At 43.4% G+C, this 72089-nt stretch overlaps 2 protein-coding genes across 4 annotated transcripts in view; both read right to left on the bottom strand.

Moving 5' to 3' along the window:
- The window catches only part of ghdc (GH3 domain containing), a 16802-nt gene extending 662 nt beyond the window's left edge, over positions 1-16140 (bottom strand). The window contains exons 1-11 of one of the 2 annotated variants that reach the window (XM_041872033.2): positions 15804-16140; positions 15240-15539; positions 3874-4070; positions 3454-3648; positions 2922-3041; positions 2433-2730; positions 1757-1955; positions 1230-1301; positions 918-1051; positions 486-574; positions 1-171 (exon numbers count right to left, since the gene is read on the bottom strand). The exon at positions 1-171 is cut by the window's left edge and continues 662 nt beyond it. In XM_041872033.2, coding sequence (XP_041727967.1) covers positions 1-171; positions 486-574; positions 918-1051; positions 1230-1301; positions 1757-1955; positions 2433-2730; positions 2922-3041; positions 3454-3648; positions 3874-4070; positions 15240-15539; positions 15804-15927 — 1899 coding nt within the window. In that variant the 5' untranslated portion in view covers positions 15928-16140. The remainder of the gene's footprint in view (positions 172-485; positions 575-917; positions 1052-1229; positions 1302-1756; positions 1956-2432; positions 2731-2921; positions 3042-3453; positions 3649-3873; positions 4071-15239; positions 15540-15803) is intronic. The other variant, XM_041872089.2, reaches the window with a different exon arrangement.
- Positions 16141-28314: 12174 nt separating this feature from the next.
- Positions 28315-70557, bottom strand: LOC121558458 (signal transducer and activator of transcription 5B). Of its 2 annotated transcripts, none has more exons than XM_041871864.2 (19): positions 70084-70557; positions 68199-68340; positions 67030-67186; positions 65780-65869; positions 65390-65570; positions 64733-64863; positions 63488-63639; positions 63055-63210; positions 55564-55743; positions 49718-49805; positions 44726-44848; positions 44216-44308; positions 43711-43917; positions 43008-43102; positions 40851-40993; positions 40045-40200; positions 39902-39953; positions 39495-39602; positions 28315-29225 (listed from the first exon to the last, which is right to left on the bottom strand). In XM_041871864.2, the coding sequence occupies exons 2-19, from the start codon at positions 68324-68326 to the stop codon at positions 29099-29101; spliced, it is 2367 nt and encodes a 788-aa protein (XP_041727798.1). In that variant the 5' UTR covers positions 68327-68340; positions 70084-70557; the 3' UTR covers positions 28315-29098. The 2 variants fall into 2 exon arrangements, with proteins under 2 accessions (XP_041727798.1, XP_041727858.1); XM_041871924.2 differs by having other exon boundaries at positions 28315-29222; positions 70084-70555.
- Positions 70558-72089: the final 1532 nt, after the last annotated feature.

Here is a 72089-nt window from a genome sequence, read left to right as displayed (position 1 = left end):
TACGCGGTGCATTTTGAACGTGTTGGCCGAGGTGTTGGAGAAGGCCATCATTTGTTTACGCAGTTCCTTGAATGCGCCCTCTGCCACCATCTGCACTCTCATTGGTCCGATGCTGCCTTTGAACCGGAACGACTTGTAGACGGCCGAGTCCTCCTGGACACACTGGTCCAACTGGTGAACAGGTGCAGGGTGTGTGTGTGTGTGTGTATTTTTGTTTTGTTTGTATGTGTGTGCAAGCAAGCAAGATAGTATTATAGAGTGTGTGTGTTTGTGTGAAAGAGAGGGAGTTAGAGAGTGAGAAAGAGAAGAGGCAAAATAGGAGGGATTTCAGGAGCAATATATTATTTTCCATCATAATCACACAATCATACATCCACAACCAAAACAAGTTATGGAACAAGTTCTCTAGGCATTGGTATAAAACAGAAAGAAGAAAACAGGTATTGAAATGAAACAAGTGAAACTGAACAGAAACGATTCCCTACCTTGTAGCGTTGCTCCTCTGTCAGGTTCCTCACCCCCTTTAGCTCCACAAACACTTGATAGTGAGGATCAGAACCTCCACATGACTCTCCTGCAACAGATACATGGTGATCAACCATTGAACAAATTAATCTGGAGCCCACATACAATATGCCATATTTTCATTAGTCTAATCCCTCTGAGGGAACTTCCAATCATACGCTTCCATAAAACCAGTTTAGTTGTATTTTGTATACATGGCAGCCAAAAGCCGAATTGCATCACTCGGGGGTGAAGATTCCCCTAGGTACAGATCTAGGATCAGCTTCCCCTCCCCCAATACTAACTAACCATTAGTGGGGGAAAAGCAATACTTACCCAAGATCAGCGTCTAGGAACAACTTCACCCTACACCAATTGGCACTACAACAAAAGCAAGTAGAGAGCCATCTTACCCATTATGGCACTCTCTGCGCAGCAGTAGTCAACTAGCTGAGCTCCGGGCCACTGGCTGATGGCTCGCTTCAGAGCCCCCAGAAACATCACCTCAGACACCTTCTCCCCCCGCACACTCAGCATCTGACCCCGCCTACACACACAGGTCATGCATATAAACGCACACACACGAGCACACACACAGAGTACTTTAGAACTGTCTCACACACACACAAATACCTTCCCCTTAGCATCTATACCCATCAGCACACAGGTATTCTCACACACCCACGTACGTACAGAAAAGGTACACACCGGATGCAGTACCGTACCTGTATTGAAATTCTACAACTGGACACTGATTGTGGAAGCCAACCACTTTTACAACATCTCCCATACAATATCTATGAGACAAAAAAAGAGAGATCCCTGTCAAATCACATATCAGCCAACACAAATGCAGTACTTGGTTAACAAAAGCAGGAGCTTCAGTTATAGGGATAGTTCACTCAAATTACAAAATGTAACATTTGTTTCCCTACCTTGTAATCAGTCTATGGACAAGGACAGAGTGCAATCCACACGTTGGTTTTTTTACACTTAGCCACTGCCATTTTTTGCTAACTTTTTAGCATTTTCCAACCAAAAACCAATGGAAGTCAATGTACACAATAATAGCAAGTTTGAAATCTCATGCCCAAATCATCCTAAAGTCTCTGAAAGGGATTGTGACTTTGCTCAGTAACTTGGTTTGAAGTTACTTTGATTCTGCATAAAACGTAACGATTTTTGCAACCAAAAACCAATGGAAGTCAAAATACCTGATATTAGCATGTTTTAAAGTACGATTATGTTTTACCTGAAGAGTCCGGATGCGTTGGTGACGACCAGCTCGTAGCTGTGTCCCTGCTGCACTTCCCCCATGAGCAGTGTGTGTTTCTCTGGCATCTCCTGGTCCAAACTGGCCTCTGGGAGGAACTCACAGAACATGGAGCGAGGACACAGCAAGTACCTCCTCCGCTGCTCCTCCTCAGGCCACAGGTTCACCCCGATCAGACCTGCAGGGGCACAGGGATGTTAACACAGAGATATAACGCAAGAGTGCAGGAACACAGAGAGACAAATAAAAGAGACACAGATACACACGTGTAGTACCGTCTAAATTATGTTCAGTGCTTGACTTGGGTTGGTGCTCACCGGAGCTGAGTACTGGCACCTCAGATTTACTACTGCTTGAGCCCCTGCACCTCTTTAGCCGATTAGCTCAAAGGTATTGTGGAGTTCCTGCACCTAAATATAAACAGTATAAGGCACTCAAAATGAGTACCGGCACCTATTTTAGTCTAAATCAAGCACTGATTATGTTATGGTCTTTGCTATACATTTTGGCTTCTACCAACTACTGCACACGCATGCACACACACGCACTGTAAGAGACAGACACACAGACAGGGCCACCGTTACATTGTCATTCTCAATAGATGAAGCCTGTATACTCTTGATGTCACAAGGTGATGAGTTTCCTGTGCACTGACCCTCGGTGGCGGCGTAGAAGGGGGAGTAGAAGGGAACCCCCTGGCAGTAGCGCTCCCGCAGCATCTCCCCATAGATCTGATTAGACCCAGAGTCCACGGCCAGCACCAGGTTGAGCTGGGGCCAGAGGCGCCGCGCGATGCCCATGAAGCCCTGCTGGAAGTGGGCCCGGAGCTGGGCGGCTCGCTCCGGGTCTGGCTTCATCTGGCCCTCCAGGCTGGCCCTCACCCCTGGCTCCAGGGCCAGAGCGGGGCTGACCCGACCCAGCTCGATGTCCTCCACCAGTTCCTGCCAACGCTCCTGGGGGAGGGGAGAGGTTAGAAGATAGCATCGTCAAATATAAATCATTACACAGTAATAAGAGCGCTGCAATGGAGGGTTATCCTATGTACTCTTTACATAAGAGTATAACTATACAGTCTATACACAATATAGTAAACCATATTTCCCAATCCTGGTGTGTGTGTGTGTGTGTGTTTATCTCTAGCTACCTGGAGGGCACTGAAGGCATAAAAGACAGTGGAGGCGAAGTTGGACTCCAGGGTGCCCACACTTGGGTCTTTGAGGGCAAAGAGGAGGTGCAGGTAGAGGGTGTCTCTCTCACTGGGCACCTGGATGGGAGGTTGGCACCACAATTATAGTAGTAGTTTATCGTAGTAGTATATTTACACTTTCCAATTTGAAAAATATGTTTTCTGTGACAACAGCATTCTGTTTCTTCCGCCGTTATGTCCTTGAGAAAGGCACTGACTCCAGTGCGGTGGCTGACCCTGTGCCACTCCAGGCATGCGTACGTTGGGGATGTCCAGAAAGCCAAGGCAAACACAGAAGGCACATTTTCATGTCTCACAAAATTGACAAAAACGCACTATTCTATACTGGGTCTTGTTTATTGGAAATCAAACCGAAGAAAACGGAAAAGACATACTATATGAACTCCAATAAGAAAAGCGATTTCATTTCCGTTGCAAAACATTTTGCTACAGTGTGCCCTTATGAACACAACCCTGGTGCCAACCTTACCTGGAAGGCGGGTGCGGGTGTGGTGTATAGGTTGAGCATGTGGCGCGACGAAGCCGGGGTGGAGGAGTTAGGCCCAATGGGGATGCCTGCCTCTGACTGGCGAAAGGTGGGCGAGTAGAAGAGCTTGGTGGTGCGCTGGAGGCTGTCGCTAGCCGGGAAGGCACGCCGCATGGCATCCAGACACACAGCCACGCCCTGGGGTGGAGGGACACACACAGAGAGAGTGTCAAGAACACACACAAACACGCAAACACACACATAGCCATGACCAAAAGAAATGGTCATCCTCCCTTCGTGTAAGCACAGTATTTAGAATTGGATAGATGAAAGCTTTGACTTCACCGCTACATATGGCAACAAGTAATGGTAGCTAAGGAAAATAGTAATTGGGGATAATAGGGAGAATTTCCACTGACTGACCTGTAGGAAGAACTCTGTGTTGGTGTCCTTGGTGCTCAGTAGCATGGCGCTGGCCCCAGATGTACCTGATGTCATGGCTAAGATAAGGGGTTTCTCAGCTATGAGGACCTTCTCTTCTCCAGCCGCCACTCGCCCCACCAGTTCACGGTAGTGCTCGTACGTCGTCACCGGGTGACGTGCACGAAAAGTCTCACAGTCTGAGGACACAGAACATTGTCTGAATTATACACTGAACAAAAATATAAAACACAATAATTTCAAAGATTTTAATGAGTTACAGTTCATAAGGAAATCAGTCAATTTAAATAAATTCATTAGGCCCTAATCTATGGATTTCACAACTGGGAATACAGATATGCATATGTTGGTCACAGATACCTTTAAAAAAAGTAGGGGCGTGGATCAGAAAACCAGTCAGTATCTGGTGTGACCACCATTTGCCTCATGCAGCGCGACACAGTCCTTTGCATAGAGTTGATCAGGCTGTTGATTGTGGCCTGTGGAATGTTGTCCCACTCCTCTTCAAAGGGTGTGTGAAGTTGCTGGAGCTGGAACACGCTGTCGTACATGTCGATCCAGAGCATCCCAAACATGCTCAATGGGTGACATTGTCTGGCGAGTATGCAGGCCATGGAAGAACTGGGACATTTTCAACTTCCAGGAATTGTCTACAGATCCATGCGACATGGGGCCGTGCATTATCATGCTGAAACATGAGGTGATGGTGGCGGATGAATGGCACCACAATGGGCCTCAGGATTTCGTCAAAATATCTCTGTGCATTCAAATTGCCATCGAAAAAATGCAATTGTGTTCATTGTCCGTAGCTTATGCCTGCCCATACCATAACCCAGTGTTGTGTTCCACCTAAAGCGAGACCGAGTCATGACCGAGACCGGGAGGGGGACAAGGGGTCCGAGACTGAGACCAGAAAAATGTGAGTCCAATTCAAGACCATGATTGTAATTTGGTCAACTCACCATCATAATAAGAGTTCAAAATGTCCATTATGTACTTTTTACCCCTTTTTCTCCCCATTTTTGTGATATCCAAATTGGTAGTTACAGTCTTGTCCCATTGCTGCAACTGCCGTACAGACTCGGGAGAGCCATGCGTCCTCCGAAACACAACCCTGCCAAGCCACACTGCTTCTTCACACACTGCTCGCTTAACCTGGAAGCCAGCCGCACCAATGTGTTTGAGGAAACACTGTACAACTGGCGACCAAAGTCACCGCCACAAGGAGTCGCTAGAGCGCGATGGAACAAGGACATCCCGGCCGGCCAAACCCTCCCCTAGCCCGGACGACGCTGGGCCAATTGTGCGCCGCCTCATGGGTCTCCCGGACACGGCCGGCTGCGACACCGCCTGGGATCGAACCCGGGTCTGTAGTGATGTCTCTAGCACTGCGATGCAGTGCCTTAGACCGCTGCACCACTCGGGAGGCAATGTCCAGAATTTCTGTGTTGATATTTCAGAACAACATATGGATTCTTTAGATAGTCAGAATAGTGCTTAGGGAAGATCGAGCCACTCTACAAATGTTTACTAACCCAAACACAGTGAGGAACAATGGATCTTCTACACCTTTCAGAGAGGGGCTAAGGATTTATAAACTAATGATTATAATATTATTATTTTCAATGATGTTCTGATTTAATCTTTTCAGGGTTTTTTTGGAAAGGAAAGCGTCAACACTGAAGAGAAAAAAAAGATCCAATCAGGATTTTCATTTGCTGTTCTCTGGGGAGATAACTTTAGCTAGCTAAGTCAGCCATTGCCTAGGCCATCAGGAGCTAGATAAAGGCATCTGCCATGACAGTGGAATCAAACAATCACATTTTGACTTAATGAGCTGGACCGTTTTTACAAAAACGTATGGAAACTCCTGCCTTCTTGAAGGCCAACAGGTCACTGCGCAATAGAGAGAAGTAGTTTTCCCATGGTCTAGCAAGCTAGCTTTTGTTGTCGGCTAGTTTGCAACGGCTGTCGCAGGTGTTATCAAAGAGGATGTTGTTGCTAATTTGTTAACTTCTCCCTTTTCAAGAATAACTTTCAACAAGAAGTTAAGTTTCAATATGATCATCATCTGGTGAGTGGAACTGTGTTTTTATTGCAGCGTGCTTGCTGTTGTTATCTATCTCTTTGAAAATAACTTGTGTGTGAAACATTGTTGCATTTAAAGTGGAACTGACAGCATTTTAGCAACATGAAATCGTATTAAAATCTGTTCATATACACCCCCAGGAAGAATATGACACTTTAAAAAAAGAGGTCTGACAAGCGACCACTTTTCACGTTTTCAAAAATTCTTAGAATGTTTGGGAATTAGGCATTTGTGAAAATTCTATAGCAGTATAGAGTGGGAAAGCGGCAGTGCGTTTAGACAATTAATAGACATTGCAGTGAATAAAACCAAATAAAAACGTCTGTCTTGTCCAGGACCGGAGTCTACACAGACCGGTGCGCTATAGCCAATCAGAGCTACAGTAGACCTTTATACAAACAAGCCATTTGCTACACGGGCCTGCCATCATTCACTTTGATCTGGACTGTGTGTTTACAGGCAGTTGCAACAGCGTGACTTTAGATCATTAGAACGCATTCGCCAAAAGCCACAAAATACACCTGAATGGATTTCTGCAAATATGTAAAAACCACGGGAGTCATCTTATAATTTGGGAAGTTTACAGTCCTATTGATCAAACAACCATGATAAGGTAGGCTCTCTCTCACTCTCAGTTATGCACATCAACAAGATCTACAACTAATGGTAGCCAGAGCAAGATGAGCTAAAATCTAACGAAAGAACATTAGATAAACCCTCTCAAACTTTTTCAGCTAGTTGGTCGTCAAAATTGTACTGATAAACGATGGGGAATTGTAGCTTCTTCGTCCTTCTGCAGCTTGCCTACCAATGCACGCTTGTCCCAACCAAGCACCCAAGCTAACTGGCTAAAGTTGGCTAGCTTGCTACTTCCAGACACAAATGAGACAACACCTCACTGACCATTTTACTTGCCGTAGCTGACCTGGTTATGCTGTTTACATGTTATCTAGAGCGTTCTTGACTAACTATTACTTTTTTTTCTCTAAGTTTACTGACACCGGTCATATTCAGCAGGTGTTGCGCGTTTGTAAATTCATCAGTTGTTCTGCGCTCGGAGTAGATAGCCAGACTGAATTTGCGAACGCAAGAGATATGCTAACTGTATAACAGTCGTTCAAGTTCTTGCTAGCTAACCAAATGACACCTGCATCTCTAGCTGTGTACAGCCAATGAAAAATGATGAGGGGAAAAAGTCAGTCACTCACCCACTCCTCCAATGGCATGACATCCTCCTATCAGCTAGCTAGCTAACGTTAGGCTCCGTGTTCTTAGCTTGCTATATAAATAGATACACTAGCCTATTAGCCACGTTATGACTGACTTGTGATCATTGCCTTTGCTAGTTTGATTGTATTGACATTCCCAGCCTTAGTTACATTCGTATGTTTTTGTCCAGAATATTGAGTCATTGAAACTGAAACAGTGCATCCCAAATGGAGGCAGCAACCTGATAGCAATATTTTTTGGACTACCAAGAAATGTATTGGTGAATTATATTAATCATGTATTGAACTGCCTCCATCTATTCTGCCAACATTACCTTAGTGTACGTCATGGAACGTTGAGTCAAATAGAACCTATTTTTTAAAACCTCTTATAAAGTTGGCTTTGTGGCATAAACTGGGAATTGTATATTTTTGACTGAAATCATGATTGTTTGTTTCATATCTGCAAAGTACTTAAAACACTGTCAGTTTCACTTTAAACTTTAGGTCACCGGTTAATTTGTGTGCTAAACGTGAAATGTTTTTAGCAATGGGAAGTAATAGTTGTAAATTGAGATTGGGAAATGCTTAATGGTTGTGTTTTTGTATTCTTATGATTGGGACCTACTGGCTTATTATGTCAGAGTTTATGGACTGCTTATCCTTTAACATCATGCTGTGTGTGACTGCTATCTTTCCATCGGCCCAATGCAGTGGTGTAGTGGTGCCTGGAGAAGGGGGTATACTAAAATTTTGCCCAAAAGTTCCCAAACGGCTCGCAAAGGAAAGGCACCCTGTGTGAAAAATCCTATGTTTTCCTATACATTTTTTTCAGATTTTCATGCATTGAACGGATGTGGGTGGAGCAGTGTCTACATAGGGGTGCAGGTTGTGAACACTCACAAATGCTCTGACGAAGGCCTTGAGGCCGATACGTAAAGCTTAATAAAGAGCAGTGATACTAGCAAGAGCAACGTGCGGGTTTCTTGTTTTTTCTCAGATTTTCACTCTCAAAATTACACTTTTTGTAATAGAAAAACTACACAAATTTGATGGTCTAAGTCCACAACAATGCTTCAATCTGATTGGGTGGGCCTGTCAGAGCCTGGCTTCCCAGTGGGTGGGCCTCTGTCCACCCAGGCCCATCCATGTCCATCCCCTGATGCAAACTGTTAGGCCTACTGCTGCTAGGTAGCTCTCTCTCTGCTCTCCCCCTCCCCTCTGTCTGTCCTTGATTGCAGGAGTGAAGTCTGGTGTGCGGGAGTCAGGGTTCCAGCTGCAGCTCATTCACCATAATCACCTCAGCCTTTAAGACCCGGTCAAACTTGCCACTCATCGTCAGATCATAGTCAAGACGACCATGTTAGTTTCGCTGTTGACTCAACCTGCTTGTTTTCGCCCTTTGTGTTTTTGGCCTGTTCTAGTTACTTTTCTCCTGTGCCACAGATTATTGGAACCTGACTCCTGCCTCCGCTTCACTCCTGCCACCACCATCCTGCTTTCCACTACCGGACCTCCCTTTTGGACTCACCACGGACACTAGGACATTACGGTACCACACCTGCTCTGAACCTGGATCTGTTACCCTCCCTGTAAACCTGGACTTGCTCTTCCCCTATTATTGGAAACCTGGACAAATTGAACTTTGTAAATAAACCTGTTAAACCTTCTCTGGCTCGGTGTAGTTGTCTGCATTTAGGTTCAAATCCAGATAAATCATGACACAAACAGCGCATGATGACAATTGCGCATCACAAATAGCATACTAACCAACACTTCGGACTAAACTTTTTCAATACCTGGTTTGTATACCCATTGTTGCCTTAGTTAGCATTTACTGGTAGATCTCATAAGTTGAAACGTCTTTCCTACCCTACCGGCTACCGATGTAATTCTTCTGTTAGCTGCTCCATGCCAAAACCAGTTGAGAGCTGCACACTTTTGCTGCCTGCAGATTATATTCTGCTGAAACTAGGCTACAGTGCATTCGGAAAGTATTCAGACCCCTTGACTTTCTCCACATTTTGTTACGTTACAGCCTTAATCTAAAATGGATGAAATAGTTTTCTCCCTCATCAATCTACACACAATATCCCATAATGACGAAACAAAAACAGGTTTTATAAATGTTGGCTAATGTCATATTTCAGTTTTTTATTTTTAATACATTTACATACATTTTCAGACCCTTTACTCAGTACTGTGTTGAAGCACCTTTGGCAGCGATTACAGCCTCAAGCCTTCTTGGGTATGACGCTACAAACTTGGCACATCTGTATTTGGGGAGTTTCTCCCATTCTTCTCTGCAGATCCTCTCAAGCTCTGTCAAGATGGATGGGGAGCGTCGCTGCACAGCCATTTTCAGGTCTCTCCAGAGATGTTAGATTGGGTTCAAGTACGGACTCTGGCTGGGTCACTCAAGGACATTCAGAGACTTGTCCTGAAGCCACTCCTGCATTGTCTTGGCTGTGTGCTTAGGATCGTTGTCCTGTTGGAAGGTGAACATTTGCCCCAGTCTGAGGTCCTAAGCACTCTGGAGCAGGTTTTCATCAAGGATCTCGCTGTACTTTACTCCATTCATCTTTCCCTCTATCCTGACTAGTCTGCAGCTGAAAAACATCCCCACAGCATGATGGTGCCACCACCATGCTTCACCGTAGGGATGGTGCCAGGTTTCCTCCAGACGTGACGCTTGGCATTCAGTCCAAAGAGTTCAATCTTGGTTTCATTGGACCACAGAATCTTGTTTCATGGTTTGAGAGTCCTTTAGGTGCCTTTTGGTAAACTCCAAGCGGGCTGTCGTGCCTTTTTACTGAGGAGTGGCCTCCGTCTGCCCACTCTGCCATAAAGGCCTGATTGGTGGAGTGCTGCAGAGATGGTTGTCCTTCTGGAAGGTTCTCCCATCTCCACAGAGGAACTCTGGAGCTCTGTAAGGGTGACCATCGTGTTCTTGGTCACCTCCCTGACCAAGGCCCATCTCCCCCGATTGCTCAGTTTGGACAGACGGCCAGCTCTAGGAAGAGTCTTGGTGGTTCCAAACTTATTCCATTTAAGAATGATGGAAGTGACTGTGTTTTCTTTCCTTCTTAATGCGTTTGAGCCAATCAGTTGTGTTGTGACAAGGTAGGGGGGTATACAGAAGATAGGCATATTTGGTAAAATACCATATTATGGCAAGAACAGCTCAAATAAGCAAAGAGAAATGACAGTCTATCATTACTTAAGACATGGTCAGTCAATACGGAAAATGTCAAGCGCTATGATGAAACTGGCTCTCATGAGGACCACCACAGGAATGGAAGACCCAGAGATACTTCTGCTGCAGAGGAAAAGCTCATTAGAGTTACCAGCCTCAGAAATCGCAGCCCAAATAAATGCTTCACGAGTTCAAGTAACAGACACATCTCAACATCAACTGTTCAGAGGAGACTGTGTGAATCAGGTCTTCATGGTCGAATTGCTACAAAGAAACCACTACTAAAAGGACACCAATAATAAGAAGAGACTTGCTTGGGCCAAGAAACACGAGCAATGGACATTAGACGGATGGAAATGTGTCCTTTGGTCTGGAGTCCAAATTGGAGATTTTTGGTTCCTACCACCATGTCTTTGTGAGACGCGGTGTGGGTGAACGGATAATCTCTGCATGTGTTTTTCCCACTGTAAAGCATAGAGGAAGTGTTATGGTGTGGGGGTGCTTTGCTGGTAACACTGTCTGTGATTTATTTAGAATTCAAGGCACACTTAACCTGCATGGCTACCACAGTATTCTGCAGCGATACGCCACCCCATCTGGTTTGGGCTTAGTGGGACTATCATTTGTTTTTCAACAGGACAATGACCCAACACACCTCCAGGCTGTGTAAGGGCTATTTTACCAAGGAGAGTGATTGAGTGCCGCATCAGATGACCTGGCCGCCACAATCCCCCGACCTCAACCCAATTGAGATGGTTTGGGATGAGTCGGACGGCAGAGTGAAGGAAAAGCAGCCAACAAGTGCTCAGCATATGTTGGAACTCCTTCAAGACTGTTGGAAAAGCATTCCAGGTGAAGCTGGTTGAGAGAATACCAAGAGTGTGCAAAGCTGTCATCAAGGCAAAGGGTGGCTATTTGAAGAATCTCAAATATAAAATATATTTTGATTTGTTTAACACTTTTTTGGTTACTAGATGATTCCATATGTATTATTTCATAGTTTTGATGTCTTCACTATTATTCTACAATGTAGAAAATAGTAAAAATAAAGAAAACCCTTGAATGAGTAGGTGTTCTAAAACTTTTGACCGGTAGTGTATTACATATTTTTTATAAATTTGCAACATTTTCTAAAAAACGGTTTTCGCTTTGTCATTATGGGGTATTGTGTGTAGATTGATAAGGAAGAAAATGTATTCAATCAATTTTAGAATAAGGCCATAACGTAACAAAATGTGGAAAAGGGGAAGGGTTTGAATACTTTCCGAATGCACTGTATGTGTGCGGAGCGCATGTGAATATATTTCACGTGTAGGCTACTTTGAGCATGACTTCTCTATTGTACTACATAATTGATAAGTCATATACCTCCACTACACTACTTTGATACCTCTGTAGCTCAGTTGGTAGAGCATGGCGCTTGCAATGTCAAGGTTGTGGGTTCATTTCCCACGGGGGGCCAGTCTGTAAGTCGCTCTGGATAAGAGCGTCTGCTAAATGACTAAAATGTAAATGTAATACGCATCAGTAGGGATTAAGAAGTGAGTATAAGCAATGCCCACTGAAAAAAAAGTGGGTATATGGTTTATACCTGCCTATACCCTCCACTACACCACTGGCCCTTTGTGTTTTACAAAAAGGGCACTCTCCCACATGATTGCGCTGGTATTACGGTTGCTTTCAGAATCACGAACCTGTCACACACTGAAGGCCTATAGGTTCGCCACTGCGCAAACATGTCTATAATTGATATAAAGGCTGTTAAGATATTAATGTTTCAAGAAAGGAGTGTATATATATATATATATATATATATATATATATATTTTGCCTGGTGAAGCAGTTTTACGCGCTGACTGAATGGAAGCTGATAATTATGAGTTTTTTTTACTCCAGCTTTTCTCGGGAAGAAATTACTAGTCCTCACTGTCCGAAACCGAGTCAAGACCCAGAACAAATGTATCCGACACTGAGACAAGACCGAGACACTCAATGTGGTCTCGAGACCGCTCGGTCTCGAATACTACAACACTGCCATAACCCGATCGCCACCATGGGTCTGCAGTTGAGGCCAGTTGGACGTACTTCCAAATTCTCTAAAACAATGTTGGCCTCCAACGTACGCCTCGGCTTATGGTAGAGAAATTAACATTCAATTCTCTGGCAACAGCTCTGGTGGACATTCCTGCAGTCAGCATGCCAATTGCACGCTCCCTCAAAACTTGAGACATCTGTGGCATTGTGTTGTGTGACAAAACTGCACATTTTAGAGCGGCCTTTTATTGTCCCCAGCACAAGGTGCACCTGTGTAATGATCATGCTGTTTAATCAGCTTCTTGATATGCCACACCTGTCAGGTGGATGGATTATCTTGGCAAAGGTGACATTCTTACTAACAGGGATGTAAACATCTTTGTGCACAACATTTGAGAGAAATAAGCTTTTTGTGCATATGGAAAATGTATTTTATTTCAGCTCATGAAACATGGGACTAACACTTTACATGTTCACATTTTTTGTTCAGTGTATATTGTTATCTAGTTTAGATAAACAGGTCAGAATGTATTGGAAGGGCAAATCATTAATTGACAGACCACATAGAATTGATAAGCGATGTTTAACTAATGAAGGAAAATTTGATTAATTTCTTGCATTACACACTTCCAGGCAGTAGCTGAAAAGTAGCTTATCAGCAATCAAACTATTTAGCCTAGAATGTCCTTCAGTAGGCCACCTACTTCTACTCCATTCATAGATACTAACTACCTTTAGCGCCTATTGATGAAGGTATCTTTCATATCAGCGAGAAATAATCATAATAAAAAGGTTAAATTACTACACACACTTAGCACAGTCTTTGCCTTTAGGGTTAGTGTTCCCACGCGGCCATATCTCCATATTACAGCACGTGTTTACGGAAGACAGAGGCGATCCACCTGTGCTAATTAGCTATCTATCATTAACATCTAGCATGCTTCGAACACCTGTGTGTAATGGAATTAGGCCGCCAGAAATGTGTTGTAACTGAAAAATACTGTCGGCTGCAACTGTGATAAAGCCGGTTAAAACCAGTACACTAAGAGTATATTTTGCATTTGTGAAATTATTTCATTTGGATGTGATATGAAAAGGGCTATATTTCTAGAACCTTATTGCAATCAAGAATCGATTCACATTTAGATGGAGTATTAGGCTGTTTTGTCTGCCAGAGCCAGTCTACCTCAAGGCCTTTGCAGACTGTACAATTTTGCCGCCTCACACAAAATATCTACGTCATAGACAAATTCTTAGGTTGTAAACCATTGTCAGACATCTTGGCTCGTTCAGTGTGATAGGCTCTAAGTCTGCCGATTAAGTACCAGTACGTGCGTTCGTAGGCTCCGACAAAGTTCTAGCAGTGTCAGAAGTTATTTTGCCTTTTATCATGTAATGTGGCTGGTGTTGTGAGGCAATCCGAGAACGGTGCAATTGCAGCCTGCAATTCAGGGCGTTCCTGCATGTGGGCATTCATGAATCTGCTGTAATCCCTCTTTATAATTTGATTGGTAGATTTTTTAACTAGGACAGGCGGAAGCCGTTGGCGCGCCAGTACAGTAGGTGGAGTTAATCCACAATAACGTTGGAGGCCAGCCGCTTATAAACCCCACAGAAGAAGTGGTGGGGTGACAACGGTCGCTAGCTAGCCGTACCCCGGTAGACAGTGTCCTTCGCCTCCGCCTGTCGGGCACTATTTTCCCGCAGCACACTATTGGCAGATCCCGGTGACTGACTGCAGCCTGAAATTCGGGGAGTTCCTGCATGTGGAAATTCCAGCATCTGCAGGAACCCCTCTTTATACTTCAATTTAATACGCTACTGGTAGACAGTGTCCTTCGCTCCCGCTTGCCAAACACCTGCCCTCACCGTCGTTAACAGAACTGCGGGAAAACAGTGTCCGACAGGCGGGGTACATTTTTAAGTTAGGACAGGCGGGAGGCTGGGACGCTCCAGTACAGTAGGTGGCGGTAATGCACAATAACGTAACGTTGGATGCCAATAACAATGGATGCCACAGATTAACACCACAGAAGAAGGGGCGGGGACAGCTAGCTAGCCATACACAAGTAGACACTGTCCTTTGCCCGCACCCACCCCCGCCCCATCTTCTGTGGGGTTAATCTGCGGCCGGCATCCAACGTTGTGCTTTAATGCCACCTACTGTACTTGAGCGCCCCATCCTCACGCCTGTCCTAACTTAAAAATTGACCAATATAAGTATAAAGAGGTTCCTGCAGATGCAGGAATGTCCACATGCAGGAACGCCCAGAACTGCGGGCGCAAATGCACCCTTCTCTGCCCTGCTGGAGCACATGCACAGTTCAAATACACTGCTGCAGTTGATGTAGCCTAAATCGGCTGACGTAGTCTCGCAAGCCAATCGCAGAATGTGACGACAGAACTGACGCAAATCGTACAATATGGCCAGGTTAATATCTTATTTTTAAATTGGTACAATCGAGACGTGATAATCGTAAAAGACTGAATCCGATTTACAGTCTGCAAAGGCTTTAGTAATGGTAGGCTCGCCTACACTACTTTTAAAATAGTACATTCTTGGGTTAGTCTACTTCATACAATTTATTGCAATTTGAGGAAACGTGATGTGAGTTATCGCAATCATGCCATTAGAACATAGGCAGTCAATCACTTAGCAAAAAGTTACATCACTGACTTGCCATAACGACGTTACATCACAAGCTTTTGTTGAGGTCGAATATACTGAGAGACCAGAACATGCATGGTCATTGGTGGCTATATTGTGCAAGTTAACAAATGTGTCGCATTATGCAAGTGTCTTATAACGTGGAATGATTACCTTTAATTGAGCTAAAATCATACTGCTTTCCATAACATGTGTCAGCGTTCTTGCGCAGGCGCTTTAGAAGAGTTTCCTCTTGGACTTGCCGTATATTCAGCGTATCGGCTTCCAGTTTCCATCTTTGCCGCTTACCCAGCCAGCCCACAACCTTTACGGCAAAATACTGACTTAGCAGACTGCTCAAAGTCCGGTTCTCTCCTTTCACTTTCGAGCTTATGTCCCTCCAAAGCAGCGCCATTCCACCCAAAGACAGGACTCCAAGGGCACTGGGCAAAGGACGCGGCATCCCGAGGAGCTCTGTTACACAAAGTGGAAAGCACAGAATCGGTCACGCGAGAGCGCTGTTCGTCTACACACATCCATAAGAATCAGTCGATAAACTATTAAGTTGTTTCTTAACATAGGCTAAGAAGATATTTTTCATCAAGTACAGGAAGTTTAATTAACACATCGTTAAAAGGGCTATCAGCATGGAAGCGTACGTAGACATCACCGAGGCTGTCAGTTCAGTCGGCGTAGTCAAAACAATGGTTCACTTCAAACAATTATAACGTAGCTTACCAAGACTTTGTCCAGTGGCTATAATAATGGAGAGAACTGTAATGACTAATACACAACGAATCCATTTCGAGCGCATTAATATACCTGCCCAAATAGCCATCGAACTGATCAACTCATAAAACATTTCAAAATAAGATAAAAAGGTTTTCGTTCACGTTAAAACGGTCAATTTGTTAACTTTAACGGATGGAAAAGCATTGTCCAGTCCATTACCTAAGTTAAAAAATTAGGATTCTTCACTTTTGCAAGATGTTTTGCAGCAAGAATATCACTTCCTTGTTTTCTAGCGGTCACCAAAGATGTTATATTATATAGACAAGATAGTCGAGTGGCCGCTCTAACAATGGAAATAGATGTCCTCAAAGATGGAAGGCAGGCGGGATCAGGTGGGACCATTCTAGCCAATGAGAGGGCACATACGCATGTCAGGCACAACTGGGATATAAAGTCGTTTTTTAAAGTTGCCGAAATGCCACGTGCGTCCACGTATATCACTGCATTCGTTACAACCTAACCATTACGTAACTTATATTCGATCAAATAAGGCTCACTTAGCAAATTATCAATTCGATTTTTTGTTGACCAAATTCTACACTCGCGTTGACCTCCGTACAAAAATTCCTCACTTCATGCCATGGTCTTATTTTCGTAAACAGATTTTGGGCGTATACACCCCTGTCGCTTCGCCTCTTCCTCTGCTGATTATTCTTCTTCTTTGAGGTTTATTGGCAGACTACAACCTATACACTATATTGCCGCCACCTAATGTACTGGGTAGTGAAGAAGAAAAAATACATTGCGGGAAAACGACATCATACAAATACAAAAATAGACACATCCCACTCCTTCTGTCACAGTCCAATCCAATTCACATTTGAACAGCATCAAAATGTCTCTCCACTTACTCTGTCTTACTACTTATGGCTGCTCTTCAACCAGTGCTTGCAGACAGTATTAGTGTTGGTTGGATTCTAGGTGTCAAGAAGATGGCTCCCACCCTGGAGAGACATCAGACCCCAGCCCAGCAGTCACAGCAGAATCTTCTGGGCCCTGACATTCTCCTCCTCCATGGTGTCAGCAGGAAATCTGGCCTCAGGGCAATGTGTAGCATTTGGGATGTAAATTTGATCCCCCCCATTTAGTATGATATACAGTGGGGAAAATAAGTATTTAGTCAGCCACCAATTGTGCAAGTTCTCCCACTTAAAAAGATGAGAGAGGCCTGTAATTTTCATCATATGTACACGTCAACTATGACAGACAAAATGAGAGAGAAAAAATCCAGAAAATCACATTGTAGGATTTTTAATGAATTTATTTGCAAATTATGGTGGAAAATAAGTATTTGGTCAATAACAAAAGTTTCTCAATACTTTGTTATATACCCTTTGTTGGCAATGACACAGGTCAAACGTTTTCTGTAAGTCTTCACAAGGTTTTCACACACTGTTGCTGGTATTTTGGCCCATTCCTCCATGCAGATCTCCTCTAGAGCAGTGATGTTTTGGGGCTGTCGCTGGGCAACGCGGACTTTCAACTCCCTCCAAAGATTTTCTATGGGGTTGAGATCTGGAGACTGGCTAGGCCACTCCAGGACCTTGAAATGCTTCTTACGAAGCCACACTTGCCCGGGCGGTGTGTTTGGGATCATTGTCATGCTGAAAGACCCAGCCACGTTTCATCTTCAATGCCCTTGCTGATGGAAGGAGGTTTTCACTCAAAATCTCACGATACATGGCCCCATTCATTCTTTCCTTTACACGGATCAGTCGTCCTGGTCCCTTTGCAGAAAAACAGCCCCAAAGCATGATGTTTCCACCCCCATGCTTCACAGTAGGTATGGTGTTCTTTGGATGCAACTCAGCATTCTTTGTCCTCCAAACACGACGAGTTGAGTTTTTACCAAAAAGTTCTATTTTGGTTTCATCTGACCATATGACATTCTCCCAATCCTCTTCTGGATCATCCAAATGCACTCTAGCAAACTTCAGACGGGCCTGGACATGTACTGGCTTAAGCAGGGGGACACGTCTGGCACTGCAGGATTTGAGTCCCTGGCGGCGTAGTGTGTTACTGATGGTAGGCTTTGTTACTTTGGTCCCAGCTCTCTGCAGGTCATTCACTAGGTCCCCCCGTGTGGTTCTGGGATTTTTGCTCACCGTTCTTGTGATCATTTTGACCCCACGGGGTGAGATCTTGCGTGGAGCCCCAGATCGAGGGAGATTATCAGTGGTCTTGTATGTCTTCCATTTCCTAATAATTGCTCCCACAGTTGATTTCTTCAAACCAAGCTGCTTACCTATTGCAGATTCAGTCTTCCCAGCCTGGTGCAGGTCTACAATTTTGTTTCTGGTGTCCTTTGACAGCTCTTTGGTCTTGGCCATAGTGGAGTTTGGAGTGTGACTGTTTGAGGTTGTGGACAGGTGTCTTTTATACTGATAACAAGTTCAAACAGGTGCCATTAATACAGGTAACGAGTGGAGGACAGAGGAGCCTCTTAAAGAAGAAGTTACAGGTCTGTGAGAACTAGAAATCTTGCTTGTTTGTAGGTGACCAAATACTTATTTTCCACCATAATTTGCAAATAATTCATTAAAAATCCTACAATGTGATTTTCAGGATTTTTTTCCCTCAATTTGTCTGTCATAGTTGACGTGTACCTATGATGAAAATTACAGGCCTCTCTCATCTTTTTAAGTGGGAGAACTTGCACAATTGGTGGCTGACTAAATACTTTTTTCCCCCACTGTATTACGTTATGTTACATTACATTACATTACAAATGGAATAGTGGTCGTACAATATCATACGAATTGGAGGTAGAGGTCTTTTCGGATCTCATATTTGAGATCCAAACCGAATTGGATCTGTGAAATTCCCATTAGAGACCGACAGGACCCAGTCATTTTTCCCCCAAAATCAGTATCGATCCGATTTAGTTCTGAGGTATACTAGATCCCGGTGGCGATTTTAGAATGTAAATCTTGGTGGGGCAAAAACATTTTGTTGTTGTTGATGCATGCCAGCAAAGCCACAACACAACACTAAACAGTACATTAATTGCACTATAACAGTGACAAACGAGGCCACAAACTGTTAGGGCCTACATAAAGTTGTCCCAACAGCAGAGCTTTCTTTTCAGCACCATGGAGTGAATCGTTACCACCGCTACACCTGGCTATCAGCGGAGACTTGTCTGGCAGTGAAACAGTTCATTCAGCCTCATTCACTGCCTTTTTAAAAATCATAGCTAAAATGGCTGACTTGCTTAAACAAATGTGATTACTACTGACTCCATGTGGATTTGTGTAAGTCGATAAGAACCGCATTCTCCTTAAATAATAACGAACGCCGAAATGAGTTTTGACTTTTGAACCATACACAAACATGATTACATTTATGTTCAGTAAATTCATGTTTATTCTTATATCATTAACACTTAGCCCTAAGTATAAGCAAGTGCAAGCAAACGAGCTGCGACGAGGTAGGCCTATTCGTTCAGCACTTTCAAAATGGACACCAACAGAAATTCAGATAGATGTTAGTTCAGATAAATTGAAGATGTTGAGGCCTTAACTACTCTTCTTTAAATCGAGAGAGTCTAGGTTAGCCTACCATTTGAAGTATTTTATTAGACTTATGTGGTCTAAAAAGGAAGGAAAATACATGAGGATCCACTTTTATATACAATATACCGACGCACACAGCGCATTGCGCAAACAAAACAAACCTCGCAATAACTGGAATTATATGGGTCTATTACTGTACTTTTTGTTGAAAACTAATATTTGAATGGGAAGAGACTGTCACTGGCAAACATGGTTACAGATCCAACAACATTAAATACATTGCCTTGCAAAAGTATTCATCCCCCTTGGCGTTTTTCCTATTTTGTTGCATTACACAGTGGCGGCTCCTGAAAAAATTCTCAGGGGGGGCAATTTTTCTGATGATTTAGGTGACCTACACACATTTTAAAAAAGATATGTCCAGCAACAACATGAAGACAGGGGCAGCATATAAGTCAATACCAGAAGCATTTATTGACTGATCTCAAAAGTGTTGGCTTACCAGGGTTGGTGGAGCCCTCAGTTTCATCTTTGCCTCGCAAAGCTAACTCAAACACTCCGCAAAACTTCACACACTGGATTAGCCGGCTGAGGATGTGGCGGTTCTTGCTAATGTCGTAGTAAATATATTTGTTATAGTGAATATGGAATATGATATGTTGAGTAAAATGTTGTGCTAAGATCTATTTAGGTCAGGAGCTGGTTATAAGTTCTGTTCCTATCCAATAACAATGGACAAAAGGGTCCTATCTTGTCAGCCTTGTCAGTTTCAGTTCTCCAGTAAACTTGTGATTATCAACACTAACCTCATCGTTGTGGCGGCGGACAGCTAGCCTGTATCCCTCATCCAGTTGAGTGGGAATGTTCACTCTCCCCAAAGCAGACAATCTCAAACAGCTATCCATGTGGGTCTTTGACAGCTCATGTTTCTTAATCTTTCCTGAAAGATGGTGCATGTCCGTTACACACCAGTCGCTGTCCAAGCGGTGCTGTCTGCCGTGCCGCCTTCAGGGTGAAAGAGTAAGCAGGGGGGTAGCAGAAGACTGCATTAGCTACATCGCAGCCTGCTAGCCAGGTTTTTCGTTCGTACCAATTTTTGGAAAATCCTCGGGTGTAGGACTTCCCCCCTTTAGTAGAAACCTGTTGAATTATTAAATTTGGTCTGGGAGGTCCTAATTGTTTCGTTGCCAATTTATCTTCATTTGTTCGCCGACAAAAAGGAACTTCTTTCAAAGACACAATCGAGTTGCACTGAAGCCTAGCCATTTTGATAGTAGTAGTGAATTGATTGACGAGGCTACCCGCTCTTTTCTTAGTTACGTTCATGGTTATGTTACGTATGACGAAAGCGCGTAAGTGCAAGCCCTCAGAAACCCATAGAGATTGTATTGAAAGCTCTGATATTTGAAAAAAATAGATTTTACATGGGAGTCTATGACAGACTTCTGGGCGATTTTCAACCTGACTGAAATCGCCCCAAAAGGGAGGGGGGGGGGGGCCATTTGAAGCACGACTTTAGCCTGATTGGACATTTAGTGGCACTGTGGCAGATCAGACGTCTAGATTACAACACTGATAACTACTGTTGCCGTGATATAATTGATTAGAAAAAAAATCCCTTCCTTTTCCCGTTTGGCAGTGCGTCGCCCATATCGCCCTATTGAACACACCGCCCCTGGCATTACAACCTGTAATTTAAATTGATTTTTATTTGGATTTCATGTAATAGACATACACAAAATAGTCCAGATTGGTGAAGTGAAATGAAAAATATAACTTGTTTCAAAAAAAAAAAAAAAAATGTATAACTGAAAAGTGGTGTGTGCATATGTATTCACCCCCTTTGCTATGAAGCCCCTAAATAAGATCTGGTGCAACCAATTACCTTCAGAAGTCACATAATTAGTTAAATAAAGACCACCTGTGTGCAAACTGTGTGTCACATGATCTCAGTATATATACATACACCTGTTCTGAAAGGCCCCAGAGCCTGAAACACCACTAAGCGGCACCATGAAGACCAAGGAGCTCTCCAAACAGGTCAGGGACAAAGTTGTGGAGAGAGAAAAAATACAGATCAGGGTTGGGTTAAACATTTTTTATCCAAAACTTTAAAACATCCCACGGAGCACCATTAAATCCATTATTAAAAAATGGAAAGAATATGGCACCACAACAAACCACCCACCAAACAAACCACCCACCAAAACTCACAGACCAGGCAAGGAGGGCATTAATCAGAGGCAACAAAGAGACCAAAGATAACCCTGAAGGAGATGCAAAGCTCCACAGCGGAGATTGGAGTATCTGTCCATAGGACTACTTTAAGCCATACACTCCACAGAGCTGGCCTTTACGGAAGAGTGGCCAGAAAAAAGCCATTGCTTAAAGAAAAAAATAAGCAAACACGTTTGGTGTTCACCAAAAGCCATGTGGGATACTCTCCAAACATATGGAAGAAGGTACTCTGGTCAGATTAGACTAAAATTGAGCTTTTTGGCCATCAAGGAAAACACTATGTCTGGCGCAAACCCAACACCTCTCATCACCCCGAGAACACCATGAAGCATGGTGGTGGCAGCATCATGCTGTGGGGATGTTTTTCATCGGCAGGGACTGGGAAACTGGTCAGAATTGAAGGAATGATGTATGGCGTTAAATACAGCGAAATTCTTGAGGGAAAGCTGTTTCAGTCTTCCAGAGATTTGAGACTGGGACGGAGGTTCACCTTCCAGCAGGACAATGACCCTAAGCATACTGCTAAAGCAACACTCGAGTGGTTTAAGGGGAAACATTTAAATGTCTTGGAATGGCCTAGTCAAAGCCCAGACCTCAATCCAATTGAGAATCTGTGGTATGACTTAAAGATTGCTGTACACCAGCGGAACCCATCCAACTTGAAGGAGCTGGAGCAGTTTTGCCTTGAAGAATGGGCAAAAATCCCAGTGGCTAGATGTGTCAAGCTTATAGAGACAAACCCCAAGAGACGTGCAGCTGTAATTGCTGCAAAAGGTGGCTCTACAAAGTATTGACTTTAGGGGGGTGAATAGTTATGCACGCTCAAGTTCTGTTTTTTTGTCTTATTTCTTGTTTGCTTCACAATTTTTTTTATTTTGCATCTTCAAAGTGGTAGGCATGTTGTGTAAATCAAATGATAGAAACCCCCAAAAAATCCATTTTAATTCCAGGTTGTAAGGCAACAAAATAGGAAAAATGCCAAGGGTGGTGAATACTTTCGCAAGCCACTGTACATAATTGTCATGGCTACAGCACTGGATTTAGGGGAGAGGCGCCAGGGGAGGATGATATACTAGCCATGATAATCTCCTCAGTCTTCGTGGTGAGTTCAAACTCATCTGTTCAGAAAGATCACATTTATGGTTTATTGACATTGGTGTCCTGACAATGTCATTGTCAATTTTCAAATAAGAAGAGTAACACACACAAAATAAATAAATAAAACATTGAGAGGAAATTATAGTAGGAAAGCAGAAATGGAATGCTACCTACCATCTGTGTGAAAGTAAACTGCAAAAAAAGTGGAGCAGACAACCTGCATCGCCAAAGATTTCCTCACAGACACAAACTCATGAAACAAAGGTGTTACTGTAGTTACATAGACATAAGGGCTATGTGTTTATATAGGTATAAAGTGTTTCAGAATATCTTAGTACTGTTGTTTCAGATACAAGAAAACAATGAATTATAGCACAGTGACACACTACAACCTCTGGACTGTGCCATGTTCCCTGCATTAGACTACCAAAAGTCTATACTAAAGGCCCACTATCCATGAAAACCAGTACACAAATACATTCGACATAAATACATACACAATGTTGTTTACAGAACACTGCACCGCAGGCCTGCTCAGTTCAGAATCATAGTTTCACTTGCACTTATGAAAAGGGTTGTGCGAGTTTATCTGGTCGCTTCACATCGTGACTAAGCAGTGTTATTTACGATAATCAGCGGGTTCTGATGCCTTATTGCCGATTTACGATGAGGTTGAATGGCGACTAGTGTAGGTGGACTAGAGCTCCGACGTTTTTATAAAAAACGACATTTATCAGCACCCAAAGAATAGCCCGCAATTACACACAACATTGTTCTGTGTAATTAAGGGCTATTCTTTGGGTGTTGAAATTAGTAGTTTTTGATAACTTTATTTCATGTGACGGAGATCCAGTCCGCCCACACTAGTCGCCGCTCAACTCCATCGTTGAGTTTAGTAACTTTTTTGTTGATGTTATATTCACACACACACAAATTGTCACTCAAACTTGATTTTTTAAAATTATTTATAAAACTTTTATTTCCGGCTCCTTTCCCCCCCTCCCCAACTTCAATGTAGGGCCCTGAATTTCCTGGTCTTATTACACGGGAAAAACTTGTTGCCCTATACTGTGTATATATATAAGCAAACACAAGAAGGTAAAACACAGGACAGATTACATCTATTTCACAAAGCAGGATCAATGTTAGTCAACTAAACTTTGTTTAAGGTATATCTTGTTTGTTGAGTATTCAAAATTAGGTACTGGAGTTTCTTCCATTTTATACTGTAAACAGTTTATTCCATGCACCTGGAAATACTCAATGGGTCGGTTTCCCAGAAACAGATTAAGCATAGTCTTAGAATTAAAAGTAATGTTTCTCCATTGAAAGTACTTAGTCTAGGAGTAGGCTTAATATCGTCTCTAGGTGCACAAACAACAATTTTTTCAATAGTTATGTTATAACTGTAATGATTCTCAAGAACCCATAGTGAAATTTACCTTAACCAGAAAATAGTTATTCCTTTGTTAATCAAGTTAGCTTTCTGACTTCTGGGTTCTACCTTGTGTAATACAACCCAAATATTCAAGACTAAAACACACACTGTTAAGAAAGAGGTGAATTACAAATAAAAGGACAATTTGTACAGTACTCTCCCATATAAGTCTCGACTTGAACAAGAAAAACCAAAAGGCTGAGAAAAGACTTAAGCAAAGCAACAAAACAAATGGTGTCGTGCGTGGAAAAGCTCATATCCACTGGCCATTTTACATTTGTTAGTAAACTTTTCTAATTCACATATAAATTTGCATGCCAGATATTGGTAGTAAAATAGCATTATGGTGAGAAAATAACAAGAAAATAGCTAGCTTTGAATATATGCAGTAAATCTAGACAGGTAGGCACTATTTCTTCTCTGCCTAACGTGTGGTCACCTCAAAATCGCTGGGATGAACCATATACCAAAGTATCTTTTCCTGAGACTAGCCACATAGTAGTGAATTGTGATCGATGGGGAGGGTAATAAGGGGTTCAATCTGGGCTATGTTCAGTAGGCAAATGTGGAACATCGCAGACAAAAATGTAATCAATAGAGCTGACATGATTCCTTATGATAAACTGGGTGGTTTGAGCCCTGAATGCTGATTGCTGACAGCCGTGGTATATTAGACCGTATACCACGGGTAAGGAAAAACATTTATTGTTAGTGCTCTAATTACATTGGTAACCAGTTTATAAAAGCAATAAGGTACCTCGGGGGTTTGTGGTATATGGCCAATAATACCACGGCTAAGGGCTGTATCCAGGCACTCCGTGTTGCGTCGAACACAAGAACAGCACTTAGCTGTGGTATATTGGCCATATACCACATCCCCTCGGGTCTTATTCCTTAATTCTAACATGTCAGAGAGGCTTGGGTGTTCTTCATAACATATTTTTTATCTGAACGCTCCACAATGTTGCCCTGCTGAATGCGGCGCTGTAAAGGCGAGGAAGAGCATACTAAAAGGGATGTGGTTATACAATCTCTTGCCTGGACGTTGGTGTTGCCACTTGACAATCGTGGTCAGTGTCTTAAGGCACAGAAAGAGAATGAGAAACGCTACGATACTGCACAAGTGCTTCTGAATACGCAAATAAATAAGGTAGTAGCTGTATGTGGTACTTGAGGAGATAATGGGTGGGTGGTTAAGTGTCACAAACAGGGGTTGCGTTCCTGCAAATATAGGTAACAAAGAACGATTGTATACACAGTTTAAAAATGTCAAGACATGATCACACAGACCATTCAAAATGGATATTCTCAGTGAACGGGTAACACTATTAACGTCTTAAACAGCAAGGTATGATCCGGGCAAATGGTTAATTCCTAAACCTTTTTTTGTTTTGTTTTTAATTCATACTAAATTAGCCAAGCAAAAATAATGCAGGTCATTGGTTATCGCTGGGTTTTATAATGTAGTCTAATTAATTTATGAGTAGCATTTCAATAGTTAATAGTTGTTACTATTTACCAGTTAATTTAAGAAACATGTACTGATACACTAAGTGAAACTAGTTCAGTGTAATAAGAAGCAAGAGGAGTTTGAATTAAGGCTAGTAAACTTGACATTCAAAGGCAGAAGATAGTGTACATGCATTATGCATGTTGTGAGGCAGAATGTACATTGCACATGGCATTTCAAACCAACGGCCCCATTTTGAGGATGCAAAGGGCCAAAATACTGTATTATCATACTTCAAATACTCAGTGATGGAATTTACTTCAAAAATTTTAATTCAGAGGAATCCATTCTGAATGGCAATTTTGTTACGTTGATTTTGAATTTAACAGTGAAGAGATGCAAGTTTCAAATCACTTAATTTGTTACATTCCAAACCTTTAGAAACAAATGCAGCACTGAGCATTTAAAGAAATGTGGTGTGCTTTGACTATAGCGCCTCTCTTTTTGACAATGCCAAAATACCAACCTGAAGAGTGAAGAACTATAAGGCAAATTGATGCTGGTTTGAGAGATAAGGTACCTTTCCCTGAAAAAGAGCCTCCCTATCAGCCAATACAGTTGCATACACAGGATCTGTAGTACAAAGAGTGACTATGACAATCAAGTGCACTGTCTGGATGAGCGCTTCAGACAACAGGGTTACCCAGATGATTGGCTGTATGACGCATGGGACTGTTATAAAAATATGACCCAGCCTCACTCCCAACCATCCCTTCCACCGATACCACGTAGCACCTTCCTAGACAATGTGCCGGACGGTAATTACAGATGTGGCCGATGTACCCAGTGTAACTTTACAAACAAATGCAAATCGTTCAAATCACCCCATCACAGGCAAGGCCATTAAGATTAAGGGTATCATCACGTGTTCTACAAAAAATATGGTTTACCTGATCAAGTGCATTTGTGGTCTATGCTATGTAGGAAAAACTGAACGAGCTCTGAAAACAGAACACAGGAGTAATATCAGGACTCTTGATCAGAGAAACTGTGGCTGCACATTTCATGGAGGCTCGTCACAACAGCTCTCTTAGATACATTGGTACTGAATTGTATTGGAGTCACCGTTTGTCCACCATGTCTGATAAAGGTCTGAACAAAGAGTTTGATATCAGACCATGTCTTACATAACGTAACATATTTATGTAAGACATGGTCTGATATCAAACTCTTTGTTCAGACCTTTATCAGACATGGTGGACAAACGGTGACTCCAATACAATTCAGTACCATATATTACCATTGGTCTTGCCATCCAGGTCTCAAATTGGTAATTTTGTACATATGTACAGTACCAGTCAAAAGTGTGGACACACTTACTCATTCAAGGTTTTTTTTTTTTTTTTTACTATTTTCTACATTGTACAATAATAGTGAAGACATCAAAACTATGAAATAACATATATGGAATCATGTAGTAACCAAAAAAAGTGTTAAACAAATCTAAATATATTTGAGATTTTTCAAAGTAGCCACCCTTTGCCTTGATGACAGCTTTGCACACTCTTGGCATTCTCTCAACCAGCTTCATGAGGTAGTCACCTAGAATGCATTTCAATTAACAGCTGTGCCTTGTTAAAAGTTAATTTGTGGAATTTCCTTCCCAAAGAGAAACGACAGTCCATCAATACTTTAAGACATTAAGGTCAGTCAATACAGAACATTTCAAGAACTTTGAAAGTATCTTAAAGTGCAGTCGCAAAAACCATCAAGCGCTATGATGAAACTGGCTCATGAGGACCGCCACAGGAAAGGAAGACCCAGAGTAACCTCTGCTGCAGTGGATAAGTTCATTAGAGTTACCAGCCTCAGAAATTGCAGCCCAAATAAATGCTTCACAGAGTTCAAGTAAAAGTCACATCTCAACATCAACTGTTCAGAGACTGCATGAATCAGGCCTTCATGGTCGAATTGCTGCAAAGAAACCACTACTAAAGGACACCAATAAGAAGAAGAGACTTGCTTGGGCCAAGAAACACAAGCAATGGACATTAGACCAATGGAAAATCTGTCCTTTGGTCTGATGAGTCCAAATTTGAGATATTTTGTTCCAAACGCCATGTCTTTGTGAGACGTGGAGTAGGTGAACGGATGATCTCCGCATGTGTGATTCCCACCGTGAAGCATGGAGGTGGTGGTGGTGTGATGGTGCTTTGCTGGCGACACTGTCAGTGAATTATTTAGCATTCAAGGCACACTTAACCAGCATGGGACAATCATTTGTTTTTCAACAAGCCAACACACCTCCAGGCTGTGTAAGGGCTATTTGACCAAGAAGGAGAGTGATGGAGTGCTGCATCAGATGACCTGGCCTCCACAATCACCCAACCTCAACCCAATTGTGATTGTTTGGGATGAGTTGGACCGCAGCGTGAAGGAAAAGCAGCCAACAAGTGCTCAGCATATGTGGGAACTCCTTCAAGACTGTTGGAAAAGCATTCCAGGTAAAGCTGGATGAGAGAATACCAAAAGTGTACCAAACTGTCATCAAGGCAAAGGGTGGCTACGTTGAAGAATCTCAATCTAAAATATATATTTGGATTTGTTTAACACTTTTTTGGTTACTACATGATTCTATATGTGTTATTTCATAGTTTTGATGTCTTCACTATTATTCTACAATGTAGAAAATAGTAAAAATAAAGAAAAAACCTTGAATGAGTAAGTGTGTCCACACTTTTGACTGGTACTGTATATATTATATTTTCTGTGACTGCTACATGTGCCCATCTCATTTATATCTAATTATTAGGAGGTACACAATTGGTTTTGAAATAGGTCACTGTAATTATATCTATGGCCACCGCGCCTCCTGTGCGTAATGGACATATGCCAACGTGATCTTTTTTACTGTTGCCTAGGTTTTAACTCAGCCCGATTTGTATGTATATAATCCTTTATGACCATATGTACCTCTGATTAACTATGAGCAAAAGTTAATTGAATTGTTTCCACACCCACCATGTGTCATGGTCATGTGAGGTGAAATGTGTACATTTTGGGATGTGAGCACTCCGTCTATTTGACCTGACGAAGATCCGGTTTGGATCTAAATGTTGTCAATAAAGCGGTGAATTGGGATCATAAACAGTGTGCGGGCCTTCCTGTTCTTTAAACATTCTCAGAGTATGGCCATAAGCAGCATAGCTAAACATTTTTGTAAAAAGATAGCTGTATATAGTAACACACCTTCCTACATTTTTCTCAGTACTTACTTCCAAACAAACCTTTCCTACTGTGCTTTTTCTTCAACAGGTTTTTTTTTTTTTATATAATCAATTGCCACGTCAAGAAGATCAGAGAAGAATCCAATAGCTCAAATATTACTTACATTTCACATTTGGGAATTGACAAAAATAGACAATAAACCAATGGAATCAAAACCATTGGATGTTTTCTGGGTGCTTGCTCTTGTTGGGGTGCAGGGGTCAAAGGTGAAAGTTCAGGACTGTTGGCCGTCCCACTGGTTGGCCATGGGCCGCCGCAGGAGCTCCTCCACGTGTCGGGCCACATCCATGGTGTCTTCCAGGTCAAACTCTCCATCTGCGTCCATCATGGGGTCACTTCTGCTGGGGAGGAAGGGAGACACACAGACCGCTATCAGTAAGGCACAATGTCTGATAGAATATCTGTACCAAAAGCCGGACATGTAGAGAAAAGGAATCATTAGTGATGGGGGAAAGAATCTATAGTAGCGCAGGGGCATTGAGCTCCGAAGCCTGCTGGTTCTGTTCTACCTGATAATTAATTGCACCCACAGGGTGTCCCACATCTAAATCAGTCCCTGAATAGAGAGAACCAATGTAAAAATGCAGTGGAACTGGCTTCGAAGTCCAGAGTTGTATGAGGGTAGTATGGTACCGCAATATATATATTTTTCCTATTTTATTTCGATACTGTGACTCCAAGTACCGATTTGCCACAGGCAGTATTTCTCATCATATAGCTTGTTCTCCTCTTCTTTTTAAAAATGGTGAGCCAACAGGTTATCTCCATGACTGATCAAAACTTGTTTTTTCATGGCTCTCTCTTGTCCCTCTGCAGCAGACATATAGTGAGCAATGTTTGGAACATCGACTCAAAAAAATTGCAGTATCGAATCACAATACATATAGAATCGAGTTACAGTTGAAGTCGGAAGTTTACATACACCTTAGCCAAATACATTTAAACTCAGTTTTTCACAATTCCTGACATTTAATCCTAGTAAGAATTCCCTGTCTTAGGTCAGTTAGGATCACCACTTTATTTTAAGAATGTGAAATGTCAGAATAATTTTTATTGATTTATTTCACCTTTATTTAACCAGGTAAGCCAGTTGAGAACAAATTGAGTAGAGAGAATGATTTATTTCATCACATTCCCAGTGGGTCAGAAGTTTACATACACTCAATTAGTGTTTGGTAGCATTGCCTTTAAATTGTTTAACTTGGGTCAAACGTTTCGGATAGCCTTCCACAAGCTTCCCACAATAAGTTGGGTGAATTTTGGCCCATTCCTCCTGACAGAGCTGGTGTAACTGAGTCAGGTTTGTAGGGCTCCTTGCTCACACAATCTTTTTCAGTTCTGCCCACACATTTTCTATAGGATTGAGGTCAGGGCTTTGTGATGGCCACTCCAATACCTTGACTTTGTTGTCCTTAAGCCATTTTGCCACAACTTTGGAAGTATGTTTGGGGTCATTGTCCATCTGGAAGACCCATTTGCGACCAAGCTTTAACTTCCTGACTGATGTCTTGAGATGTTGCTTCAATATATCCACATAATTTTCCTTCCTCATGATGCCATCTATTTTGTGAAGTGCACCAGTCCCTCCTGCAGCAAAGTACCACCACAGCATGATGCTGTCACCCCCGTGCTTCACGGTTGGGATGGTGTTCTTCGGCTTGCAAGGAACCCCCTTTTTCCTCCAAACATAACGATGGTCATTATGGCCAAACAGTTCTATTTTTGTTTTATCAGACCAGAGGACATTTCTCCAAAAAGTACGATATTTGTCCCCATGTGCAGTTGCAAACTGTGGTCTGGCTTTTTTATGGCGGTTTTGGAGCAGTGGCTTCTTCCTTGCTGAGCGGCCTTTCAGGTTATGTCGATATAGGACTGGTTTTACTGTAGATATAGATAATTTTGTACCTGTTTCCTCCAGCATCTTCACAAGGTCCTTCGCTGTTGTTCTGGGATTGATTTGCACTTTTCCCACCAAAGTACGTTCATCTCTAGGAGACAGAACGTGTCTCCTTCCTGAGCGGTATAACAGCTGCGTGGTCCTATGGTGTTTATACTTGCGTACTATTGTTTGTACAGATGAACGTGGTACCTCAGGTGTTTGGAAATTGCTCCCAAGGATGAACCAGACTTGTCTACACATTTTTTTTCTGATGTCTTGGCTGATTTCTTTTGATTTTCCCATGATGTCAAGCAAAGAGGCACTGTGTTTGAAGGTAGGCCTTGAAATACATCCACAGGTACACCTCCAATTGACTCAAATGATGTAAATTAGCCTATCAGAAGCTTCTAAAGCCATGACATCATTTTCAGGAAAATGTCCAAGCTGTTTAAAGGCACAGTCAACTTAGTGTATGTAAACTTCTGACCCACTGGAATTGTGAAACAGTGAATTATAAGTGAAATAATCTGTCTGTAAACAATTGTTGGAAAAATTACTTGTGTCATGCACAAAGTAGATGTCCTAACCGACTTGCCAAAACTATAGTTTGTTAACAAGAAATGTGTGGAGTGGTTGAAAAACGAGTTTTAATGACTCCAACCTAAGTGTATGTAAACCTCCGACTTCAACTGTACATATAGAATCGGTAAACATATCGTATCGGCACCGAAGTACCATGATAATATTTTGTTGTGAAGTCCCTGGCAATTCCCAGCCCTAGAAATCACGTCAGTCAGTCTGAAAAAGACCATATTAGCAAACCGGTGACTTAGCAAGCATTATGACTGGGCTTCTGGTACAGTTTGTAGTGTGCTAGCCTTGAAACCCAAGGGTAGGGAGTTTGATTCCCACCTGACTTTTTCAGATTTCAAGAGAGAACATAACGTTTATATTGGATTTTCATGACAATTACGCTGGCATACACTATGCTGTCTATGTGAATTTGCGCACGCTACTCTCACACACACAACATTCACAAGGGTGTCAGTGGGATCCAGCTACAGCAAGACCATTGAAGGCATGACCCGGGAATCGAGAGAGACAAGAGATAGCATGAGAAAACAAGTTTTGATCAGTCAGGGAAATAAGTCCTGAAAACATGTTAGCTCACTATTTAAAAAGAAGATGGAGAAAAATATATAGGATGAAAAATAGTTCTGGCGCAGTTACAACAGACTAGCGTTAACGAACGCTACCTACAGTAAAACAAATATGTACAATGAGCGTACAAAACATGAAGTACACCTGCTCTTTCCATGACAGACTGACCAGGTGAAAGCTATGAAAGGGGGTGCAACGCAATATTAGGAAGGTGTTCTTAATGTTTTGTACACTCAGTATGTGTATACAATATTGAGTTGCACCCCCTTCTGCTCTCAGAACAGCCTCAATTCGTCGGGGCATGGAATCTACAAGGTGTCGAAAGCAGTCCACAGGGATGATGGCCCATGTTGACTCCAGTGCTTCCACAGTTGTGTCAAGTTGGCTGGATGTCCTTTGGGTGGTGGACTATTCTTGATACACACGGGAAACTGTTGAGCGTAAAAAACCCAGACGCGTTTCAGTTCTTGACAAACCGGTGTGCCTGGCACCTACCATACCCCGTTCAAAGGCGCTTAAATCTTTGTCTTCCCCATTCACCCTCTGAATGGCACACATACAATATGTCTCAATTCTCTCAAGGCTTAAAAATCCTTCTTTAACCTGTCTCCTCCCCTTCATCTACACTGATTGGAGTGGATTTAACAAGTAACATCAATAAGGGATCATAGCTTTCACCTGGTCAGTCTACAGTGCCTTGCAAAAGTATTCATCCCCCTTGGCGTTTTTCCTATTTTGTTGCATTACAACCTATAATTTAAATGGATTTTTATTTGGATTTCATGTAATGGACATACACAAAATAGTCAAAATCAGTGAAGTGAAAAAAATAACTTGTTTAATTTTTTATTTTATTTTTTAAATTACGGAAATGTGGTGTGTGCATATGTATTCACTCCCTTTGCTATGAAGCCCCTAAATAAGATCTGGTGCAACCAATTACCTTCAGAAGTCACATAATTAGTTAAATAAAGACCACCTGTGTGCAAACTAAGTGTCACATGACCTCAGTATATATACACACACACCTGTTCTGAAAGGCCCCAGAGCCTGCAACACCACTAAGCAAGGGGCACCACCAAGCAAGCAGTACCCTGAAGACCAAGGAGCTCTCCAAACAGGTCAGGGACAAAGTTGTGGAGAAGTACAGATCAGGGTTGGGTTATAAAAAATATCAGAAACTTAGAACATCCCACGGAGCACCATTAAATCCATTATTAAAAAATGGAAAGAATATGGCACCACAACAAACCTGCCAAGAGAGGGCCGCCCACCAAAATTCACGGACCAGGCAAGGAGGGCATTAATCAGAGAGGCAACAAAGAGACCAAAGATAACCCTGAAGGAGCTGCAAAGCTCCACAGCAGAGATTGGAGTATCTGTCCATAGGACTACTTTAAGCCGTACTCCACAGAGCTGGGCTTTACAGAAGAGTGGCCAGAAAAAAGCAATTGCTTATAGAAAGAAATAAGCAAACACGTTTGGTGTTCGCCAAAAGGCATGTGGGAGACTGCCCAAACATATGGAAGAAGGTACTCTGGTGAGATGAGACTAAAATTGAGCTTTTTGGCCATCAAGGAAAACGCTATGTCTGGCACAAACCCAACACCTCTCATCACACCGAGAACACCATCCCCACAGCGAAGCATGGTGGTGGCAGCATCATGCTGTGGGGATGTTTTTCCCATCGGCAAGGATTGGGAAACTGGTCAGAATTGAAGGAATAATGGATGGCGCTAAATACAGGGAAATTCTTGAGGGAAACCTGTTTCAGTCTTTCAGAGATTTGAGACTGGGACGGAGGTTCACCTTCCAACAGGACAATGACCCTAAGAATACTGCTAAAGCAGCACTCGAGTGGTTTAAGTGGAAACTTTTAAATGTCTTGGAATGGCCTAGTCACAGCCCAGACCTCAATCCAATTGAGAATCTGTGGTACGACTTAAAGATTGCTGTACACCAGCGGAACCCATCCAACTTGAAGGAGCTGGAGCAGTTTTGCCTTGAAGAATGGGCAAAAATCCCAGTGGCTAGATGTGCCAAGCTTATAGAGACATACCCCAAGAGACTTGCAGCTGTAATTGTTGCAAAAGGTGGCTCTACAAAGTATTGACTTTAGGGGGGTGAATAGTTATACATGCTCAAGTTCTGTTTTTCTGTCTTATTTCTTGTTTGTTTCACAATAAAACATATTTTGCATCTTCAAAGTGGTAGGCATGTTGTGCAAATTGAATGATACAACCCCCCAAAAAAATCAATTTTAATTCCAGGTTATAAGGCAACAAAATAGAAAAAATGACAAAGGGGGGTGAATACTTTCGCAAGCCACTGTATGTCATGAAAAGAGCAGGTGTTTCTAATGTTTTGAACACACACATATACACATATAAATACAGTTGAAGTCGGAAGTTTACATACACTTAGCTTGGAGTCATTAAAACTAGTCTTTCAACCACTCCACACATTTCTTGTTAACAAACTATAGTTTTGGCAAGTCATTTAGGACATCTACTTTGTGCATGACACAAGTAATTTTTCCAACAATTGTTTATTTCACTTATAATTCACTGTATCACAATTCCAGTGGGTCAGAAGTTTACATACACTAAGTTGACTGTGCCTTTAAACAGCTTGGAAAATTCCTGAAAATGATGAAAACAGATTATTTCACTTACAAATGACATCATTTGAGTCAATTGGAGGCGTACCTGTGGATGTATTTCAAGGCCTACCTTCAAACTCAGTGCCTCTGCTTGACATCATGGGAAAATCAAAAGAAATCAGCCAAGACATCAGAAAAGAAATTGTAGACAAAATAAATTGTAGACCTCCACAAGTCTGGTTCATCCTTGGGAGCAATTTCCAAACGCCTGAAGGTACCACGTTGATCTGTACAAACAATAGTATGCAAGTATAAAAACCATGGGCCCTCGCAGCTGTCATACCGCTCAGGAAGGAGACATGTTCTGTCTCCTAGAGATGAACGTACTTTGGTGCGAAAAGTGCAAATCAATCCCAGAACAACAGCAAAGGACCTTGTGAAGATGCTGGAGGAAACAGGTACAAAGGTATCTATATCTACAGTAAAACGAGTCCTATATCGACATAACCTGAAAGGCCGCTCAGCAAGGAAGAAGCCACTGCTCCAAAACCGCCATAAAAAAGCCAGACTACGGTTTGCAACTGCACATGGGGACAAAGATCGTATGTCCTCTGGTCTGATGAAACAAAAATAGAACTGTTTAGCCATAATGACCATCGTTATGTTTGGAGGAAAAAAGGGGTTGCTTGCAAGCCGAAGAACACCATCCCAACCGTGAAGCACGGGGGTGGTGCTTTGCTGCAGGAGGGACTGGTGCACTTCACAAAATAGATGGCATCATGAGGGAAGAAAATTATGTGGATATATTGAAGCAACATCTCAAGACATCAGTCAGGAAGTTAAAGCTTGGTCGCAAATGGGTCTTCCAAATGGACAATGACCCCAAGCATACTTCCAAAGTTGTGGCAAAATGGCTTAAGGACAACAAAGTCAAGGTATTGGAGTGGCCATCACAAAGCACTGACCTCAATCCTATAGAAAATGTGTGGGCAGGACTGAAAAAGCGTGTGCGAGCAAGGAGGCCTACAAACCTGACTCAGTTACACCAGCTCTGTCAGGAGGAATGGGCCAAAATTCACCCAACTTATTATGGGAAGCTTGTGGAAGTCTACCCGAAACATTTGACCCAAGTTAAACAATTTAAAGGCAATGCTACCAAATACTGCCTCGACACAATCCTGTCTCGGAGATCTACGGACAAGTCCTTTGACCGCATGGCTTGGTTTCTGCGCTGACATGCACTTTCAAATGTGGGACTTTATATAGACAGGTGTGTGCCTTTCCAAATCATGTCCAATCGATTGAATTTACCACAGGTGGACTCCAAATCAAGTTTTAGAAACATCTCAAGGATGATCAATGGAAACAGGATGCACCGGAGCTACATTTTGAGTCTCATAGCAAAGGGTCTGAATACTTATGTAAATAAGGTATCGGTTTATAATTTGTAAGACATTTGCAAACATTTTTAAAAACCTGTTTTTGCTTTGTCATTATGGGGTATTGTGTGTAGACTGATGATGATTTTTTTTATTGAATACATTTTAGAATAAGGCTGTGACGTACTACACAGTGGAAAAAGGGAAGGGGTCTGAATACTTTCTGAACGCACTGTATAAAACACTGTGCTTGCCAACTTGGTTAGCTATGTTACCGTTTTCAACACATCAACTGTTTTAAACTTATTTTATTTAACCAAGCCATAGGAAAAAAACGTTTAAATCAGTACAGAGTGAATGAACAAAACACTGTGCAATGAAAGCTTCCTGTCAACATCAGACGTTCCATTTAAATGGTATCAAGATAATGCATTCATGACAGGGTTTGTAGCGTAGCGGTTAACGTCACTGCCCTGGGATCTAAAGGTCCTGAGTTCGCCTCTTGGAGGAGAGATTTTGACCCTTCTCTTTTGTGTATAGTTTTGACACCCCCTCCTCCCAGTCCCAACACACACACACAGACCTGGGCGCAAACTCAAGCACAGTGTGTGCTTATTTTCAATTATTAGATGGCTCTAATCGACCTGGAGTCGATTGACGTACATTGTAGAATAATAGTGACGACATCAAAAACTATAAAATAACACATATGGAATCATGTAGTAACCCAAAAAGTGTTAAACAAATCAAAATATATTTTACATTTGAGATTCTTCAAAGTAGCCACCCTTTGCCTTGACAGCTTTGAACACTCTTGGCATTCTCTCAACCAGCTTCATGAGGTAGTCACCTGGAATTCATTTCTATTAACAGTTGTGCCTTTTTAAAAGTTAATTTGTGGAATTTCTTTCCTTCTTAATGTTTTTGAGCCAATCAGTTGTGTTGTGACAAGGTAGGGGTGGTATACAGAAGATTGCCCTATTTGGTAAAAGACCAAGTCCATATTATGGCAAGAACAGGTCAAATAAGCAAAGAGAAACGACAGTCCATCATTACTTTAAGACAAAAGGTCAGTCAATCCGGAAAATGTCAAGAACTTTGAAAGTTTCTTCAAGTGCAGTCGCAAAAACCATCAAGCGCTATGATGAAACTGGCTCTCATGAGGAACGCCACAGGAAAGGAAGACCCAGTTACCTCTGCTGCAGAGGATAAGTTCATTAGAGTTAACTGCACCTCAGATTGCAGCCCAAATAAATGCTTCACAGAGTTCAAGTAACATCAACTGTTCAGAGGAGACTGCGTGAATCAGGCCTTCATGGTGGAATTGCTGCAAAGAAACCACTACTAAAAGACATCAATAAGAAGAAGAGACTTGCTTGGGCCAAGAAACACGAGCAATGGACATTAGACCGGTGGAAATCTGTCCTTTGGTCTGGAGTCCAAATTGATTTTTGCTTCCAACCGCCGTGTCTTTGTGAGACACAGAGTAGGTGAACGGATGATGTCCGCATGTGTGGTTCCCACCGTGAAACATGGAGGAGGAGCTGTGATGGTGTGGGGGTGCTTTGCTGGTGACACTGTCAGTGATTTATTTAGAATTCAAGGCACACTTAACCAGCATGGCTATCACAACATTCTTTAGCAATACGCCATCCCATCTGGTTTGCGCTTAGTGGGACTATCATTTATTTTTCAACAGGACAATGACCCAACACACCTCCAGGCTGTGTAAGGGCTATTTGACCAAGGAGGAGAGTGATGGAGTGCTGCATCAGATGACCTGGCCTCCACAATCACCCGACCTCAACCCAATTGAGATGGTTTGGGATGAGTTGGACCGCAGAGTGAAGGAAAAGCAGCCAACAAGTGCTCAGCATATGTGGGAACTCCTTCAAGACTGTTGGAAAAGCATTCCAGGTGAAGCTGGTTGAGAGAATGCCAAGAGTGTGCAAAGCTGTCATCAAGGCAAAGGGTGGCTACTTTGAAGAATCTGAAATATAAAATATATTTTGATTTGTTTAACACTTTTTTGGTTACTACATGATTCCATATGTGTTATTTCATTGTTTTGATGTCTTCACTATTCACTATGTCTTCACTATTATTCTACAATGTAGAATCGCATCTCTGCATGTCTGGCCGACATATCAGTATGGATGACGGATCACCACCTCAAGCTGAACCCTGGCAAGACGGAGCTGCTCTTCCTCCCGGGGAAGGACTGCCCGTTCCATGATCTCGCCATCACGGTTGACAACTCCGTTGTGTCCTCCTCCCAGAGTGCGAAGAGCCTTGGCGTGACCCTGGACAACACCCTGTCGTTCTCCGCCAACATCAAGGCGGTGACCCGATCCTGCAGGTTCATGCTCTACAACATTCGGAGAGTACGACCCTGCCTTACACAGGAAGCGGCACAGGTCCTAATCCAGGCACTTGTCATCTCCCGTCTGGATTACTGCAACTCGCTGTTGGCTGGGCTCCCTGCCTGTGCCATTAAACCCCTACAACTCATCCAGAATGCCGCAGCCCGTCTGGTGTTCAACCTTCCCAAGTTCTCTCACGTCACCCCCTCCTCCGCACACTCCACTGGCTTCCAGTTGAAGCTCGCATCCGTTACAAGACCATGGTGCTTGCCTATGGAGCAGTGAGGGGAACGGCACCTCCGTACCTTCAGGCTCTGATCAGTCCCTACACCCAGGCGAGGGCATTGCGTTCATCCACCTCTGGCCTGCTGGCTCCCCTTCCTCTGCGGAAGCATAGTTCCCGCTCAGCCCAGTCAAAGCTGTTCGCTGCTCTGGCACCCCAATGGTGGAACAAGCTCCCTCACGACGCCAGGACAGCGGAGTCACTCACCACCTTCCGGAGACATTTGAAACCCCACCTCTTTAAGGAACACCTGGGATAGGATAAAGTAATCCTTCTACCCCCCCCACTGGCTATAGGGTGAATGCACCAATTTGTAGTCGCTCTGGATAAGAGCGTCTGCTAAATGACGTAAATGTGCCCTTGAGCAAGGCACTTAACCCTAATTGCTCCTGTAAGTCGCTCTGGATAAGAGCGTCTGCTAAATGACTAAAATGAAAAATGAAATGAAAAATAGAAAATAGTAAAAATAAAGAAAAACTCTTGAATGAGTAGGTGTGTCCAAACTTTTGACTGGTACTGTATATCTGGGCTAATAACTTGCAAATTTGTGTACACGCGACTATGCACTTTGATCTGATAAGCGCAACCACTCGCGATAGTGGAAAAATAACGCTCGTAGGCTACCTGCCGGAATTCTCCTCTGATGCGCTCTACCTACAACAAAATTACTGAATCAATCTTGCAAAGTTAGATTTGTTTTGTTTGTTGCATTCAAAGATATGTTGATTCGATCACAAGTCCCATAGAGGGAAACATTGATATAAATATAGTGTAAACTAACGGAGTAATCTCGTGCATCTCTGTGTGGGCTGGTATTTCTTCTGCGCGACAGTCCTGGGGGAGCTGGGTAGCCACAAACAAGCGCATCTTAGAAGGAACTTCATGTAATCTAATGACTATTCACTGCTGTACATCGATACATTCTCATCTGTAGTGTACTTACATGGGAGGGAAAATTGCAAAGTTGTTGGGGTGAGCTACTGACGGGGAGGGTGCCTGGTCCATGTAGGTGGGGTTCCCACTGGACGGCTCAGGGTTGGGAGTAGTGAATCTACAGGGAGGACAGGAAGCATAATCACATTAAAGCTACAGCCTGGGATTTAGGAAGTTGTTTAATGGTTGTTAAAATGTTGGGTATTTACCCATTGATTATTGAAGAATATAACTTAGAATTCCTTCATGAGCGTAGTCTTTATTATAAACCCAAAGTAATTTTTACACAATTGCCAAATTAGAAATCGTCATTGGATAGGGTAGAGGCTTGCACCAGATTTGGAATTGGGTATTATCAGTTCAGTGTGTGGGTTTAGAAATAGTAAGAGATTGTTATATGCATGACAGTATACGTACTCTGGCACAACCTGCTTGATCTGCGGTTTGACGTAGCCATCCACTGCTTTTGCTGAGAGATAATGAGAACAGAGCCAAGTTTGAGATAAACAATTTATTTAAGAAACACAAATAAAGTTAAGGTGAAGGATGAGGGTACGTACAGAGAGGAGGGGTGTAGTACTTGGAGAAGACCTCGTCCTTGGGCCGGTCGGGATAGAGGAACATGAGGTGGTTGAGGTCACTGATGCGGTCGGCTAGTGAGCGGATGGAAAAGTCTTTGGTTGTGTACGGCATGAGGTTCCACACCAGCCTCTCCCCTTGAGAACAATATCAGAGAAAAATAAAATGTCAACCTCTATTTAGCCAGATTAGGCTCATTGACATCAATCATTTTTTGAGGGAGAGACCTGGACTAAAGCAAGAGAACATCTTAAAAGTCCATTATGTAGCTTTGTGTACAACCCGACATATTACAGATAAAAATGTGAGTTATAGATCTGCCATTGTCATTGAAAGCAAGTGTAAAAAACAGTAGATATATTCTGTGTGATATTTCTATGCTTCCACTCCTTAAATGTCATGTTTGGTTCCTCAAGAGATTTTGAAGGTGATTTAGTGGTCTCCGGAACTGAATAGGTCGGGAACCGCAGCTCTGTACTACAAATTGCTTATTTTGTTTAAAAAAACTAAGAATCCGTTGAACATTTTAGAAACCAGGAAATGGTGGAGCTATTTCCACATATTGCGGCAACAGTTTCACAGATAAAAATGTTTACATCAAGTTACACATTAACATCATATCTATCTGCATTATGTTAGCCGTTTGTCAACCAAATGAATATCGGCAACAATGTTTTTCCTGGCTCAATTACCTACACTCGATCACGATGTGGACAACCATGCATGGGCTCATGTTTTGGTCCGAAAACACTCTGCCTACTCCTAGGTGGGTAGTATAGTACAGTACCTGCTTTGTTGGGGTTCTCTGCCACCCAGGCGATGGTGATGCCCCCGATCTCAGAGTCACTGAAGCGGAGCAGGAAGGTCCCGTTGGGCTTGGACATCAGCATGTCCTGGGCCTGCTGTTTGTTCACAAAGCCCATGATCGCCCTGCATATCACATACACGCAGTATGTAAACATACACGCATAAGTGTACGCAGTACATGCACACACACACACAGTATGAAAGTTAACGGGCACGCACACACACACACACACAAACGGGTGTGTAAACACACACACACACAATATGTAAAAAACAACAGGCACACACACACGTTGCGCTATTTCATTCCACAATTTTTAAGATGTGTTTCACAATAAGACTATGGTCAACAGGCTGCTCATCCAACCCCTTCCTTTCATCAACACCAACAATACAGTCTAATAATAGGGTTAATGGAAAGGCTGAGGCTGCGCGAGCGAGCGAATCGAACCGCCCCACAGATGTTACAATGTGTATGGGCTGTAAATCCGATTGCTGTTTATTATAGACAGCTTACAACAGAGAAAGGCAGTTTATAGTTACAGTTTGTCAAAGTTTGTACACCAGACAAAGACGGCCGATCATGTGTGGGGTGAGTGAGAACAGGAAGGAGGGGAAAGCGACAGAGCGAATAGCAGGTACGTACAGTGAGGGAAAAAAGTATTTGATCCTCTGCTGATTTTGTATGTTTGCCCACTGACAAAGACATGATCAGTCTATAATTTTAATGGTAGGTTTATTTGAACAGTGAGAGACAGAATAACAACAACAAAAATCCAGAAAACGCATGTCAAAAATGTTATAAATTGATTTGCATTTTAATGAGGGAAATAAGTATTTGACCCCTCTGCAAAACATTACTTAGTACTTGGTGGCAAAACCCTTGTTGGCAATCACAGAGGTCAGACGTTTCTTGTAGTTGGCCACCAGGTTTGCACACATCTCAGGAGGGATTTTGTCCCACTCCTCTTTGCAGATCTTCTCCAAGTCATTAAGGTTTCGAGGCTGACGTTTGGCAACTCGAACCTTCAGCTCCCTCCACAGATTTTCTATGGGATTAAGGTCTGGAGACTGGCTTGACCACTCCAGGACCTTAATGTGCTTCTTCTTGAGCCACTCCTTTGTTGCCTTGGCCGTGTGTTTTGGGTCATTATCATGCTGGAATACCCATCCACGACCCATTTTAAATGCCCTGGCTGAGGGAAGGAGGTTCTCACCCAAGATTTGACAGTACATGGCCCCGTCCATCGCCCCTTTGATGCGGTGAAGTTGTCCTGTCCCCTTAGCAGAAAATCACTTCAAGGCGTAGTGTGTTACCAATTGTTTTCTTGGTGACTATGGTCCCAGCTGCCTTGAGATCATTGACAAGATCCTCCCGTGTAGTTCTGGGCTGATTCCACACCGTTCTCAAGATCATTGCAACTCCACGAGGTGAGATCTTGCATGGAGCCCCAGGCCGAGGGAGATTGACAGGTCTTTTGTGTTTCTTCCATTTGCGAATAATCGCACCAACTGTTGTCACCTTCTCACCAAGCTGCTTGGCGATGGTCTTGTAGCCCATTCCAGCCTTGTGTAGGTCTACAATCTTGTCCCTGACATCCTTGGAGAGCTCTTTGGTCTTGGCCATGGTGGAGAGTTTGGAATCTGATTGATTGATTGCTTCTGTGGACAGGTGTCTTTTATACAGGTAACAAGCTGAGATTAGGAGCACTCCCTTTAAGAGTGTGCTCCTAATCTCAGCTCGTTACCTGTATAAAAGACACCTGGGAGCCAGAAATCTTTCTGATTGAGAGGGGGTCAAATACTTATTTCCCTCATTAAAATGCAAATCAATTTATAACATTTGTGACATGCGTTTTTCTGGATTTTTTTTGTTGTTATTCTGTTTCTCACTGTTCAAATAAACCTACCATTAAAATTATAGACTGATCATTTCTTTGTCAGTGGGCAAACGTACAAAATCAGCAGGGGATCAAATACTTTTTTCCCCTCACTGTACATTTTCTTGTGTGTAATGTAGAAAATCCCGCACAAGTGTAAAAGGTACGGTTGTTAAACTATAGGGAAGAGGCGTCCAGAGAATTCGGCCACACAGCCACTCTAATGGAAATGCTCTGACTTGAAGCACTCCTCTCACCCGTCATTCCAGTGGGGCTTCAGGTGTTTCTTCATGAGCTCCATGACTCCATCAAACCACTGCCAGAAGGTGAAGTTCCTCCCAGGCAAGCTCTCCTGTGGATAGAATAGATAATTAAACCTGGTTCACAATACCATTGGGTTTTTTTCTAATACAAATACTATTTTACATTTACATTTTAGTCATTTAGCAGACGCTCTTATCCAGAGCGACTTACAGTTAGTGAGTGCATACATTTTGACACAGGTATTGCTGTTAGTCTTAAAGATGGAATCCGCAGTATGGGGAAACAGCGCCACAGGCCGCCCCACCACCACTGTTATTGTTTATGATGCCGTGTTGAGGAGCGTTGTTGAGAATGGTTAAAAAAAAGACAATACATACTGCTCTTATATCGTGTGTGCAATGATGTCAGAGGGGAAAAAACTGTGTTCGTTGTTTGCAGTAAATCATTTTTGTTGTAATATCGCAAACTGGCGTGGCTGTTTCATCATCATGGATTACAGCTTTAAGTCTGTGGCAACATCCCTATTCCAGTGGTTTAATGGTCATGTTGCAGTAGTAGTCAGTGGTGAAACGGTTGAACTTGTTTGAACTGGGGCCAGGACATGGTCAGGTTGTGGAGGTAGTCAGTAAAAAGTAGTCGTTAGTAATAGACAGTGCACTGGTAAAACAATATAAAAGTCAAACCAAACAGTTGTACCCGGTTGAACTGGGCCCAGGACATGGTCATGTTGCGGTAGTCGTCTGGGTTTATGCTGCCGCTGCTGAAGGCCTTCTGGGCCAGGAAGACCAGGTTGTCGTCGGAGAGGCCGCGGGCACTGTGCATCTCTGCCTTGTATTTCATGTCCAGGGCCTCACACAGCTGGGGCCACAGCACCTTGTCAGGCACTATGAATGGCACCCTGCCCTGGGGGATTGGGGATGGAGGAGGAAGAGAGAGAAAGGGAACAGAGAATAAACAAGGGAGACGAAAGCAGTGTGTGTGTATGAGAGGGAGAGAAGCGGGAGAAGGAGAGAGAGTTGGAACAGCAAGGGGGGAAAGCAAAGGGGTGAAATCAGGGAAAGCGAGAAAAAGGGATAAGAATGACGTATACACAGGAGTTGTTCTGAGCCTTTCCAACTCTTACATAAACTACAGTGGCAGATAAGAGATGTGCAAAAGAGGCGTATGCAAAGTGTCTTCCGGTAAAGGCCAATAAACTCACCGGCTCTGCAAAAGCATTGTCCCACAGGACCGTTGCCGTGGCGTTGTTGTCTTGACTACCGTGAACTATCACCACCACAGGGAGAGATAATGTCTGGAGACAGAAGCAAGAATAAAACAGTTTGACTGACTGCATTAATTGATTAATTAGACTAATTTAGGTCATCATACTCAAAGTTCACTACAGAATGAAAGACATCAAATCTGATCAAAATGATCCTGTGTTCTCTCAATCCTGTTGCCCCATTAAATTGTGTTCCCCCTTCATTTAAGGACACAAAGACAATATTTCTACCAAATGTCATGGTATCATATAACATTATCTTTGTAATAGCATTATGATGAGGTATGTTAGAGATTTGCTTCCATTTTTGTCTTAAAACTGCATCCAAAACATTAGGAGGGACCACAGACTCCACAGAATTGAACACAACACAGGATCATTTTGATCTGGATGAAATGTTTTGACAAACTGGGCCATGGTGTTTCTAGAAGTGGATTTTCCTGTTACCTTGACATGGAACACCAGCTCGTTGCCCCCCACGCTGAACTGGGACTCAAACATGACTGTGAACTTCTCCTCTGTGACTGACTCAGCCCCGCGACGGTCCGACCGTTTGATCCGCTTCAGGGACTACAGAGCACAGGAGAGACCAACAACAACCTCTGCTTATCGACCACAACCACACAAATGCTACAACATTTTGACCACATGTACTTATCACAATTTGGCAAAATCACCAATGGTTTTGGAGTAAAATGCCCCTTAAATCCAATTACAATACATCAGTAATGTAATTGTATTTATTAGTATAAATCATTCTAACCTAGCGGTTAGAGTGTTGGGCCAGTAACGAATCCCCGAGCTGACAAGGTGAAAAATCTGTCAATGCACTTAAACCTAATTGCTCCAGGGTCGCCGTTGATAATGGCAGACCCTGGCCGTGACCCCACTCTGAGGGTGTCTCAGGGGGAGTTGGGATATGCAAAAAACACATTTCCTATTCACACATGCATATCAACCCTTTACACTCGTACCCATATACAGCTGCGGAAAAAATTAAGAGACCACTGCAAAATTATCAGTTTCTCTGGTTTTACTATTTATAGGTATGTGTTTGGGTAAAAATAACATTTTTGTTTTATTCTATAAACTACTGAAAACATTTCTCCCAAATAAAAATATTGTCATTTAGAGCATTTATTTGCAGAAAATGACAACTGGTCAAAATAACAAAAAAAGTGTTGTCAGACCTCAAATAATGCAAAGAAAATAACTTCATGTTCATTTTAAAACAACACAATAGTAATGTTTTAACTTAGGAAGAGAGTTCAGAAATCAATATTTGGTGGAATAACCCTGATTTTCAATCACAGCTTTCATGCGTCTTGGCATGCTCTCCATCAGTCTTTCACATTGATGTCGGGTGACTTTATGCCACTCATGGCGCAAAAATTCAAGCAGCTCAGCTTTGTTTGATGGCTTGTGACCATCCATCTTCCTCTTGATCACATTCCAGAAGTTTTCAATGGTGTTCAGGTCTGGAGATTGGGCTGGCCATGACAGGGTCTTGATCTGGTGGTCCTCCATCCACACCTTGATTGACCTGGCTGTGTAGCATGGCGCATTGTCCTGCTGGAAAAACCAATCCTCAGAGTTGGGGAACAATGTCAGGACAACCTTGTACAGTGGGGAAAAAAAGTATTTAGTCAGCCACCAATTGTGAAAGTTCTCCCACTTAAAAAGATGAGAGAGGCCTGTAATTTTCATCATAGGTACACGTCAACTATGACAGACAAATTGAGGAAAAAAATTCCAGAAAATCACATTGTAGGATTTTTTATGAATTTATTTGCAAATTATGGTGGAAAATAAGTATTTGGTCACCTACAAACAAGCAATATTTCTGGCTCTCACAGACCTGTAACTTCTTCTTTAAGAGGCTCCTCTGTCCTCCACTCGTTACCTGTATTAATGGCACCTGTTTGAACTTGTTATCAGTATAAAAGACACCTGTCCACAACCTCAAACAGTCACACTCCAAACTCCACTATGGCCAAGACCAAAGAGCTGTCAAAGGACACCAGAAACAAAATTGTAGACCTGCACCAGGCTGGGAAGACTGAATCTGCAATAGGTAAGCAGCTTGGTTTGAAGAAATCAACTGTGGGAGCAATTATTAGGAAATGGAAGACATACAAGACCACTGATAATCTCCCTCGATCTGGGGCTCCACGCAAGATCTCACCCCGTGGGGTCAAAATGATCACAAGAATGGTGAGCAAAAATCCCAGAACCACACGGGGGGACTTAGTGAATGACCTGCAGAGAGCTGGGACCAAAGTAACAAAGCCTACCATCAGTAACACACTACGCCGCCAGGGACTCAAATCCTGCAGTGTCAGACGTGTCCCCCTGCTTAAGCCAGTACATGTCCAGGCCCGTCTGAAGTTAGCTAGAGTGCATTTGGATGATCCAGAAGAGGATTGGGAGAATGTCATATGGTCAGATGAAACCAAAATATAACTTTTTGGTAAAAACTCAACTCGTCGTGTTTGGAGGACAAAGAATGCTGAGTTGCATCCAAAGAACACCATACCTACCGTGAAGCATGGGGGTGGAAACATCATGCTTTGGGGCTGTTTTTCTGCAAAGGGACCAGGACGACTGATCCGTGTAAAGGAAAGAATGAATGGGGCCATGTATCGTGAGAGTTTGAGTGAAAACCTCCTTCCATCAGCAAGGGCATTGAAGATGAAATGTGGCTAGGTCTTTCAGCATGACAATGATCCCAAACACACCGCCCGGGCAACGAAGGAGTGGCTTCGTAAGAAGCATTTCAAGGTCCTGGAGTGGCCTAGCCAGTCTCCAGATCTCAACCCCATAGAAAATCTTTGGAGGGAGTTGAAAGTCTGTGTTGCCCAGCGACAGCCCCCAAAACATCACTGCTCTAGAGGAGATCTGCATGGAGGAATGGGCCAAAATACCAGCAACAGTGTGTGAAAACCTTGTGAAGACTTACAGAAAACGTTTGACCTGTGTCATTGCCAACAAAGGGTATATAACAAAGTATTGAGAAACTTTTGTTATTGACCAAATACTTATTTTCCACCATAATTTGCAAATAAATTCATTAAAAATCCTACAATGTGATTTTCTGGATTTTTTTTCCTAATTTTGTCTGTCATAGTTGACGTGTACCTATGATGAAAATTACAGGCCTCTCTCATCTTTTTAAGTGGGAGAACTTGCACAATTGGTGGCTGACTAAATACTTTTTTCCCCCACTGTACGTGGCTTGATTCATGCGTCCTTCACAAAGACAAATCTGCCGATTCCAGCCTTGCTGAAGCACCCCCAGATCACCAATCCTCCACCAAATTTCACAGTGGGTGCGAGACACTGTGGCTTGTAGGCCTCTCCAGGTCTCCGTCTAACCATTAGACGATCAGGTGTTGGGCAAAGCTGAAAATTGGACTAATCAGAGAAGACCTTACTCCAGTCCTCTATGGTCCAATCCTTATGGTCTTTTGCAAACCTCAGCCTGGCTCTTCTTTGCTTCTCATTGATGAATGGCTTTTTTCTAGCTTTGCACGACTTCAGCCCTGCCCCTAGGAGCCTGTTTCGAACCGTCCTCGCCGTGCACTTCACCCCAGCTGCCGTTTGCCATTCTTTTTGTAGGTCACTTGATGTCATCCTACGGTTGTTGAGTGACATTCGAATGAGTTGGCGGTCATCCCGGTCAGTAGAGAGTCGTTTTCGCCCTCTGCCGGTCTGTAGCTTTGTTGTCCTCAATGTCTGCTGCTTGACCTTGTTCTTATGAACCTGACGCTCACTGTATCCCTCTGCCAGTAAAGCCAGAATTGAACCCTTCTTTTCCTCACTCAAAACTTTCCTTTTCAACTCTTTTGGTATGGTCAATAGTTATTTTTTGATTAATATTACTTTTGAGGTACTATTAGCACTGTTTTTGCCTTCCAGCTGGTCCTATTGCAAGAGGATAGTGATGACCACAGCAGTGGTTTTTATACTTTTCCTCGTTAAATAAGATTTGGTTCATGTGATCACCTAATCAGTACCTAATTCAGTAGAATGAGGTGTGCCTGTGTTGGAATTCAACAGACACTGGAATGGAATGGCTGTCATACATGTAGAGATGCTGATTTAAGGAAAATATGCAGTGGTCTCTTAATTCTTTCCAGAGCTGTATGTGTTGAAATTGGCAGATTTGGGCACTGATAAACCCCTAAATTGGAACACACTGGCTGTACAGTAAAATGCTATAAATGAAGTCAGAGCTTAGGCTCTGCGCTTCACAGCACTGTATGGGTTTTGACTGACAGCCGTTCTGAACATGAGCACCGCTTGCGACAAGAACTTGCCCCCATCCCTCCCGCTAATAGGACAACTTTTGCACGTTTGTTGTCTGAGAGATAGAAATGCTGTAAATTAAGAGGACAATGTATTTTGAAAGATGAGACATTGAGGATTATAATATATACCACTTTGACGTCATACAAGCAAGCCAAACACCTGTGAGTCCAAATATGTACTTCCCTTTTCCATATCATAAAACATAAAGTTTCAACGTTTATGATCACCATGTTTGATGTACAGTTACAAGATGACATGGCATCATACCCTGCGTTGTTCTGAACAGAATTAACCTGTTTGTCTATTGTAAAGAAGACTAGCTGCGGAACACGCACCAGAATGCACTCGATTCCTTTCTATCCGCACCAAAATTACGATCCGTTTCTCTGATTTGCCCTGTGAAAGCCTAACACTAAGATCGTATTTTATAACTTATCTAGTCATGTTGGCAATAAAACAAGCCTTCAAATGCTGCCCACCTGACCCAGATCGCGATTTATAACGGCCCGTTTTTGGATAGTGTAAACAACAGTAATTGTGTGATGACAGAGATGCAGGGCTGTGTTCCAAACAAAACAACTACAAGTGTGCTTACTCTTGTTCCTCAACGGCACATAGTGGAGCTCTTCTTTGAGTCATAAAAGTGCATTGAAATTACTTAACTGTGCACAATTTGGAGAGGGGTGTGGCCACTTGGAGAAACCAGTTAGTCCTCTCACTCAAACCCTTGTCATATGTTGCACCTACCCCACATTTTCCAGGAATATTCTTATCATGTTACTGAATGTATCCAGAGTATTTTCAGATTTCGTTATCAACAAATGCGGCAAAAAGTACAGTAAATGTAAAATGAACATAAAATCAACTGTGTAATGTTTGGATTCAGTCTTGTGTCAGGTGAACTGTTGTGTCCTCAACTTTGGAGATTATGGGAGAATTATTAGACCAAACTGTTCCCTTTCAATTGCTACCAAGCTTATGCATATGCTATTCATATTTCTTCTGTAAGAAAGATTTCAATTGAGCCCTATGCATATAGGCCAATTCCTACAAGTGTAAAGGGTTAATACACCTGTACATGTATGACATAGGACAAATAAGCACCAACACATCTTTTTTTCTACTCACCATGTTCCTGAAGTGGGCACTGAGGGTTCCTGTGGTCCGGTGGTATTCCATCACACAGTTGTTGTTGAGAATTTCTCCACTGCTGTCACTGCAACACAGACAGATAAATAATCATTAAAACTTGTTTGGTTGCGGGCGACAGTAGACGTTTCAAATTTTGTGTGTGTGTTTGTGTACACGCGTGCATTTGTGTAAGTACAAATGTGTATATTTTTGGTCAACTTTTGGTTGTGGGTGATAGTAGTGGCCCTAGAATTGTATTGAGTAGAAGTTTCACATTATTTTCTGTGTGTGTGTGTGTGTGTGTATGCGTGTGTGTAGGGCCGTAACCAACTATGAGGACACCGTGGAACGGACATCTAATTTGTTCCTAAAAAAAACTTTTTTTGTTGTTGAACTCAGTCTGGGTTTGAACTTACTGTTGAGAGTTTGAATACTAGAATACACAAGGTGTAATTTCGAAACTTGGTTGTGCTTCAGCAGTTTTCCTCGTTATATATCAAATCTTATGTGTCACATTCGTAAACAACAGGTGTAGACTAACATGCTGTCCACACCGCCCGCATGCGCTGCAAAATAAATGTACACATACATGTTATTCAATCATTGCACCCACACTGCTTGCGCGTCTGCATTGCCCGGTGCTAAAACAGAATTTGGTTTTTGTGACGCTTGACGCACTGCAAGTCCCGCCTCTCCCATCTCCTCATTGGTTTTTAGGAGCATATTCCCACGTGGGTGATTGAAAGATGAACTGAGGTCCACACTCCAGTCCAGTTGGTGGTGGTAATGCACCTTAAAGTTGGTTGCCAACCGCCATATAAAGTCCAAAGAAGAAGAAGAAGCCGCCTGAAGGAGAGATTACTAGAAACAAACTCGGTTTACCCTTTTATCTGTGTATTAATTGTTGGAGTAGAGGACCTTATGCATTTCAGGTAAAATAACACCCCAATGTTTATATCCTAGGACAAATTAGCTAGCAACAGCAAGCTAGCTAGCTAAATTGCCATAAATGTTTAATGCTTTTCGACCCGTCCCCAAATGAATATAGTTGGTTCAGAGTTCTTCTTGATATTTCAACCTGCGTGTCCTGATCGCGTCTGTTGTGGGTGGACAAAAATCAAGATGCGAGCGAGCAGTGTGGTCAGCATGTAACAGTGAAATGCTTCCTGACAATGCAGAAAAAGTATAACTAGGCTATATACACACGGGGTACGAGTACCAAGTCGATGTGCAGGGGTACGAGGTAATTGAGGTAGATATAACTAGGAATATGGGGCGGCAGGTAGCTTAGTGGTTAAGAGCGTTGTGCCAGTAACCGAAAGGTCGCTGGTTCTAATCCCCGAGCCGACTAGGTGAAAAATCTGTCGATGTGCCCTTGAGCAAGGCACTTAACCCTAATTGCTCCTGTAAGTCGCTCTGGATAAGAGCGTCTGCTAAATGACTAAAATGTAAATGTAAAATGAATACAGTGACTAGGCAACAGGATAGAAAATAAACAGAAGTAGCAGCATATGTGTGGAGTCAAAAAAGTAAGAGCCAAAATGGTCAATGCAGATAGTTAAATAGTTAAGTAAATAGCTACCCGGACTAACTATTTAGTAGTTTTAGGGCTTGGGGATAGAAACTGTTCAGGGTCCTGTTGGTTCCAGACTTGCCGTGCGGTAGCAGAGAGAACAGTCTATGACTTGGGTGGCTGGAGTCTGACCATTTTTAGGGCCTTTCGCCTGATATACCCTCTGTAGCGCCTTGCGGTCAGATGCCAAGTAGTTGCCATACCAAGCGGTGATGAAGCCAGTCAAGATGCTCTCAATGGTGCAGCTGTAGAACTTTGAGGATCTGAGGGCCCATGCCAAATCTTTTCAGCCTCCTAAGGGGTAAGAGGCGTTGTCGTGCCCTCTTCACAATGATAGATCATTAGTGATGTGGACACCGAGGAACATGAAGCTCTCGACCCGCGCCACTACAGCCCCGTCGATGTGAATGGGGGTGAGCTCGGCCCTCCGTTTCCTGTAGTCCACGATCAGCTCCTTTGACTTGCTGATAAGGGAGAGGTAGTTATCCTGGCACCCCTGGTGCAGGAGGGGATTAAGCATGCACCCCTGAGGCGCCTCCGTGTTGAGGGTCAGCGTGGCGGATGTGTTGTTGCCTACCCTCACCACCTGGGGGCAGCCTGTCAGGAAGTCAAGGATCCAGTTGCAGAGGGAGGTGTTCAGTCCCAGGGTCCTTAGCTTAGTGATGAGCTTGGAGGGCAGTAAGGTGTTGAACACTAAGTTGTAGTCAATTAACAGTATTCTCACATTGGTGTTCCTCTTGTCAAGGTGGGAGAGGGCAGTGTGAAGTGCAAGAGAGATTGCGTCATCTGTGGATCTGTTGGGGCGGTATGCGAATTGGAGTGGGTCCAGGGTGTCTGGGATAATGGCATTGATGTGAGCCATGAAGCTACGGGGCAATAGTCATGTAGACAGGTTACCTTGGCGTTCTTGGGCATAGGGACTATGGTGGTCTGCTTGAAACATGTAGGTATTACAGACTGGGTCAGGGAAAGGTTGAAAATGTCAGTGAAGACACTTGCCAGCTGGCCAGCGCATGTTCGGAGTACGCGTCCTGGTAATCCGCCTAGCCCTGCGACCTTGTAAATGTTAACCTATTTAAAGGTCTTACTCACATCAGCTACGGAGACAGTGATCACACAGTCATCTGGAACAGCTGGTGCTCTCATGCATGGTTGGGTGTTACTTGCCTCGAAACGAGGCATTTAGCTCGTCTGGTAGGCTCGCGTCACTGGACAGCTCGGGCTGCGTTTCCCTTCGTAGTTTGCAAGCCCTGCTATATCCGACGAGCGTCAGAGCCAGCGTAGTAGGATTTGATCTTAGTCCTGTTGTGATGCTTTGCCTGTTTGATGGCTCAGAGGTCGAATCAGGATTTCATACAAGCGTCCGGATTAGTGTCCCGCTCCTTCAAAGCAGTAACTCTAGCCTTTAGCTCAGTGGGTCTGTTGCCTGTAATCCCTGGCTTCTGGTTGGGATATGTGCGTAAGGTCACTGTGGTGACGACGTCATCAATGCACTTACTTAATGATGCCGGTGCCTGATGTGGTAAACTCCTCAATTCCATCGGATGAATCCCAGAACATATTCCAGTCCGTGCTAGCGAAACAGTCCTGTAGCTTAGCATCTGCCTCATCGGACCACTTCCGTATTGAGTGTGTCACTGGTACTTCCTGTTTGAGTTTTTGCTTGTAAGCAGGAATCAGGAGGATAGAGTTATGGTCAGATTTCCCAAATGGAAGGCGAGGGAGAACTTTGTATGCGATTGTGTGTGTGGGGTAATAATAATACATTTTACATAGCGCTTTTCATTACAAAGAGAAACTCAAAGACGCTGTAAAAACAAACAAAACAAATGTAGAGATCTGGCAGGTCTTGTGCCATGGTCTTCCACAGCTTCAGATGATAACGTGTTGTTCAGCAAGGCAATTCAGAAAGGCTGGGCAGTAGCTTAAGCAGAAGGAGCATCAATGGCACAGAAAGGGAGCAGCATCAATTAGTTATTAGACAGGGTCGTAGCTCTTCATCTGGCACCTTGTTTGTTGACTCCTCCTCCTCTTCTGTAGGTAGGCTGGATAGGGTGCTACCCTTCAGTAGTGGACATCTTGGTGATGCTTCGGTAGCTATAAGCGCCAGAAAGACCCCCACACTTCGGCAGTAGTCAGGAAACTACAGTAGAGGGCATCTCTCAACCCCTCACACCGCAGTCCACATTGTTCATCCAACCAGGGCAGGTGGGGAACAAAAGTGCTGTATTGATGAATCATTAAAATGATCGCATAGCCAGCTAGCTAACTACCTAGACAAGCCAAACAGACTGACTTGCCATTAGTCCAGCAGCTCCACATAATGAGTAAAGGTGATATTTACTTTTGTATCCTCTAGTTGCACAGGTGACATGCTGGAAGAAATTAGGTTTGACGGATTTCAGTTTCCCTTCATTAAAATCACCTGCCACTAGGTGCGGCGCATCTGGATGAGCATTTTCCTGTTTGCTTCAGGCCCTATACAGCTTGTTGAGTGTGGTCTTAGTGCCAGCATCGGTTTGTGGTGGTACATAGACAGCTACGAAAGATATAGATGAAAACTCTTGGTCTCTATGGTCTACAGCTTATCATGAGGTTTTTCTAACTCGAGACTTCCTTAATATTAGAGATGGTGCACCAGCTGTATTTGTTGGACAATTAAAAAGGTCAATACACTGCATTTCAAACATTCAGGAATAATTCATTAATTCAGGGCTTGTAAAATGATACCTAGAGTAAATATAATCCTTTAACCATAATACCCACTAATAAGTTAATAATTTAATCAAAATAGTTTAACCTAATTTTTTGCAATAATCACTGATCTGGCTTCCAAGTCTGTCTATGAAAATGCCCTTTTTGCTAAAAAATTTACCAGAACCATCCATGCACAATGCACATCCACTAATAATGTCCAACTTCTGGTAGCATTATAGAAAGTTATCACAGGTCTCAAATAATCTCTCAAGCACAAGCCCAGTGAAGTGAGTAGCCAGCTAATCTTTATATTTAAAGTGTAGCCAACTTGGATCTATTTGCTTGCTAACAAGGTAGAATAGTTTAACTGTTATGAATACACCCTCCTGTCCGTCTCCAACTGTTTGAACAGCTAGCACATAAGTCTGTGGCAAAAATTCTGCTAGCGGTACCGCAATACTGCATGCGACAGAAACTGAGCATAAATTGTCCACAATCAGGTTCATTGATAAACCCGTCTTAGTAGGGTCTGCTCTGATCTAAATTTTGGGAGTTGAGACGTAAAAAGGGTATCATTACAAAAAGTTAAGTTCTCCTCTATTACAGTAAAAAAACACTGAGTGTACAAAACATTAGGAACACATTCCTAATATTGATTTGCACTCCCTTTGCCCTCAGAACAGCCTCAATTCGTCAGGGCATGTCCTCAACAAGGTGTCAAAAGTGTTCCAAAGGAATGCTGGCCCATGTTGACTCCAATGCTTCTCACAGTTGTGTCAAGTTGGATGGACGTCCTTTGGGTGGTGGACCATTCTTGATACACACGGGAAACTGTTGAGTGTGAAAAACCCAGCAGCGTTGCAGTTCTTAACACACTCAAACCAGTGTGCCTGGCACCTACTACCATACCCAGTTCAAAGGCACTTAAATATTTTGTCTTGCCTATTCACCCTCTGAATGGCACATACACAATCCGTCTCAAAGCTTCAAAATTATTCTTTAACCGGTCTACACTGATTGAAGTGGATTTTAACGTGTGCGATTATAATCCAACCTCCTGTGATCCAAATTGAGGTTAGTGGTCGCTGTTATGATGTCCAGAAGCTCTTTCCGGTGATAGTAAACGATGGCGGAAACATTATGTACAAAAAAAGTTACGATCAGTGCAAAAACATCAATAACAGAATTGGTCAGGAAACCGTAAAACAGCAGCTATCCATTGCAGCTCCAGTCTAAACAAATCATTGACAGTCACCCAATTAGCCCATGTCAGTAAAAATAAATAAAATGGATTGGTAAATTAGTCTAGGTCGTCTAGCTAGCCAGCTATCTACACTTGTAGTAATCATGGATGAATTACAGACCGGGCATGATTTTGTTAGTCACTCTCACTCAGATATATTAACATGGCATAAGTCATGGCAAAATGTGTAAAATTGCAGGAAATAAGCTTTAAAACTGCAAACATTTCTACCCACCCCTATATCAAAATACCCCCTATCCGGACCTCACCAAAACTCACACCCTGACTACGGCCCTGTGTGTGTGTCAGAGGGTGTGTGTGGTGTCTCACTTGCGGGTGCTCTCATTCTTGAGCAGGGCCTTGGCCTGCTGCTCGCTGACGATGACTGCCTTGACCTGCGGGGGGTTCATGTGCACGTTGAGCTTCCCGCCCACCAGTAAGCGCACAGTAGCCGCAAACTTAGTCTGGGTCTTCAGCACCTGGGGCGGCTGCTTCTCTATTATAAACGTACTGATAGGGGAGGGAGGGATTGAGGGAGGAGGGGACGAGGGAGGGAGGGCGGGGGAGAGGTTAATGGGTGGAGGGATGGATGTAGCAAGGGAGGAAAGAAGGAAAGATGGTTGGGTAGAAAAAAAGAGAGAGAAAGTGGGTAAATACTGTATTTAAATGATTAGAGGCTGCATACACAGAAGAGAAAAGGACATTATCTACAGATTGTAGCGGTGTAACGGTACACGTATTCGTATCAAAGCAATTGGTATGGGGACCTCAGTTTGTTCCGCACTGTGAACCTGAATGAATACATAAATAATATATACACACATACAGTGCCTTCGGAAAGTATTCAGACCCCTTGACGTTTTCCACATTGTTATGTTACTGCCTTATTCTAAAATTGATTACAGAAATAAAAATCCTCAATCTACACACAATACCCCATCATGACAAAGCGGAAAACAACTTTTTAGAAATTTTAGCAAATATATTAAAAATAAACTGAAATACCTTATTTACATAAGTATTCGTACCCTTTGCTATGAGACTCGAAATTGAGCTCAGGTACATCCTGTTTCCATTGATCATCCTTGAGATGTTTCTACAACTTGATTGGAGTCCACCTGTGGTAAATTTAATTGATTGGACATGATTTGGAAAAGCACACCTGTATACACAAAGGTCCAACAGTTGACAGTGCATGTAAGAGCAAAAACCAAGCCAAGAGGTCGAAGGAATTGTCCGTAGCGCTCCGAGACCGGATTGTGTCGAGGCACAGATCTGGGGAAGGGTACCAAAAAAATTATGCAGCATTGAAGGTCCCCCAAAACACAGTGTCCTCCATCATTCTTAAATGGAAGAAGTTTGGAACCACCAAGGCTCTTCCTAAAGCTGGCCGCAAAGTCAAACTGAGCAATCGGGCGAGAAGGGCCTTGGTCAGGGAGATGACCAAGAACCTGATGGTCACTCTGACAGAGCTCCAGAGTTCCTCCGTTGAGATGGGAGAAACTTCCAGAAGGACAACCATCTCTGCAGCACTCCACCAAATCAGGCCTTTATGGTAGAGTTGCCAGACGGAAGCCACTACTCAGTAAAAGTCACATGACAGCACACACAGAGTTTGCCAAAAGGCACCTAAAGACTCTCAGACCATGAGAAACAAGATGCTCTGGTCTTATGAAATCCAGATTGAACTCTTTGGCCTAATTGCCAAGCATCACGTCTGGAGGAAACCTGGCACCATCCCTACAGTGAAGCATTTGTGGCGGCGTTTTTCAGCAGCAGGGACTGGGAGACTAGTCAGGATCGAGGGAAAGATGAATGGAGCAAAGTACAGTAAGATCCTTGATGAAAACCTGCTCCAGAGCGCTCAGGACCACAGACTGGGGCAAAAGGTTCACCTTCCAACAGGACAACGACCCTAAGAACACAGCCAAGACAATGCAGGCTTTGGGACAAGTCACTGAATGTCCTTGAGTGGCCCAGCCAGAGCCCGGACTTGAACCCGATCGAACATCTCTGGAGAGACCAGAAAATAGCTGTGCAGCAACCTGACAGAGCTTGAGAGGATCTGCAGAGAAGAATGGGAGAAACTCCCCAAATACATGTGCGCCAAGCTTATAGCGTCATACCCAAAAAGACTTGAGGCTGTAATCGCAGCCAAAGGTGCTTCAACAAAGTACTGAGTAAAAGGGTATGAATACGTATGTACATTTGATATTTCAGTTTATTTGTAATACATTTGCAAACATTTCTAAAACCTATTTTTGCTTTGTCATTATGGGGTATTGTGTAAATTGATGAGGGAAAAAAACGATTTAATCCATTTTAGAATAAGGCTGTAACGTAACAAAATTTGGAAAAAGTCAAGGGGTCTGAATACTTTCCGAAGGCTTTGTATGTATGTACAGTCGTGGTCAAAAGTTTTGAGAATGACACAAGTATTGGTCTTCACAAAGTTCGCTGCGTCAGTGTTATGAGATATTGTTGTCAGATGTTACTATGGTATACTGAAGTATAATTACAAGCATTCCATAAGTGTCAAAGGCTTTTATTGACAATTACATTAAGTTTATGCAAAGAGTCAATATTTGCAGTGTTGACCCTTCTTTTTCAAGATCTCTGCAATCCGCCCTGGCATGCTGTCAATTAACTTCTGGGCCACATCCTGACTGATGGCAGCCCATTCTTGCATAATCAATGCTTGGAGTTTGTCAGAATTTGTGGGTTTTTGTTTGTCCACCCGCCTCTTGAGGATCGACCACAAGTTCTCAATGGGATTAAGGTCTGGGGAGTTTCCTGGCCATGGCCCCAAAAGTTCGATGTTCTGTTCCCGGAGCCACTTAGTTATCACTTTTGTCTTATGACAAGGTGCTCCATCATGCTGAAAAGGCATTGGTCGTCAAACTGTTCTTGGATGGTTAGGATAAGTTGTTCTTAGGCAAAATTGTGAGTGAGCCCACTCCCTTGGCTGAGAAGCAACCCCACACATGAATGGTCTCAGGATGCTTTACTGTTGGCATGACACAGGACTGATGGTAGCGCTCACCTTGTCTTCTCCGGACAAGGTGTTTTCCGGATGCCCCAAACATTCGGAAAGGGGATTCATCAGAGAAAATGACTTAACCCCAGTCCTCCACAGTCCAATCCCTGTACCTTTTGCAGATGCATCTGTCCCTGATGTTTTTCCTGGAGAGAAGTGGTTTTTTTGCTGCCCTTCTTGACACCAGGCCATCCTCCAAAAGTCTTCGCCTCACTGTGCGTGCAGATGCACTCACACCTGCCTGCTGCCATTCCTGAGCAAGCTCTGCACTGGTGGTGCCCCGATCCCGCAGCTCAATCAACTTTAGGAGACGGTCCTGGCGCTTGCTGGACTTTCTTGGGCGCCCTCTCTCCTTGAAGTTCTTGATGATCCGATAAATGGTTGATTTAGGTGCAATCTTACTAGCAGCAATATCCTTGCCTGTGAAGCCCTTTTTATGCAAAGCAATGATGACAGAACGTGTTTCCTTGCAGGTAACCATGGTTAACAGAGGAAGAACAATGATTTCAAGGACCACCCTCCTTTAAAAGCTTCCAGTCTGCTATTCTAACTCAATCAGCATGACAGAGTGATCTCCAGCCTTGTCCTCATCAACACTCTCACCTGTGTTAACGAGAGAATCACTGACGTGATGGCAGCTGGTCCTTTTGTGGCAGGGCTGAAATGCAGTGGAAATGTTTTTTGGGGAAAAGTTCATTTTCATGGCAAAGAGGGACTTTGCAAATAATTGCAAATCATCTGATCACTCTTCATGATATTATGGAGTATATGCAAATAGCCATCATCAAAACTGAGGCAGCAGACTTTGTGAAAATTAGTATTTGTGTCATTCTCAAATCTTTTGACCACGACTGTATACAGTACCAGTCAAAAGTTTGGACACCTACTCATTCAAGGGTTTTTCTTTATTTTTACTATTTTCTACATTGTAGAATAATAGTGAAGACATCAAAACTATGAAATAACACATATGGAATCATGTAGTAACCAAAAAAAGTGTTAAAACAAATCAAAATATTCTGGCTATTCTGTTAAAACAACTAGAGCCTACACCCCAGTACTCCTACCGCCATAGCAAGATGGAAAGGCAAAAAAAAGGATTACTTAATTTCCCTTCTGCATTCAAGCAGCCCTTCGCAGCCGATTCTGATCGGACCAAAGAAATTAAAAGAGCGATAGGTATGTTTATAGCTGCGGATATGCGCCCATTCTCTGTGGTTTAGAAGAATAGGGGGTTTCAGCACCTCGTGAAAGCGCTCGAGCCACGTTACGAACTTCGCCCTTTCGCACTGATTTCAGCAAACATGCAGTACCCGCTCTATATAAGCAAGCTAAAGCCGAAGTTGTCAATGAATTGGCCAATGCACCCTGTGTTATGCTTATTGCAGATGGATGGACCTCCAGGGCTACTTAACAGTGACAGCCCATCACATTACCCCAGAGTGTGAAATGAGAAGTACGTGCTACAGACACACCCCCTTTATGAGTCACACAAGTGCACATATTTTTCTCTTTGTAAGAGAACATTATAGCATAGGCCTATGCAATGTCAGCCATGTTTACATTTTGATTTCACACCCATATTGCACTTTATTTTTGTGTTGTTCATTTAAGAAAATACAAAGTGTTCGTATTCCTGATTGTGCTCTTATCATGCATTATATGACTCATGATCACATACTGAACAAAAATATAAACTCAACATGTAAAGTGTAGGTCCCATGTTTCATGAGCTGAAATAGAAGATTCCAGAAATGTGTTTACATCCCGCTGTTAGTGAGCATTTCTCATTTGCCAAGATAATCCATCCACCTGACAGGTGTGGCTTATCAAGAAGCTAGTTAAACAGCATGATAATTACACAGGTGCACCTTGTGCTGGGGACAAAAAAAGGCCACTAAAATGTGCAGTTTTGTCACACATAATGCCGCAATTGGCATGCTGCCTGCAGGAATGTCCGCCAGAGCTGTTGCCAGAGAATGTAATGTTAATTTCTCTACCATAAGCAGCCTTCATCGTCGTTTTAGAACATTTGGCTGTACGTCCAACCGGCCTCACAACCACACACCACGTGTAACCACACCAGCCCAGGACCTCAACATCCGGCTTCTTCACCTGCGGGATTGTCCGAGACCAGCCACCCGAACAGCTGATGAAACTGTGGGTTTGTACAACTGAAGAATTTCTCCACAAACTGTCAGAAACCTTCTCATCTGCGTGCTCGCCGTCCTCACCAGGGTCTTGACCTGACTGCAGTTCGGCATCGTAACCGACTTCAGTGGGCAAATGCTCACCTTCAATGGCCACTGGCACGCTGGAGAAGTGTGCTCTTCATAGATTAATCCCCGTTTCAACTGTACCGGGCAGATGGCAGACAGCATAGCATGTATGGCGTCATGTGGGCGAGCGGTTTGCTGATGTATGTTTATAGCTGCGGATATGCGCCCATTCTCTGTGGTTTAGAAGAATAGGGGGTTTCAGCACCTCGTGAAAGCGCTCGAGCCACGTTACGAACTTCGCCCTTTCGCACTGATTTCAGCAAACATGCAGTACCCGCTCTATATAAGCAAGCTAAAGCCGAAGTTGTCAATGAATTGGCCAATGCACCCTGTGTTATGCTTATTGCAGATGGATGGACCTCCAGGGCTACTTAACAGTGACAGCCCATCACATTACCCCAGAGTGTGAAATGAGAAGTACGTGCTACAGACACACCCCCTTTATGAGTCACACAAGTGCACATATTTTTTTCTTTGTAAGAGAACATTATAGCATAGGCCTATGCAATGTCAGCCATGTTTACATTTTGATTTCACACCCATATTGCACTTTATTTTTGTGTTGTTCATTTAAGAAAATACAAAGTGTTCGTATTCCTGATTGTGCTCTTATCATGCATTATATGACTCATGATCACATACTGAACAAAAATATAAACTCAACATGTAAAGTGTAGGTCCCATGTTTCATGAGCTGAAATAGAAGATTCCAGAAATGTGTTTACATCCCGCTGTTAGTGAGCATTTCTCATTTGCCAAGATAATCCATCCACCTGACAGGTGTGGCTTATCAAGAAGCTAGTTAAACAGCATGATAATTACACAGGTGCACCTTGTGCTGGGGACAAAAAAAGGCCACTCTAAAATGTGCAGTTTTGTCACACATAATGCCGCAATTGGCATGCTGCCTGCAGGAATGTCCGCCAGAGCTGTTGCCAGAGAATGTAATGTTAATTTCTCTACCATAAGCAGCCTTCGTCGTCGTTTTAGAACATTTGGCTGTACGTCCAACCGGCCTCACAACCACACACCACGTGTAACCACACCAGCCCAGGACCTCAACATCCGGCTTCTTCACCTGCGGGATTGTCCGAGACCAGCCACCCGAACAGCTGATGAAACTGTGGGTTTGTACAACTGAAGAATTTCTCCACAAACTGTCAGAAACCTTCTCATCTGCGTGCTCGCCGTCCTCACCAGGGTCTTGACCTGACTGCAGTTCGGCATCGTAACCGACTTCAGTGGGCAAATGCTCACCTTCAATGGCCACTGGCACGCTGGAGAAGTGTGCTCTTCATAGATTAATCCCCGTTTCAACTGTACCGGGCAGATGGCAGACAGCATAGCATGTATGGCGTCATGTGGGCGAGCGGTTTGCTGATATCAACGTTGTGAACAGAGTGCCCCATGGTGGCGATGGGGTTATGGTATGGGCATTCATAAGCTACGGACAACGAACACAATTGCATTTTATCGATGGCAATTTGAATGACGAGATCCTGAGGCCCATTGTCGTACCATTCATCCGCCGCAATCACCTCATGTTTCAGCATAATGCACGGCCCCATGTCGAAAGGACCTGTACACAATTCCTGGAAGCTGAAAATGTCACAGTTCTTCCATGGCCAACATACTCACCAGACATGTCACCCATTGAGCATGTTTGGGATGCTCTGTACGACAGCGTGTTCCAGTTTCTGCCAATATCCAGCAACTTCGCACAGCCATTGAAGAGGAGTGGGACAACATTCCACAGTCCACAATCAACAGTTTGATCAACTCTATGCGAAGGAGATGTGCGAGGCAAATGGTGGTTACACCAGAAACGGACTGGTTTTCTGATCCACGTCCCTACCTTTAAAAAAAATAAGGTATATGTGACCAACAGATGTATATCTGTATTCCCAGTCATGTGAAATCCATAGATTAGGGTCTAATGAATTTATTTAAATCGACTCATTTCTTTATATGAACTGTAACTAAGTAAAATCTTTGAAATTGTTGCATGTTGCGTTTATATTTTTGTTCAGTGTATATAGAATCAGGACCAACACTTTGTATTTTCTTAAATAAACAAAAATTAACTACAGTAACTGTTGGCATTTAATTTTCCCGTTGTACCGAAACGTGACCCCAAAACCGCAATGCGTACCGAACCGTGGTTTTGGTGAACCGTTACACCCCTAACAGATTGAGATACTCTATGTTCTGACTGGCAAGGCAATTACATTTCCACATCATGGGCTAAACTCAATGTAACGCCATTTCCAAAAGCAGTGCAAAGATGCCATTAGACTGGAATTGGAGGCAAATTATAACAATTACAAGCACACAGAACTATCGGGCTATACTGGCCCGAGCATGCAGTTCTGCAAACTTGTACAGAAGCACATCATGATCAGCACATTAACAAACCTGTACTCTTTGCATTATTGTGGATAACCTGACAAACAAACACACACACACCCCCATCTCCCACTACCTCCCTCACACACACAGCCCTACCTGGTGACGAGGGCGGAGATGATGTCGGTGATGTCAGAGTTGAGCTTGGTGAGCAGCTCCTCCATTGGGCCAGGCAGAGGCAGCTGCTGGGTCAGGTGTTCAGCCCGCCGGATCTGCTGCCGGTTCTGCCAGATCAGGTCCGCCAGCTTCTCACACCTGGAGAGCGAAACAAGAACAAGCACCCAAGAACACACACACACAAGCAGAGATGCACACACACACACAAAAACAGGATCAGAGTGAGGGATGGGGAGAGCTGTTTATGTTTTCATTTGTAAAGGAGAGTGGAGAGAGCGAGCGAGAGAGAGTGAGAGAGAGACAAAGTGGCACACCAGCACCAGGAGCGCTAACCCACCCCGCAACCCAAGAGGAGCATCGCCATCATCGACTACAATGGACAGCTAGGAGTGGGTTTGTGTGTGGTGGGACTGACCAGGACTGCAAGACATCCAGTCCCCCCTCAGTGGGCCCCCCGTTGCCAGCCAGCTGCTGTCGTCTCTTCCACTGGATCAGCTCCTCATCCAGGATCAGCGTCTGCTGCTTCCTCAGCTGGCCCAGAGTCTTCTGGTGCTTCTCCGCCAGGTCCTACACACATACACACACAGAAAATCACAAGCAAACACACAAATGGAGAGATACACATGCAAGCTAGGTTTCCATCCAATTGGCGACAGATTTTCATGTGAATATTCTAGAATCTGCATAAAGAAAATATGTTCATTTTCCCACCAGTGGTGTGTTTCCACCAAACTGATTTGTTGCGAATTTAAAGAAGTCAGTGCGAGATGACAGTGCACACAAAACATACTTTTTCGCTTACGTTTTCATGTACCGAATAAAAATCTAAAGTTCAATGTGTTTCCATCGCATTTTCAACTCTACTGATAGTTGGAACAATGTTTGTTGCGTTAAATAGAAAATGTGCCTTCTCTGGTCTTGGCACGTGTGCTCTAGCCAACAGCTCGCAAATACAGTGGGTGTAGGCTAGTCTACATGAGACTATTATGGATAAGAGCAAGAATTTGTCAAACAATGATCATCATGTCACCAGAATAAGACCCTCGATATTTATTGGAAAGGAGCATCAAGCTCATAACCACCCTGTGAAGTTAATCAGAACTGATTATTATTATTATTATTATTATTATTTGATCATCCTTTGTATTGTACCCCCTTTTTCTCCCCAATTTTTATCTTGTCCCATCGCTGCAACTCCCCAACGGGCTCGGGAGGCGAAGGTCGAGTCATGTGTCCTCCGAAACATGACCCGCCAAACCACGCCCGCTTAACCACGCCAGCCGCACCAATGTGTCGGAGGAAACATCGTTCAACTGACGACCGAGGTCAGCTTGCAGGCGTCCTGGCCCGCCACAAGGAGTCGCTAGAGCGCAATGAGCCAAGTAAAGCCCCCCCGGCCAAACTCTCCCCTAACCCGGACGACGCTGGGCCAATTGTGCCCTATGGGACTCCCGATCACGACCGGTTGTGATACAGCCCGGGATAGAACCCGTGTCTGTAGTGACGCCTCTAGCACTGCGATGCAGTACCTTAGACCACTGACCACTGCGCCACTCGGGAGGCCCCATCAGAACTTATTTCATCTGTAGCCTAATAAACTGCATGTCTGTTTCTGCAGTGTGTATGTATGTGTATGAGTGTGTGTGTATGTTCAGCATACCAGTCTGTATTTCTGCAGTGTGTTGGCCTCCCTGGTGAGCCAAGCCTCCACGGTGGCTCTCTTGGCCTGCAGGCTGGTCTCCCTCTGGGCTCGCTCTTCCGCCGGCACGGCCGACAGACTGCTCAACTGGGCTACAGAGAGGAGGGGGAGGGTGAAGGAGGGGGAGAAGGAAGAGGAGGGGGGGAAGGAAGGGGAGAGGGGGAAGGAAGGGGAGGTGGAGGGTTGAGGGGGGTTGGAATGGAGGAAGAAGAGTGGAGGAGTGAAGAAGGGGGTTGAAGGAGGAGGGAGTAAAGGAGAGGGAGAAGTGGAGGTGATGGAGGCATGGGTCAATACATCTAATTTTCCCCATTACATACACCCACCTGCAGAGCTACTATACTGAGTATGCAGGCTTTTGCTCTAACAGGGCTGATCCACCAACATGATTCTGCTAATCAAGGCCCTGAGGCGCGGTCGATTAGTTGAATCTGGGTCGTGTTCATTCATTAGGAACAACATGGAAGAAAACAGTGAAATGGGGACGAACTACCTGAACTTGTCCAACATCAAATGCTTGTTTTGGTTGCGAAGCATTTTGCTACAGTGTGCCCAAGTGGGTTAGTCCCTCTAGGAAAGCATTGAGAAGCGCTGCTGTAATACTGGCAGTCAGCGTCTCACCCTGGATGCGCAGGTTCTCCTGGTACTGAATGATGAAATACTCCTGGTTGTGCTGCAGCTTGCGCAGCTCGTTCTCCGTCTCCTGCGTGGCCACGCGCAGCTCCTCGAACGTCTGGTTGATCTGCTGGTGCCTCTGGGACAGGCTGTCCATGGTCCCGCCACCCCCGCCGCCCCCGATGGCCTGCCAATGGGGAGAGAGGCCGGTGAGCGAGCTGTCCAATTGGATGACAGCGCTCCGGCAGGATGAAGTATAGTTAAGGCCGCCAGGGGCCCGTTCGACAGAGTGCGACATCACAGAACAAAGCATTTTATACAACTGATATGATTTTCTGTCTTCTAGAATAGTGAGTCATTTCAGCTCTATACACTCTGTGTGTGGGTAAGACTCACATTGGTGGCCTCCTGCACCAGCCTCTGCTCCGTGTGGAGGATATGTTTGATGCAGCGCACCAGCTCAAGAGGACAGCGGTCATACGTGCTCTGAGGAAGGAAAGGATGCATTTGTCATACAAAACACACACACACACACACACAGAAACAGCTGCAGACACAAAAACAAAATGCACACAAACAAAACACAAGATTTCAAAACTCTTCCGCAGAGGATACGCAGAGGATGCACTTCAGTATCCTTTGCTGAAGGAGGTAATTGAGAAGGGGAGAAAACTCCACAGTTCGCCTACTAACGAATTGACACACTTCTCGACCATTTATCGGTTTCCAGAGGAGAGGAGGATGGAGGAGTCAAAGAGAGGACAGACTTTTGTCTAATTGAGAATCTCCCACACACACACACAGGAAGAAACAGCTGCACTGTGACGAAGTGGACACAGCTGCTCTCGTCACGACGCCACCCCAGTAGCATGGGCTGCTGATCCAATACGGAGGCCTGCACTACCAGGGGAGTGAGAACATACTGCATACAACAAGGCTAACTCAATCAGATCAATCAACTGAAAAGGGTTTTGTGGGCTATCATCCGTGTTGGCGCCAGGAGTTTGTAACACTGCCACTTGACCCTTGATGCAGTGACCATTTTGTACCACGTTGTGAAGATAAAGAGTGCTACAGAGAAAACCCTTTGGAATTTTCCTAATCTTCTGCTTCATTTCAAGGTGCCAAAAATTAATTGTGAGCCAATGCCAGATTAGCCACCTCCCGCTGTAACAGTGCTGGGCCGTGTCAATCAGGCACCAAACGGAAGAAAACCCAGACCTGTCCATTTAGAGAATCTTGTTTCCCTATTTCATTGCAAAATGTTGGTGACTTAATGAACACGAACCAGAGAATAATGGATGTACTAGTGTAGGTGTCTCTCCCATAGAGGTAGAGTATTATAACAAGAGACAAGGAACAACATGGTCGCCCACGCATTTCTATGGAACCTGCTCAATGGCGTGTCAACCTAAAACAGAGATGTTAGGTTCGCGTCGAGATGCTATAAAATATTTCTAGATCCGTTTTTTGGGGGGGACGATTAGGCACGCAGTTTTTTTGAGGGGGGCCGATTAGGCATGCAGTCTTGTCTCCTGTGCTAGAGAACCAGACGACATGTAATTAAAGCTGCAGTACACCAGAGTTCTGCTACTACTTCAGGTGCACACACTCGCAGGCAAAGCCTGGCCCCTTTGGTCTCTCACCTTGAGCTGGCTGGCGTAGTGTCCCAGTTTGATCTTGAGCAGGAAGCCGTCCTCCCCCACCTGGTGCTCGGCCTTCCTCTGTAGCTCCTGCACCAGGCCGTCCAGCAGACGCTTGGCCTTCAGCTCATCCTGGGGGTTCTCTAGCTCCACAGAGTCCCTGGGGGCCCGCGTCAAGGGTCAAACAGACAACATCAGATGTACTAAGTTGGGGGACATGGGTTTATACTATCCATGCCTCTATCTCCATCTCTCTCAATGTAACACACACAGGTTATCTTTTTTTCTGTGTACCCTTCTGTGCATTTCGCACAACACTGTATTCTCACATGCACACAAGGACTACAGATGCAAACTAGCTCCATAGCTTATTCCAGCACACACATATTGATGTGAAACTTAAATGATGATAAATATGCTACTGTCCCTGTCAAATAGCCTAAATTCCTTAGAAACACACACACACACATTTAACCTAAAATTCTTTCTCTGGGTTTCCAGGTCCCGAAAAGACCATCATTTTTTTAACATCAACCACCAAATGTGCATACAAGACAGACTCCTTTTCTTGTACATTCACACACACACACACACACACATACCCTAACGTTTGACCTTAAATTCTCCACTGTTCGGAAGTGAACTAAAACTGTCAAGACCCACTCAAGACTACAGAGAAGTGGACGAATAAGCAAAAAAAATACGGTATCAAATTCTAAATGTAACACATGCCATCGCTATCCCTTTTGTGCACACACGCATGCATGCAATTCATATTTCACCTTTTTCTCAGTCAGAGCACTTTTCTCAGTGCAATGACTTTTGTGGCTAAGTCAAAGCTTCAATCAGTTTAAGCTTATCCAACATCAAATGCAATGTCATCTTAGGGAGTAGTGAAAAATTATACTCTGCATAAGCAGTGCATATCATGCCCTTGATAAGCAAGGCCAATGCAAATTCAAGTCTCAAGCACAATACCTGTTTGTGGGCCGTTTAAGCACCTATTTCAGAGTGTGTGCATGATTTGTCCACAATGTGTTTGAAAAAAAAACGTTAGCTTATATTAAAACATGCATGAGGCCTGCAGCCATTAATATGATCAATAAGACTAACCTGGATAAATAAAACAGGGAAAAGGGAGAAAAGTAATGAGAAAAGTGGTGTAAACCCACCAGAGCTGCCCCTCGATCCACTGGGCTAGGTAGTGGCGCACCTCTATGGGGAAGTGCTGTCCGTAGAGAGACTGCATCTGGTGCAGAGCATCCCCCTGTAGCTGCTGGGCTTGGATCCACACCGCCATCCTCCTTTAGCCCCCTGCCCGAGCACACAAAGACACAGGAAGGAGGAGAGGGAGAGAGGAGAGGTAGACGCAGAGAAGTGGAGAGAAGAGGGAGAGTGGAGGGGAGAGGCGGAGGAGGGATGAAGAGGATGGGAGAGTGGGTAGAGGAGAGCAGGGGAGAGTGGGTAGAGGAGAGGGAGAGCAGAGGAGATAGGGTGAGTGAAGGGGAGAGGAAGAAGGAGGGTGAGTGGGTAGAGGAGAGGAAAAGATTAGGAAGAAAGTCAAAATTGCGTGTGGGGTAACAATAAAATAAATACGCTATGTCCTATCCTGGTGAAACTCTACACCCCGGGCTGTCACAGGCAGAATGAGAGGGGCCAGCAGCTGCCAGACACTCAGAATGCTCCTTGGAAGGATATGTTGTTGACCAACCACCTCATTAAATCAGGATATGCCCAAACCTTACTCCAGCCAAGCCATCGCCAAAGCATTGGTTTAACAGGTGATGGGAAGTGTGCCATTGACTAGGCCTACACCCACTCCCAACACTCCTTTCCACATCTGGTGCCAGCACTCAGTCAGGAGTGGAATGACAACATAGCTAGTAGTCTTAGGCCAGAGTAGGCTCTAGCGATGCAACCCAGACTTTTGCTGTGGGTAGAAGACACACATATCTGTTTGCAGTGTCAATGGAATGTGGGTGCTGCCATTCCTCAAAAACAATATTTGCATTTTCAAATGTATGGTCAAGAAACACTGTTCTCGCTTCTGTATTTTGCCTTACAAACTGCTGACATGAATGCAAAAGCTTGAGAGACTAGTTAGTAGTATCCATTAAGCCCAACAAGAAGTCTTCAAACCCTTTAGCAGAAAACTATTGTTTGCATGTTGTCTCATAAAAATCAAACAGCACATCCATCCATGGCAAACACGCAATTCATGCAGCTAGTTATCAATACAAGTAAGGGTTTTTGGACAGTCTAAAAACCCTTAAATGTATGATAGCTAGCTGTCCAAAAACCCTTACTTGTATTGATACGTAAGCTGCATGAATGGCGTGTTTGCCATGTTTACAATGTACTGACACTGATGTATAATATAATACGAATGGGTGTGAGACAGCGTTGGACATGTAGCTTCATAGCACCACGTCATGGAATGTCAATTTTGCAAGCATTTGATTAGGCTTTTCGGGTTTAGCCAGCTGATTGACAGTTCTACTTTTGTAGCGATAAACAGTTTAGCTAGTTATAGCTAAGCACAAGTTATTTCGTGATCTGGCCAACTAACTTAGTTGCCTACTGTAACTAGTGTCTTTGCTTTAACTGTAACTTTACTGCTAGCATCGTTTGGAAGGGCTCGTAGTCAAGCGTTTCACGGTTAAGTCTACACGCGTTGTATTCGGCGCATGTGAGATATATTTTTATTTGATTCTAAGCTAGGTAGCTAACTAGCAAACTAGCCAGCCGTCTAACTTAGTTAGCCAGCTAACTATTTAACTAAGTGAGTATTGTTAAAGTACTTAGCCAGGCTAGGTAACGTTATCTAGTTTATGTTTGCCAGTGCAAACATGTATGTTGCTAGCAGCTACTGTAGCTAACTAGCTATCTGATAACGTTAGTTGGACGACACATATAACCAACTAGATAGTTAGTAGTTATGACCTTAGAAATACAATACAAATGGTGCATTAGGTTGCAGGCTAGCTAACGATAGTCAAGTTAGTTTACAAATATTTCGAAATGCGAAGAAAAGCATGTGTGCAATCAGTCGCTTACCTATTTCCAGACAGCAAATCTGATTTAGATCATAGGGCACAGGAAACACCAAAACTAAGCCCTCCAAACGTTTTGTGTTTAACGTTAGCTAGCTAGCTAATGTTACCCAGATATGTTGCTGTTTGTCATATCGAACCATAACCGGTATAGTAATGGCCAGTTTTCTCTTTGCTTGGCAAGAAAATCAACTAGCAACCAGCTGTTGCTGCTACTATGTAGCTAGCTAACTAACGTTAACATCAAACTATTAGCATGCACCACCCACTTCCGGGGGGAATGCTCGTTTTGGTTATAGCAGCGCTACCTCCTCCGTCTTATAGCTAGCTAAAATAGGCTATTTATATAAGCTAGTTAATACACACCTACATTTACATTTTAGTCATTTAGCAGACGCTCTTATCCAGAGCGACTTACAGTTATTGCCTGGCTTTGTAACAACAACTGTACCATGCAGACCCTAAATACATGGGTAAGGGTAGGGACATATTGTTATGTATTTCTGCTATAGTCTAATAAAACAGAGACAATTCTTTGTTGTGAGTTTTCTGTATTTATTCTCGGTCCAGCTTTATCAGACTCAGATCCTACAGCCTCAGCTCTGGTTTCTCCTACTACGCGGTAGTGGTGGGTCGTTCGCGAATGAACGGATCTTTTTGGGGAACGTCGGGAACCGAATCGCATCGGTCAAAGAGCCATTCAGCTCAAAGCAGTAGTAGCACTATGCAAATCAGCTCCCTGATTTGCATAGTGCTACTACTGCTTTGAGCTCAAAACAACGTTTTTCTGCAGATAAGTTACAAAATAATTATCTAAAGAGGATGAATCCTCACTGCAGAAACAATAAGCACTTGGAAGAGGTTACCACCAAACATTTCGCTCCCTGCTTTTACATGACCATCCATTCTGGTCTGGATTTGAGCGATTTTATTACCGTTCTGGTTAGCGATTGTATCGCCTGTATGGTTTTGTTGTCGCCCGACGGTTATTTTATGATCTATTGTCGCTCTGGATGTCTGCCTAGTTGAGGGCCTCTCTTCGGCCTCCTCCTGTTACCTGCCGCACTGCTCCCCGCCTGGTCTGTCTCTCCCAGTCTGGTACAAGTGCCCCCCGCTCTCGCTCTCCAAGGGCTTTATTGGCATGGGAAATGTATGTTAACATTGCCAAAGCAAGTGAAGTCGATAGTAAACAAAAGTGAAATAAACAAATAAACAGTAAACATTACACTCAGAAGTTCCAAAATAATAAAGCCATTTAAAATGTCATATTATGTATATATACAGTGTTGTAACAATGTGCAAATTGTTAAAGTACAAATGGGAAAATAAATAAACATAAATATGGGTTGTATTTACAATGGTGTTTGTTCTTCACTGGTTGCCCTTTTCTTGTGGCAACAGGTGACAAATCTTGCTGCTGTGATGGCACACTGTGGTTTTTCACCCAGTAGATAAGGGAGTTTATCAAAATTGGGTTTGTTTTTGAATTCTTTGTGGATCTCTGTAATCTGAGGGAAATATGTGTCTCTAATATGGTCATACATTTGGCAGGAGGTTAGGAAGTGCAGCTCAGTTTCCACCTCATTTTGTGGGCAGTATGTACATAGCCTGTCTTCTCTTGAGAGCCAGGCCTTTCTCAATAGCAAGGCTATGCTCACTGAGTCTGTACATAGTCAAAGCTTTTCTTAAGTTTGGGTCAGTCACAGTGGTCAGGTATTCTGCCACTGTGTACTCTCTGTTTAGGGCCAAATAGCATTCTAGTTTGCTCTGTTTGTTTTGTTAATTCTTTCCAATGTGTCAAGTAATTCTCTTTTTGTTTTCTCATGATTTGGTTGGGTCTAATTGTGCTCTCATACACCGCATACGTTTTTAATGATCTGCTGTTGAACTATTTGATTAGTGATTCTTGCTATGTTTGTATTATTATTTAGGAACGCTTTTATTTGAAGTCATAGCTCATTTAATATGAGGGTTTAGCATTGTGTTGGCTACATATCGTAGATTGTTCTG

Source organism: Coregonus clupeaformis, chromosome 1 (assembly GCF_020615455.1).
Source record: "Coregonus clupeaformis isolate EN_2021a chromosome 1, ASM2061545v1, whole genome shotgun sequence".
Lineage (NCBI taxonomy): Eukaryota > Metazoa > Chordata > Actinopteri > Salmoniformes > Salmonidae > Coregonus > Coregonus clupeaformis.
This window is presented reverse-complemented; position numbering and strand designations above follow the sequence as displayed.

Bases quoted from the DNA above. Each gene is read 5' to 3' on its own strand.
- LOC121558458 (XM_041871864.2), bottom strand. From the start codon at position 68,326: ATGGCGGTGTGGATCCAAGCCCAGCAGCTACAGGGGGATGCTCTGCAC. The intron at 65,870-67,029 runs GTGAGAGACCAA...TTCCTTCCTCAG, and splicing joins ACTACGCCAGCCAGCTCAAG to AGCACGTATGACCGCTGTCC. The intron at 49,806-55,563 runs GTGAGACACCAC...TCTGTGTTGCAG, and splicing joins AAGAATGAGAGCACCCGCAA to TGACAGCAGTGGAGAAATTC.